General features: G+C 39.3%; 1 long non-coding RNA gene and 1 pseudogene across 1 annotated transcript; both read right to left on the bottom strand.

Moving 5' to 3' along the window:
- Nucleotides 1-33,673: 33,673 nt before the first annotated feature.
- Nucleotides 33,674-39,037, bottom strand: LOC137234654 (uncharacterized). Its single transcript, XR_010947855.1, has 3 exons — nt 39,003-39,037; nt 34,710-35,098; nt 33,674-34,650 (listed from the first exon to the last, which is right to left on the bottom strand). It is a non-coding gene; the product is annotated as an uncharacterized lncRNA (long non-coding RNA).
- Nucleotides 39,038-46,708: 7,671 nt separating this feature from the next.
- LOC137235065 (helicase ARIP4-like) lies at nt 46,709-49,728 on the bottom strand (annotated as a pseudogene).
- Nucleotides 49,729-72,089: the final 22,361 nt, after the last annotated feature.

The raw sequence follows: 72,089 nt of genomic DNA, 5'->3' as shown, positions 1-72,089 counted from the left end.
GGCTTTGTGGGTTCTTTTGTGAAAATTTCGTACCAGTTTATTTATCAGTTGGTCGGGAAATTCATTTTGTGCTAACGTTTTCTTAATAATAGATATGTTCTTCTTGTGAAACACTTTATCGCTTATCGTAAGAATCCTTCTAATGAAATTCTTCGCGGTATTCAAGATGGCTTTCGTTCATATTTTGAGTTGTAATTGATAAGCCTTCCGGATGCAGTTGGTTTCTTGTACCAGTCGATTAGTAACTTATTATTCTTCCGTATTATCAAAGTATCAAGATAGGGTAAATGACCATCTTTTTCTACCTCTATCGTGAACTGAATGGTCCGGTTGTACCCATTGAGCCTATTAATCATGTTGTCAATCTCGTCTGTTCTGACAACAGCAAATAAGTCGTCGACATATTTGGTCAAAAGATGTTACAACGTCAAAGATGCGACAGAGTTCAAAGAGAAGATAAAGGGTACATATATTTACGATGACGAAAGCTTAGTGTCTTTCGATGTAATATCTTTATTCCCCAGCATTCCGGTAGATGTTGCCATTGATATCATAGCTGCTAGGTGGAATGATACAAAAGAACACACATCGATACCCAAGGACTTGTTTTTGACAATGGTCAAATACTGCATCAAAGATAATAGTTACTTTAAATATAATGGAAAGGTCTATGAACAACGCACAGGAATGCCCATGGGATCACCAGCGTCCCCAGTCATAGCCGATATCATCATGGAGGAATTGTTGAGCAAATTTGAAAGAGACGCCACTATCAAACCACGCCTTTTGACCAAATATGTCGACGACTTATTTGCTGTTGTCAGAACAGACAATGTTGATTGACAACATGATTAATATCCTCAATGGGTACAACCGGACCATTCAGTTCACGATAGAGGTAGAAAAAGATGGTCATTTACCCTATCTTGATACTTTGATAATACGGAAGAATAATAAGTTACTAATCGACTGGTACAAGAAGCCAACTGCATCCGGAAGGCTTATCAATTACAACTCAAAACATGAACGAAAAACCATCTTGAATACCGCGAAGAATTTCATTAGAAGGATTCTTACGATAAGCGATAAAGTGTTTCACAAGAAGAACATATCTATTATTAAGAAAACGTTAGCACAAAATGAATTTCCCGACCAACTGATAAATAAACTGGTACGAAATTTTCACAAAAGAACCAACAACGCCAGTTCAAGTGACACAAATGCCAAAATATATAAATAAGTTACATATGTCCCTGGAATAGCAGAGAGAATCAAGAGCTCAAACTTGTATGATCAGGAAAAATACAGAATAGCGTTTTCATATAATAACACTCTCAGACAGGTATACAGCAACGTGAAAGACAGGATTCCTAAGATGGAGAAATCCGACTTAATTTATCAAATTCCATGCACTGGTGACGACGGGTCCAACATATGCAGCAAAGTATATGTAGGGACTACTAAGCAAAATCTGAAGGCGAGGATTTCCGGACACAACTCGAATATAAAGTTAAGGAACAATTCGTCGGAAAATAAGACAGCCTTGTCTGCCCATTGCAACAATACTGGGCATCACCCCGATTTTGAGAACGTTAGAATTTTCGATACCGAGAAACACTATAACAAAAGATATATGGAAATGCTTCATATTTTGAACACCCCTAATAGTAGGAGAATGAATTTTAAATCAGACACTGAGCAATGTGCAAGGGTTTACCGAAACTTAGTGCTGAAACAGCAAAAGCACACAATGCAGGCTGCGCATGGCTCATCGTAATATATACAGTCCAACAAACATCCCATTATCAATAATCTGGATTACAACAACAAGAATTAAGATGATACATATGCTTTTGTCTTATCATTCTATGCTCTTTCTATATAGGTATTATTGGTATTAAATTTTTGTTTACATATACGATACATTAAAATTGTTTTTACTTACGGTATTCAAGTTTGTTTATATTTTTTTATTTTTTTATTTTATTCCTTTTGAACAAACCTTTCAACCACCTGATCAGTCGATCAAGCACATCATTGCGTGTAAGTTCTATTTGTCCGCATATATATATATGTTTGTACATATTTTAAATTGTAAACATTCTTATATCTTTGGTTATTGGTTTTCTCGTTTATGTTAGTCCTGATGATGACTTCAGGTTGAAGTCGAAATATCGACCAATTAAATATTTTTGAAAAAGGAAAATAAATGTGTTTTATTTACTGTACGGCCTCAAGCTCATCAAACCAATATATTTAATCATATCAAATAAGGCCAACAAAATATAGAAATTTAACATAATTTAAATTGCGCGTACTCTATTTAGATATTATTAAAAAAAAATTATCCTTGAATTTGCGACGTAAAAATATTACGCTTTAGTAGAAAAGAAAACTATGAAAACCTAAGTGTTTAATGAAGCATAAAATGTGACGGGCTGAGAAACGCTCAGGTCCCACGGTAACCGATCTTACTTGCCAAGAACTAATTTCCACAGGTAGCAGCATCAGCAACGTTGGAAGGCCTTTCATCGCTGAAGTGCATCAGCAAACCTACATGCAATAATACAAACGAACATATGTAAGTAATATTGTTGTTGCTATAAATTCCTTTTCATAAATTCTTTTACACTTTGATTTTCGCAAAAGTCAAATTAGTATACATATGAAATGTACAAACGGTTGTAGATACCTATACATATATTTTCAGCATAAATATGTATGTATGGTTGTAACATTTAGGTGTAGATAAAAAGGTCTATATAACTATGTATGTAAGTCGGAGTTGGGTAGGTAAATGGATTTTTTGCTTTCTTTTAAATAAAAACCAACTAACTTTTCTTATAACCTAATAGCATTAAACATTTCGTTTATTCAAAGAAACCCTACTCAATGAAAGATAAAGTTCTTTGAATAATGAAAATTAGAAAAAAAGAAAAATAAAATAAAATAAACCAAACAAATAACCTAACTGAAAAGTTAACAATTTAAATTATATTTGTCATAAAATTATATTTAAATTATTTTATTGCCACTTGGTTCAATTGAAAAAGTTTTCAGACTAGTCATCATAATCATATTATTGTAAATAAATTATTCCTTTTTTTAACTATTTAAAGCTAAATATATTAAGAATGCCTCACTCTAGTACCAACTTACATACATACATACATAAGTACACATGCAGATCGGTTTGAGTCAGGGCCAAATAATCGAAAATAAATCGAAAAACAAAAACAACCCTATATTCTATAATTAGTAAAAGTTTAAGAGTAGGTTAGTTGTTACTGATTTATGATGCCCTGGCATTAACATTAAAACCTCTTATCTTCATATATCGTATCTATAGTTTATGGGGATAAGAAATTGAATTAAAGACTCATGGTAATCAGAGTTTATTGAATTGTATTTACATAATTCTCATGTAGTGCGTCATTATGTTTGATAAAATTTAGGGAAGCCATGAATTGTTTTGTTAATTTCTAAAAATTTTTGTTAGTAATCAAAATGTTTATAAATAAAAGTTGAACTTATATACATATATACCTAACAAGTAAGGAAGGCTAAGTTCGGGTGTATCCGAACATTACATACTCTCCTGAGTGCTTTGGAGACACAATTAGGGAAAATCACCATGTAGGAAAATGAACCTAGGATAACTCTGGAATGCGTTTGTATGAATTGGGTATCAAATGGAAGGTTTTAAAGAGTATTTTAAAAGGGAGTGGGCCATAGTTCTATAGGTGGACACCATTTCGGGATATCGCCATAAAGGTGGACCAGTGGTGACTCTAGAATGTACCTGTACGATATGGGAATCAAATGAAAGGCGTTAATGAGTATTTTAAAACTTAGTGGGCCTTAGTTCTATAGGTCGACGCCTTTTCGAGATATTGCCATAAAGGTAGACCAGGGGTGACTCTAGAATGTGTTTGTAGGGAGTGATCCTTAGTTCTATAGGTGGACGCCTGTTCGATATATCGCCATAAAAGTGGACCAGGGGTGACTCTAGAATTTGTTTTTACGATATGGGTATCAAATGAAAGGTATTAATGATTATTTTTAAAGGGAGTGGGCCTTGGTTCTATAGGTGGACGCCTTTTCGAGATATCGCAATAAAGGTGGACCAGGGGTGACTCTAGAATGTGTTTGTACGATATGGGTATCAAACGAAAGGTGTTAATGAGTATTTTAAATGGGAGTGGACCTTAGTTCTATAGGTGGACGCCTTTTCGAGGTATCGCCATAAAGGTAGCCCAGGGGTGACTCTAGAATGTGTTTGTACGATACGGGTATCAAATTAAAGGTATTAATGAGGGTTTTAAGAGGGAGTGGCCCTTAGTTGTATAAGTGAAGCCGTTTTCGAGATATCGACCAAAATGTGGACCAGGGTGACCCAGAACAGCATCTGTCGGGTACCGCTAATTTATTTATATATGTAACACAACGAACAATACAACTTGCGGTCGAAGCCCGTGTCGTTCCGAGAAGGTCAAGAAGTCTTCCGTCGAAACTTTGCCCTAAGTAAATTTACCCAAAATTTCAATGCCAAACTAGGCCCACAATTTGTGAAATGCCGCGTTCGGAAAAACATGGAAACTGCTACTACCAACTTGAAGATCTAAAAGGCAGGAAAATAAGCACTTATCATGCGAAGGCTGTTCGTAGTTAATTCCCCCTAATATTCCGTCTTACGGTGTCGTATTATGGGGTTTCGTAATGGTCACCTTAAAGCTAAATCGACGTCGGCATTTTATCGTATTCCCTTTGCAACAAAATTTGTCGCATATGATCAAATGGCCTTAAGACTTTTTCAGTACCAAAACCTCTTTGGTAACGATGTCCTTTATTCAATCAGTAGATTGAAGAATAAAAATTCGCACTTATTTAGCACTAAGAGACAGCCACTCTCAGTGGATACAAGTGTCAAAAAGTGAAGCGTAAATGTAGAAATTCGAGGGTATAAAAGAGCCTTCACGGCTACAGTTAGCCTCTTTGCGGCTATTTCAATCAAACCATTGGAGTGGACGGACAGTTCACAAATATAGTAAGCCAGCTTCCTTAAAAACTACAATTTCTCCTGCTTAAATAAGTAAATTAGTGAGTTTAAAGTATTTAATTTCAAGGTTCTAAAGGTAGGTTTTTTTATCCCATAGAATACAAGCATCCTCTTGGAGCATCCTCTAATAAATCAAAATCTTCAACCACACCCATCACCACAATACGTACTTTTACACCACTTGGCCAATTGACGCCCCTTTGGGCGTAAGGGTGGGTGTGGAATCCACTTCTTTTTGGAACATCAAAAGGGCCCATGCCTTCATTATAAAACTCCACTTTTTCCGGAGGCCTAACAGATATCGCCCTTCAAACAGTGAACATCGTCATATCACAGCATCAATCCGGGGTTATTTCTGGCAATATATACCGAGTCACCTCTTCCTTGCATACCAGGCGCACATACGAAAGAATATTCCTGCCACTCAACAAATAAAATAGTGTAGAGTGATTTGAAATAGTGAAAAAGCAGTGATAGAAATGTGCTAATAGTTAAAAAATTTACAGAATGAAAGTGTATGAAAAAAATTTAAAATTTTTTGTTAAACAAAGCATATATATAGTTAGAATAAATAGGAATTCTCCAACAAAATTCCTACTTAAAAATATGATGCGTAAGAAACGAAAATATTGTGAAGAAACCCTATAATATTATGGTTGAGAAAACAAAAAAAAAAAAAAAAAAGAGGGTTAGAAAAAAAATTTATACATAACGCCATATTTTGGGTAAGAAAAAATAAATTTTAAGGCAGGAAAATTAAGAAAGAAAAAAAGATTTAAATTTTGAATACTAAGGAAATATAAAGCAAACACTACTAAGCCAACGCTCGCGGTTAATAGTTATATGTATAAAAAAAAAAAATTATATATATGTATATATTTATTTATATTTATTCAATAATATCTATGAAAGAACATTGCTTACAGACTAATAACAATGGTGTAGGTTACAAAATGAAACATAACTACTTAAAATAAGAGAGTAAAATATTCTAAAAGCTTGTTTTCCCAAGGAAAAATCAAGGGAAATACTCTGAGATAGAATATTAAATTCGCGCATATATCTTGCAAGAGGAGCATTACTGGCAAAATTAGTTTTGACTTTTTTCCAGTAAAAAGCATAGGTGACGCGAAAATTTCGCCTTGGAATGTTAAAAGTAATCCTTTCCAGAAGATAAGGACAATCCATCGTACCATGAATAACATTAAATATGAAAGTCAAAGATAAGATTGACCTACGGGTTTCGAGAGATTGTAGGTCAAGTAGCATAATACGGGATGCATAGGGTGGAATGGGAGTATCAAATTTGAGGGACCGTAAAGCGAAATTAATGAACACCTTTTGAATACGTTCTATTCTTTTTATTGATATCTGGTTATACGGCCTCCAGACAAAAACTGCATATTCAAGGTTTGAGCGAACAAAAGTTATATACAACATTATAAGAGTATAAGGGTCTGAGAACTTGGTGCAGTTCCGACGAATAAAGCCTAGAACAGAGTAGGCCTTCGCAATGATGAAATCAACATGTTTGTTAAAAGACAGTTTCGGGTCAAAAAAAAACTCCTAAGTCCTTTACTTCGACAACATTCTGAAGGACAGTATTAGAAATGTGGTAGGACGTACTTCGAAAATGCAAAATTTTAGCAAATGTCATTTTAAAACATTTCTTTATGTTTAAAGGGAGACGAAAACGAAGACACCATGAATGAACAGCGTTGATATCGCATTGAAGCCTTGCTTCATCAGAGGCATCTTGGACTTTGGCGAATATTTTGAGGTCATGGGCATAAAGCAAAAAATTTGCGAACGAAAAGCAGCTACTAATGTCATTGATGAACAGAACAAATAGTAGAGGGCCTAAGACGCTCCCTTGCGGTACCCCATAAGAGGCAATGAAAGGTTGTGAGAACACACCATCAATGGTAACAACACAACGTCTAGCAGTGAGATACGATTTTATCCACTCCAAAAAGCTGGAATGGAAGCCCATTTTTTAAATAGTACTATATGAGAAACTTTATCAAAGGCTTTTGAAAAGTCTGTATATACACAGTCAACCTGGAATCCAGCCGAAAAGGCAGTATTGCAGTAGTTTGTGAACACAGCTAAGTTCGTGGATGTGGACCGCCCTGGTACAAAGCCATGCTGATTATGACAAATAAGCGACTTGGTTGCAAAGACTAATTTGTATTTTACGATGCACTCAAAAAGTCTTGAAACGGAAGAGAGCTTCAAGACGGGTCTATAGTTCCGAACATAATTCTTTTTACCAGATTTCAAAATCGGAGATAAATTAAACATTATTTTAAGAGGTTCGATGAGAGCTGGGCACTTCTTTAGCAAAATCGCCGATAGGCCATCAACGTCGGTCTCAGACGAAGGCTTCAGTTAAGTCAGACCCATCTCTATGCCCTCAACAGACAATACAAGAGAACCAAAATTTAGGTAAGAGCTAAAGTTCGAAGAAAAGTTTGCAGAAGAGGAATTCTCATCAGTAGAAAAGTTTGCCTTAAAAAAATCAGCAAACAGATTAGCTACCTCATTGGGCCCTTCAGCAGATTTATCGTCGAAAAAAACTGACGTGGGAATAAAAGAACGAGACCGCCTGGATTTGATAAAGGTCCAGAAATAGTTCGGATTACTTTAATGCTGCACTCAGAACAGTGAATGTAATTCTTGTATAGAAACTTATCTAACCGGTTAAATTTGCCAGCAAAGTACTTATATTTATTATAAAAATAAATATTCCTTGTTGTCTGAAATTTTTTGTGAAACTTATTTCTCAGATTTTTAAGCTTTTTTAAATCTTTAGTGTACCACGGAATTTTATGTGGCCGTTTCTTTTTAACTCCTCTATTTTCTAAACAAAAGTCATACAAAAAATTTTTAAAATTACAAAAGCAATTATTAACATTTGAATATGAAAAAAGAGCAGTCCAATTGACTTCTTGTAATAAATTATTTAAAACAGTAAAATCACAATTATTGTATTGGAAAGCGATCACATCACTAGTATTTTGACTAGTAGAAATGTATTTATAACGATCAATACTTATATTTAAAGGTACATGATGCTTGTCACATTGACTTATAGGCAGCAAGCATTCCGAAATATTGTAATTAATATTATCGCTGACAAAAATTAGATCTAAGATTTTGTTTAGTTTGTTAAAAAACTGATTGATTTGCTTAAGATTAAGACTTAGCATACAATCAATAAAGTATGTCTCGTGAGGGGCAGTTACATTGGATGGCGAAAGAAATGAAAGACAAGAACTTTCAGACCAGCCGACATTACTTAAATTGAAGTCTCCTAAAATGCACAAATTATCATCCATTACATTGTTTTCTGCCAGAGATATAAGGTTATCTGCATGCATTTTGTAAAGTTCATGATTACAATTCGGAGGGATGTAAGAGGCCACAATATAGAAGGATCTGGAAGAGTCTTTCAGACAGAAACATACCTGATCAAGTAGAGAGTCGTCGTTATTAAGCGTAATTAAATTACTGCGATACTTTCGTTGAACAGCGATAAGAATGCCTCCGCCCCTGCGAGAGCCAGTTTTAGAAGGATCTCTGTCCTTGCGAAAGACATCGTATATGTTGAGGTCGAAAAATTCGCCATCGAAAAAGTCTGAATTTAGCCAAGCTTCGACTATAACAAAAATATCAAAGTCCATTTGCGCACTAAACGAGTTAACAATATCCGCTTTCGTTCTCAAACAGGATGCGTTTTGAAAATAAATTTTAAGATTAGAAGTGATAGTGGATGACGTAGGCAATTTATTTCCGATTTAGGACTCCATTAGGTTTTTGGTGCTGTCACTCCACGTTTCTGGAAAAAAGGTTTGATTTTAACATTTTTAGGCCACGCTGATGCATTAAGGACCTTGTCACCAAGTTTAAAATTAAACCAATTTCGAGATGAGTTATCGCCAGTTTTCTTAACCAACTTGAAACACAGGAGTTCCCCAGCTGCGATGCCAGTATGTTGAGAGACGTACTTAATAATATCATCACTAGTAACAGACGAGGTGAATGACGATAAATGGAACCAAGAGTTACGAACTGCTACGTTGAGATCGGTGTTATTATTAGTGCCTAACACAACAGCTGACTTTTTGTGTTTGTTATTTTTCACTGTCCCTGTATTTGAGCTAATTGCTTTCTTGCTTGCATTTGCAGTATTACTCAAATCGGGAAAAGGCAATTAGTTTTTAACAGACCGCATATCAGCGAGCGCAGTGTCTGAATTTGTTCTAATTCGAATATTAGTGGTAGGCAAACTTGATGACAAATTGCCAGCAGCATCAGCAACAACAGTAGTACTCTTCTCACTGTCACTAACAACAAGTAATGAGTGCTTCGAGCTCCTTGCAGTTTCTTGTGCTTGCTGAGAGTGAGTGCGCTTAGGCTTATTAGAGTTGGGAGAAGGTTCATTACCCTTTGCTTTAGAGCGCGTAACTCTATCATTTGCACTTTTCACATCAGAATCAGGAGTAAGATTGGTGTTACAAACACTATTAACACCCACAAGAACGGACTTAATTTCACTCAAAGATGAGAATGCTTTTTCGAGAGTAGATATATATGTTGGAATGTTTGTATTTACACAAATATCACATCTGTATAATAGATTTAAATTCGATTTTAATAGTTTTGTGCAATGCGAGTTTAATTTCGAGCATTTTGAATGCACCTTTTGGCAACAAATATTACAAGAGATACTGTCAGAAATGATTGTCACAAATTATGCACTTAGACATTGCAGAAATATAAACATAAAAATAATAATATGCGAGCGAATAAAAAACACGTCTGCACGCACCGACAATGATATATATATTTAACATAATTTAAATTTCGCGTACTTTATTTAGTTATTATTAAAAAAATTATCCTGGAATTTGCGACATAAAAATATTACGTTTTAGTAGAAAATAAGACTATGAAAATCTAAGTGTTTAATGAAGCATAAAATTTGACGGGTTGAGAAACGCTCAGGTCTCACGGTAACCGATCTTACTTGCCAACAACTAATTTTCACAGCTAGCAGCATCAGCAACGTTGGAAGGCCTTTCATCGCTGGAGTGCATCAGCAAACCTACATGCAATAATACAAACGAACATATGTAAGTAATATTGTTGTTGCTATAAATTCCTTTTCATAAATTCGATTCCGCTTTGATTTTCGCAAAAGTCAAATTAGTATACATGTGAAATGTACAAACGGTTGTAGATACCTATACATATATTTTCAGCATAAATATGTATGTACGGTTGTAACATGTAGGTGTAGATAAAAAGGTCTATATAACTATGTATGTAAGTCGGAGTTGGGTAGGTAAATGGATTTTTTGCATTCTTTTAAATAAAAACCAACTAACTTTTCTTATAACCTAATAGCATTAAACATTTCGTTTATTCAAAGAAACCTTACTCAATAAAGGATAAAGTTCTTTGAATAATGAAAATTAGAAAAGAAGAAAAAAAAATAAACCAAACAAATAACCTAACTGAAAAGTTATCAATTTAAATTATATTTGTCATACAATTATATTTAAATTATTTTATTGCCACTTGGTTAAATTGAAATAGTTTTCAGACTAGTCATCATAATCGTATTATTGTAAATAAATTATTCCTTTTTATAACTATTTAAAGCTAATTATATTAAGAATGCCCTACTCTAGTACCAACTTACATACATACATACATAAGTACACATGCAGATCCGTTTTGAGTAAGGCCCAAATAATTGAAAATAAATCGAAAAACAAAAACAAACCTATATTCTATAATTAGTGAAAGTTTAAGAGTATGTTAGTTGTTACTGATTTATGATGCCCTGGCATTAACATTAAAACCTCGTATCTTCATATATCGTTAATCTATAGTTTATGGGGATAAGAAATTGAATTAAAGACTCATGGAATCAGAGTTTATTGAACTGTATTTAGTAGAACATAATTCTCATATAGTGCGTCATTATGTTTGATAAAATTTAGGGAACCCATGAATAGTTGTTAATTTCTAAAAAATGTTGTTAGTAACAAAAATGTTTATAAATAAAAGTTGAAGTTTATATACATATCTACCTAACAAGTAAGGAGGCTAAGTTCGGGTGTAACCGAACATTACATACTCAGCTGAGTGCTTTGGAGACACAATTAGATAAAATCACCATGTAGAAAAATGAACCTAGGGTAACCCTGGAACGTGTTTGTATGACATGGGTATCAAATGAAAGGTATTAAAGAGTATTTTAAAAGGGAGTGGGCCATAGTTCTATAGGTGGACACCATTTCGGGATATCGCCATAAAGGTGGACCAGGGGTGACTCTAGAATGTGCTTGTACGATATGTGAATCAAATGAAAGGCGTTAATGAGTGTTTTAAAAGTTAGTGGGCCTTAGTTCTATAGGTGGACGCCTTTTCGAGATATCGCCATAAAAGTGGACCAGGGGTGACTCTAGAATTTGTTTTTACGATATGGGTATCAAACGAAAGGTGTTGATGAGTATTTTAAATGGGAGTGGGCCTTAGTTCTATAGGTGGACGCCTTTTCGAGGTATCGCCATAAAGGTGGACTAGGGTGACTCTAGAATGTGTTTGTACGATATGGGTATCAAATTAAAGGTATTAATGAGGACTTTAAGAGGGAGTGGCCCTTAGTTGTATTAGTGAAGCCGTTTTCGAGATATCGACCAAAATGTGGACCAGGGTGACCCAGAACATCACCTGTCGGGTAACGCTAATTTATTTATATATGTTATACAACGAACAATACAACTTGTGGTCGAAGCCCGTGTCGTTCCGAGAAGGTCAAGAAGTCTTCCGTCGAAACTTTGCCATAAGTAAATTTACCTAAAATTTCAATGCCAAACTAGGCCGACAGTTTGTGAAATGCCGCGTTCGGAAAAAACATGGACACTGCTACTACCAACTTGAAGATCTACAAGGCAAGAAAATAAGCACTTCTCATGCGAAGGATATTCGTAGTAAATTCCTCCTAATACTCCGTCTTACGGTGTCGTATTATGGGGTTTCGCAATGGTAACCTTAAAGCTAAATCGACATCAGCATTGTATCGTATTCCATTTGCAACAAAATTTGTCGCATGTGATCAAATGGCCTTAAGACTTTTTCAGTACCAAAACCTCTTTGGTAACTCTGTCCTTTATTCAATCAGTAGATTGAAGAATAAAAATTCGCACTTATTTAACACTAAGAGACAGCCGTATCTCAGTGGATACAAGTGTAAAAAGTGAAGCGTAAATGTAGAAATTCGAGGGTATAAAAGAGCCTGCACGGCTACAGTTAGCCTCTTTGTGGCTATTTCTATCAATCCATTGGAGTGGACGGACAGTCCACAAGTATAGTTAGCCAGGTTCCTTAAAAACTACAATTTCTCCTGCTTAAATAGGGTAAGTTAGTGAATTTAAAGTATTTAATTTCAAGGTTCTAAAGGTAGGTTTTTCTATCCCGTAGAATACAAGCATCCTCTTAGAGCATCCTCTAATAAATCAAAATCTTCAACTACACCCATCACCACAATACGTACTTTTACACCACTTGGCCAATTGGCGCCCCTTTGGGCGTAAGGGTGGGTGTGGAATCAACTTATTTTTGGAACATCAAAAGGGCCCATGCCTTCATTATAAAACTCCACTTTTTCCGGAGGCCTAACAGATATCACCCTTCAAAGAGTGAACATCATCATATCACAGCATCAATCCGGGGTTATTTCTGGCAATATATACCGAGTCACCTCTTCCTTGTATACCAGGCGCACATACGAAAATATATTCCTGCCACTCAACAAATAAAATAGTGTAGAGTGATTTGAATTACTGAAAAAGCAGTGATAGAAATGTGCTAATAGTTAAAAAATTTACAGAAAGAAAGTGTATGAAAAAAATTAAAATTTTTTGTTAAACAAAGCATATATATAGTTAGAATAAATAGGAATTCTCCAAAAAAAATCCTACTTAAAAATATGATGCGTAAGGAAAGAAAATATTGTGAAGAAATCCTATAATATTATGGTTGAGAAACCAAAAAAAAGGGGGTTAGAAAAAATAAATTTTAAGGCAGGAAAATTAAGAAAGAAAGAAAAGAGATAAATTTTGATTACTAAGGAAATACAAAGCAAACACTACTAAGCCAACGCTCGCGGTTAATAGTTATATGTATAAAAAAAATTATATATATTTATATATATTTAACATAATTTAAATTTCGTGTACTTTATTTAGTTATTATTAAAAAAAATTATGCTTGAATTTGCGACATAAAAATATTACGTTATAGTAGAAAAGAAAACTATGAAAATCTAAGTGTTTAATGAAGCATAAAATTTGACGGGTTGAGAAACGCTCAGGTCCCACGGTAACCGATCTTACTTGCCAAGAACTAATTTTCACAGCTAGCAGCATCAGCAACGTTGGAAGGCCTTTCATCGCTGGAGTGCATCAGCACCTACATGCCTTCATTATAAAACTCCACTTTTTCCGGAGGCCTAACAGATATCACCCTTCAAAGAGTGAACATCATCATATCACAGCATCAATCCGGGGTTATTTCTGGCAATATATACCGAGTCACCTCTTCCTTGTATACCAGGCGCACATACGAAAATATATTCCTGCCACTCAACAAATAAAATAGTGTAGAGTGATTTGAATTACTGAAAAAGCAGTGATAGAAATGTGCTAATAGTTAAAAAATTTACAGAAAGAAAGTGTATGAAAAAAATTAAAATTTTTTGTTAAACAAAGCATATATATAGTTAGAATAAATAGGAATTCTCCAAAAAAAATCCTACTTAAAAATATGATGCGTAAGGAAAGAAAATATTGTGAAGAAATCCTATAATATTATGGTTGAGAAACCAAAAAAAAGGGGGTTAGAAAAAATAAATTTTAAGGCAGGAAAATTAAGAAAGAAAGAAAAGAGATAAATTTTGATTACTAAGGAAATACAAAGCAAACACTACTAAGCCAACGCTCGCGGTTAATAGTTATATGTATAAAAAAAATTATATATATTTATATATATTTAACATAATTTAAATTTCGTGTACTTTATTTAGTTATTATTAAAAAAAATTATGCTTGAATTTGCGACATAAAAATATTACGTTATAGTAGAAAAGAAAACTATGAAAATCTAAGTGTTTAATGAAGCATAAAATTTGACGGGTTGAGAAACGCTCAGGTCCCACGGTAACCGATCTTACTTGCCAAGAACTAATTTTCACAGCTAGCAGCATCAGCAACGTTGGAAGGCCTTTCATCGCTGGAGTGCATCAGCAAACTGCAATAATACAAACGAACATATGTAAGTAATATTGTTGTTTCTATAAATTCCTTTTACGCTTTGATTTTCGCAAAAGTCAAATTAGTATACATATGAAATGTACAAACGCTTGTAGATACCTATACATATATTTTCAGCATAAATATGTATGTACGGTGGTAACATGTAGGTGTAGATAAAAAGGTCTATATAACTATGTATGTAAGTCGGAGTTGGGTAGGTAAATGGATGTTTTGCTTTCTTTTAAATAAAAACCAACTAACTTTTCTTATAACCTAATAGCATTAAACATTTCGTTTATTCAAAGAACCCCTACTCAATGAAGTTCTTTGAATAATGAAAATTAGAAAAGAAGAAAAAAAAATAAACCAAACAAATAACCTAACTGAAAAGTTAATAATTTAAATTGTATTTGTCATAAAATTATATTTAAATTATTTTATTGCCACTTGGTTAAATTGAAATATTTTTCAGACTAGTCATCATAATCATATTAGTGTAAATGAAATAGTCCTTTTTTTAACTATTTAAAGCTAATTATATTAAGAATGCCGCACTCTAGTACCAACTTACATACATACATAAGTCCACATGCAGATCGGTTTGAGTAAGGCCCAAATAATCGAAAATAAATCGAAAAACAAGAACAACCCTATATTCTATAATTAGTAAAAGTTTAAGAGTAGGTTAGCTGTTACTGATTTATGATGCCCTGGCATTAACATTAATACCTCGTATCTTCATATATCGTTAATCTATAGTTTATGGGGATAAGAAATTGAATTAAAGACTCATGGTAATCAGACTTTATTGAATTGTATTTAGTAGAACATAATTCTCATATAGTGCGTCATTATGTTTGATAAAATTTAGGGAAACTGTTGTTATTTCTAAAAATTTTTGTTAGTAATAAAAATGTTTATAAATAAAAGTTGAACTTATATACATATATACCTAACAAGTAAGGAAGGCTAAGTTCGGGTGTAACCGAACATTACATACTCAGTTGAGAGCTATGGTGGCAACATAAGGAAAAATAACCATGTAGGAAAATGAACCGGGAGTAACCCTGGAATGTGTTTGTATGACATGTGTATCAAATGAAAGGTATTAAAGAGTATTTTAAGAGGGAGTGGGCCATAGTTCTATAGGTGGACGCCTTTTCGAGATATCGCCATAAAGGTGGACCAGGGGTGACTCTAGAATGTGTTTGTACGATATGGGTATCAAACGATAGGTGTTAATGAGTATTTTAAATGGGAGTGGGCCTTAGTTCTATAGGTGGACGCCTTTTCGAGGTATCGCCATAAAGGTAGACCAGGGGTGACTCTAGAATGTGTTTGTATGATATGGGTATCAAATTATATGTATTAATGAGGGTTTTAAGAGGGAGTGGCCTCTATAGTTTATGGGGATAAGAAATTGAGTTAAGGACACATGGTAATCAGAGTTTATTGAATTGTATTTAATAGAACATAATTCTCATATAGTGCGTCATTATGTTTGATAAAATTTTGGGAACCCATGAATTGTTGTTAATTTCTAAAAAAATTTTGTTAGTAACAAAAATGTTTATAAATAAAAGTTTAACTTATATACATATATTCCTAAGTAAGGAAGGCTAAGTTCGGGTGTAACCGAACATTACATACTCAGCTTAGTGCTTTGGAGACACAATTAGGGAAAATCACCATGTAGTAAAATGAACCTAGGGTAACCCTGGAATGTGTTTGTATGACATGGGTATCAAATGGACGGTATTAAAGAATAATTTATAAGGGAGTGGGCCATAGTTCTATAGGTGGACACCATTTCGGGATATCGCCATAAAGGTGGACCAGGGGTGACTCTAGAATGTGCTTGTACGATATGGGAATCAAATGAAAGGCGTTAATGAGTATTTTAAAAGTTAGTGGGCCTTAGTTCTATAGGTCGACGCCTTTTCGAGATATTGCCATAAAGGTGGACCAGGGGTGACTCTAGAATGTGTTTGCACGATATGGGAATCAAATGAAAGGTGTTAATGGCTATTTTAAAAGGGAGTGGTCCTTAGTTCTATAGGTGGACGCCTTTTCGAGATATCGCCATAAAAGTGGACCAGGAGTGACTCTAGAATTTGTTTTTACGATATGGGTATCAAATGAAAGGTGTTAATGAGTATTTTTAAAGGGAGTGGGCCATAGTTCTATAGGTGGACACCATTTCGGGATATCGCCATAAAGGTGGACCAGGTGTGGCTCTAGAATGTGCTTGTATGATATGGGAATCAAATGAAAGGCGTTAATGAGTATTTTAAAAGGTAGAGGGCCTTAGAACCTATAGAAGCCGACGCCTTTTCGAGATATCGCCATAAAGGTGGACCAGGGGTAACTCTAGAATGTGTTTGTACGATATGGGTATCAACTGAAAGGTGTTAATAAGTATTTTTAAAGGGAGTGGGCCTTAGTTCTATAGGTGGACGCATTTTCCAGATGTCGCCATAAAGGTGGACCAGGGGTGACTCTAGAATGTGTTTGTACGATATGGGTATCAAACGAAAGATGTTAATGAGTATTTTAAATGGGAGTGGGCAGTGGCGTAGCTAGGTCACCAAGGGCCCGTGTGGAAAAAACAAACTAGGCCCCAGTCTTTGAGTTGCGTCAATATATGCCAAAATATGTATGCTTGGTTAAATTAAATGTGATTTTGTATTAACGTTTTTCTTTATTGCATATAAAATGTGAAAAATAATTTATTTAGTATATTCTAAATTTATTAGTAGTATATTTATGATAGTTTCCGAGCTTTATTTTTTGCAAATGTGTCAATGACTTCGGTTAGATCCAAGTTTGGTGCGACTTGGTTTTCGATTGCTATTAGTGATAAATGCCGGAGTCGAGCTTGGCCCATGGTATTCCTTAAATAGTTTTTTATTATTTTTAATTTGCTAAACGATCTTTCAGCTTCCGCGGAAGTAACAGGAATTGTATGGAATAGCAACATTTCAGTAAATACTTCTGTTATGTCACATTCTAGTACTCCATATTTTCTCATTATTTCATTACAAAATTTGTGAACAGTCCATGTTTTTGCCTCAGTTAATCCAGGTAAAAGTAGGTGATAAATTTTAAGAAATTGAAGGGTAAAGTTAAGGCCTATCATATCAGAACATTTACTATTGAATTGGTTACACTTTTGTATTAAAGTTGTTTCATCAACATCGAGTTAAAATGTTGGTTTGAGAAAATCGAAAATTTGACTGACTGCACTCATACCAGCAAAACGTGCATTTAACTGACTTATTATTGTGTCCATTACATTATTGAAAACAGTAATTTTAAATATTTGTTCCCTGTTTTTAAATCGGTAATCAGAAGATAATTCGTCAAAATGTTTCTTAAATTTATTTTGCCTTTTTTCTTCTCTTTTGTTGCAGTTTCAATGGCTTTGCATTTGAATGATTCAAAGTCATTTCTATAAGGTTTCATCTTTAAATTTATTTCTGCTAAAGCTCTGCTTGCCATGTCCAAATCGATGTCGTATTTTTGTAAAATTTTAGATGTATAATTGATGTTATTTAAAATACAGTGCATGAATTCGCAAAGAAACACGAACTCAAAACTAAGCATTTTTGTTTTAATATTTTCTGCTTGATCACGCTCATCTTTTTTGCAACTTTTGAGAATTATTTCTGATAACGCTTTGAGTATATCGAAGAATCGAAGTTTTACTGCAGATACCGTATTTGCCCAACTGGACCATCTAGTCGAGTTTAGTTTTTTTAAAGTGGTGTCCGATTCGCCAGTAAATTTCGACAGCAGATCCCAGAGTTTGATGCTAAGTCCGAAACAATTTTACAACTCTTGCAATGTTGCGAAATAGTTTTTCAATTCCGGAAAATTACTAACGGCATCATTTACCACCAAATTTAAATTGTGAGTGGAGCAATGTATGTAGTCCGCGTTAGGCTGAATATCTCTAATCTGTTTTTGTACACCATTGTACACACCGCTCATGGCACTGGCTCCATCATAGCCTTGCCCCACACATTTTTTTAAATCTAATTATTTTTTCGGTAAAAAAATGTGGTCGCCTGTCTTACTAAATCTGCTACGCCATGTTCGCTGACTGCGTAAAATCCTAGAAATGTTTCTTTAACCTCTATTTCAACTAGTTCGCCATTCTCCGAACGGTTGATTAACGCATGTCTCACAACAATACTCAACTGATCTACCCTCGATATATCCTGAGTCGTATCTAATATAATGGCGAAAACGGGGACGCTCTGATCTGTTCTAGCAGATGATTTTCAAGTGTAGTGCCCAAGGACTCAATCATTTCATTTTGGATAGTTGGAGTTAAATATCTTGTAGATCCTAAAGTACAAACAAAAACATCATATATTATAATACAAATTAGAAAAGGAAAAAACTATACAACTTTATAAAAAAAAATATGGATGAATAAAGTATTTATTAAAAATTGACAGGCGGATAAGATCTAACCAACATAGGTGGAGAGCAATAACAGCCCACGGGCCTTATTTCTTTAGCGAAAAGGAAGTAAAGCCCACTTTCCTTTTTTTGTTGGGAAATAACGCCCGTGGGTTTATTGCACTGCACCACCAACATATAATACAAACAGTTAAAATTTAGATATCATCACTCCCTCGCCAGAAGCATTAATGTGCCATTTTTTCGATTTTGATTACATGAAAATCTCGAATAAAATGCATAACAGGAGCCATTCAAATGTGCAAACAAAAAACGATAATAACATTTTGATTTTGACACATTCATGATTCTGGCTTGCGGGCGACGATATAAGAAAGTACCTTTGGGCATATCCAAAACTTGACGCAATATGTGATCATATCGGGCGACGAGTTGTACGAAGGACAGAAAGTTTCCGTGGTACCCCTCCTCTCTTAAGTTTTCTCGATGTCCTCTTAAAGCCAAAGAACTCTGTGCCATTGAAAGTATGACGTCAAATAACCTTTTAAGAACCATTTTCCAAAATGACGATTCTTGACGAATTTCATTTTCAAGTTCTTTGTCGATAGTAGTATCACTTCTTTTCCAAATTTCATAAACAGCACATGCTTCTGTATGACCACTCGAGACACTGTGTTGTTTTATTCTCTCTGATAAATGCCCCCAGTCACGAAAGCCGTTACACAAAACATTATTCCTTTCAGCAGGGTTGGCAAAATAAAGAGTCCAGTATTTTAGAAAAACACAACCAGAATCGGTGAACTGGTCCATATTTAGAAGTTGAAAAAAAGTAGGATTTTGAAAAGCATCTGTTGTCCTGGTGGGCGTCTTTTGGAAAAGGTCCCGAAGGCTGTAAAAGCCCACGATCAAAAAGTTGACGTTTCTCCTTTTTGCTTAGCAATAAAATATTCGCAAAATTGCCTAAGTCGTATGGCGATTGATTGTCCAAATTTTGGAAAACTGATGATTTCGCTGGTTTTTCCGCTGTTAACTGTGCTAGAAAGGCATCATCGTTGATGTGCTCGGAGGCATCGTGTGTAATGGCGGTATTTTGAACTGCCAGATCTGTCTCAGTAGGATTCTCAGCCTGCACTACAGTAGACACATTCACTTCGTCGGAAATATTTGTGATAAAACTACAAGAAGGCGAACTAATAAATTTGTAAATTTTAGGTAGCTTTTGTTTAGCATTTTCTCTCTCTTGACGTTGTTTGCGCTTAAAAGCATGCCTAGTTTTCTTTTTATCCATAACTTTATTGATTTCTTTTTGCAAACTTATTATGTCACAGAGAACAAGAAACACAATTGATATAAAACTTCACGTAGTTGGGAAACCCCGGTAAATAATTTATTTCGATAATTTTATTTCGATAATTAGGGAAAAAGATTCACGACGGCAACGACGGGCGACCACCTGTCAAATTATTTTTTACACACGTTCTAATGGGGATGCATTTTTAGGGAACGACACGACAAAGCGGCAATCAATCATGAACGCCGCTGTCGCCAGATTAGATCTATTTCTATTTTTTTATAATTATTGATGTTTATTTTGCATGTCACTGTAATACACTCGAATGTCCATATGCACTATAAAAATATGGCAAAATGTTGATGTTTTCGTTAAACAATTTCACATCGACAAAGCATCTGCTGAAATTTGTACTGAGTGATTTTTCAGTAGCTAAATTAGTATAGTTTATTGATGAGGGGCGAGGGCCCTCTGACCTCCAGGGCTCCTGTGCACTGCACCGGTTAGCACTAAGGTAGCTACGCCACCGGGAGTGGGCCTTAGTTCTATAGGTGGACGCCTTTTCGAGATATCGCCATAAAGGTGGACCAGGGGTGACTCTAGAATATGTTTGTACGATATGGGCATCAAATGAAAGGGATTAATGAGGGTTTTAAAATGGAGTGGCCTTTAGTTGTATATGTGAAGGCGGTTTCGAGATATCGACCAATATGTGGACCATACTGACCCAGAACATCATCTGTCGGTTACCGCTAATTTATTTATATATGTAATACAACGAACAGTATTCCTGCCAAAATTCCAGGCCTTTTGATTTCGCCCTGCAGAACTTTTTCATTTTATTCTACTTAATATTGAAGGTGTCACACCAATTTTACAAAGTTTTTTCTAAAGTTATATTTTGCGTCAATAAACCAATCCAATTACAATGTTTCATCCCATTTTTCATATTTGTTATAGAATTATGGCATTTTTTTCATTTTTCGTAATATTCGACATCGAAAATGTGGGCGTGATCATAGTCGTATTTCGGCCATTTTTTATACCAAGATAAAGTGAGTTCAGATAAGTAAGTGAAATAAGTTTAGTAAAGTTATTCCATTTTTGCTCAAGTTATCGTGTTAAGGGCCGAGCGGAAGGACAGACGGTCGACCGCGTATAAAAACTGGGCCCAATTTAACAAGTATTGGTTAATTTTTATTCGACTTATGGCATTAAAAGGAAAAGCAAAACCGCCATGGTGGAGCAATGCGCTGAGTCTTCTAAGAAGACAGGTAAAAGAAATGTTTAAGCTCGCAAAGATCGCGGAGAGCGAAGCGTGTCGGGACGAGTACAGGGATCTGCTGAGGATCTACAAGCGTGAAATTACCAGGGCGAAGATAAACTCATGGAAAAGCTTCTGTACGGACATAGAGAGCTCCAGCGAAACAGCATGGTTGAAAAAAGTCCTAGCAAAGGAAAACATAGTTCAGGGACTAATAAAGAAAAAGAACGGGGAATGGTCACGTAATAGTGAGGAATCCCTTGAGGTGCTTCTCGATACACATTTCCCACCGGGGGACGGTTTAGAAGAGCCAGCAGACATCACTCACACTTCGATCACGGAGCTAGTAGTGTCGGGCTTGGTGACCGATGCCAAGGTCGAGTGGGCAGTGAAGACGTTTTCTAAGTTTAAATCGCCGGGCCCAGATGGTATATTCCCGGCCATGCTACAAGTCTCAAGTAGGGCGGTCGTGGAATGGCTTAAAATAATATTCGATGGGTGCATAAGACTGAATCATGTACCGCACTCTTGGAGAACTGCTCGTGTAGCTTTTCTACCAAAGGCGGGGAAGATCGGTCACGTGTATCCCAAAGACTATAGACCCATAAGCTTAACATCATTTCTGCTCAAAACCTTTGAGAGCCTAATATATGTGTACATAAAGTCCAACGTGGATGAAAAGCTGCTCTCCACAACACAGCATGCGTACGCCAAAGGCAAGTCGGTAGACACCGCGTTGCATTAGGTGGTAATAAGCATAGAGAAATCCCTGGAATATAAGGAGTATGCTCTAGGAGTCTTTTTGGACATTACCGGGGCTTTCAATAATGTTGCAAAATGGGCGATTATGGATGGTCTTAATTACATTAAAGTACATCCTGCCTTAATCAGATGGATCGGCTGCATGTTAAATTGCAGAAAGATTACATCACAATGGGGATTGTACGAGGCCACGAAATCAGTGGACAGGGGCACGCCGCAGGGAGGGGTGCTATCACCTCTGCTGTGGACACTGGTCATCAACCAACTGCTCAGGCATTCGATGAGGGACCCGTAAAACTTACGGCTTACGCAGATGACGTTCCAATTGTCATAAGTGGAAAGTGCCTTCCAACGATTAGTCCCTTGATGGATCGGGCGCTTCGGGATATCATACCTGGGCATCTAATGTCGGGTTGAAAGTCAATGCTGAGAAGACGGATATGGTCTTGTTTACAAAGAGGTACAAGGTCCCAAATTGGACCAGGCCTAAGTTAGGAGGGGTGACCTTACAGGAGAAACCTTGCACAAAATATCTAGGAATCATCCTAGACAACTCGAAACTATTTGCGGTGTTTAAATCTACAAAGTCAAGACGGGACTTCGTTGAGGCTATTATGAGAGAATTAGCGAGTGAAACAAGCATTAAAGTTTGCTTTAAGTCCTGGAAGAAAAAATGTGTTTACAATACATTATGATAGAAAGAAAATGGAAGGATGTCTATCGTAACAATTCAAAATTTCTAAGTAAGCATGAAAAGTGGCTAGCTGACAAAACTTTTTTGGACGAAGAAACGCCTAGCACGTCAACCAATCCAATTAGAGGGAGACCAACAAAACCCATAGAAGAGTGTTCTACCTGCACAAGGAAAAGGAAGCTGTCTGATACCACAAAAGCTATGGCCACGACTCATCTTTCAGAAGTACTGGCTATTAAATATAAAAAAGACGAAGAAAACGTGAAGTCTCATATAACAAAAGCAGTTGCGGTAGCAAGTCCAGTGCGACTGATGAGGATCAAAAACAGCATTCCCACACCACCAAATGCGCTACCTAGGAAATACACTCCCGAAGAAGCTTTGGTGGTGTTTACAGATCTCGGTTTAACGAAGAAAAAATATATTATATTGCGTAAGTCATTATTGCAACGTAATGCCGATATTTTACCTGGATACAAAAAAATTACTCAAGCCAAGAAAGAAGCAGTTCCTCTAAGTCCCAAAATGACGGAAGTATCAGCTGAATTTGAGCTACAAAACTTAATGGATCATACGTCTACGCGACTCCTTCAAAGTTTTACTGAAGGAAAGTTGAAATCACTGCCAAAGGAGCTAGCATTGATAACTAAGTGGGGCTGTGATGGATCATCAGGACAAAGCGCATATAAACAAAGAATAAATGTAGACGATGAAACAATTACATATAGTAATATGTTTATGGCTTCTATTGTTCCATTACGACTAAAAGATGAAGCTTCAGAATATTGGAAAAATCCACGTCCGTCATCAACTATATTGTGCAGCCCGATATTATTTAAATACGAGAACGAGTCTTCGGAACTCATAAAAGCTACAGTGAGTGATATAAAAAATCAAATTGTCAAATTAGAACCAACAATAATTGAAATTGAAGAGGGAAATGTCATTACAATAAAGCATGATTTTCTTCTAATAATGGTCGATGGAAAAGTTTTGAACTTAATAACAAATACGACATCTACAATGAAATATCCAATTTGTAAGAAGAGCCAAAAGGACTTTGAAAATCTTGATGATTCAATAACTGACGAACTAAATTATGAGTATGGAATATCTCCTTTACATGCTAGGATAAGATGTATGGAATTTGTTTTGAAGCTGGCTTATACACTACCACAACAAGGAGAAGTTTTCGACGACAATACAACATGTAAGGAGAAACAAAACAGGAGAAAAAAAATAATTCAGGATGCATTCTATAAAGAGATTGGCCTTAGAGTTGACTGTCCAAAGTATGGATACGGAAATACATATGATGGTAACTCCTCAAGAAGATTTTTTGAAAACGATGAAGTGACTGCTTACATAACAGGAGTTGATAGAGATATTGTGGAAAGATTGGGAGTAATTTTAAATATTTTAAACTGCCATGAACAAGTTAGTGGACCCAAATTTGGAGAATATGCATCTAAATCTACAGAGTTGCTGCATCAAAAGTATCCTGAGAAGAAACTTACACCAACGGTACATAAAATTTTAGCACATGGAAAAATTTAATAGAGTACCAGTGCTTAGAGAATTTTCTGAGAAGCTCAAGAATCTAAGAACAAGGACTACCAAAGATATAAAGATATATGAGCACCTGCAAAGTACCACGAGTAGACAAAACGAAGACCTTTTCAACATGTTAGCTATCTCTTCTGATCCACTCATATCATCTATGAGGTATGTAAGAACATAAAAAGATCTTACAGATGCGTATAGCTCAGATATGGTTGCTTTGTTAGATATATGTTCCAGAGACGATGACTATGTTGAGATAGAATAAGTTTCTCACTTCTTATCACAACAATGAAAAAGAGATTTTCTAATCAATTTCGTTACTTTATTGAAAAATAAAATATCTATGTGTAACTTTTTATTTCAAATAAAAGAATTAATTAATTTAGTAATTTATAAATATATACTTTTAGTTATTGCATTTCCCTGAAGTTTATCAAATTTATTTTAAAGCTTAGGCATTTCGCCTTCAAACGAGTATTAATTTTTTATAGAAATCAATACGTCTATCGAGTTTGATACAAATTGGAAAAGCGGTTACTAAGATCAAACTTTTTAGCATATATGTATGCCACTCCCCTTTTCCAAAATTCGTTGGCTGTTTAATCTTTAGCTCAAATAATATTTAATTGAACCACTTTCAATAACTTTTAGTTATTAATAAAATTCATATTTGGTTGTAAATTAGAAAAAAAAAAACATGTAAAATTTTACGATGAGTTTTGAAGCACCTTGTTATTGTGGCACCAAAAACGAACATTTAAGTTTTATAAGAGTATTGCCATTTAAAAGAAACAATACGTCTATCGATTTTGGTAGTTATTGATTACGTGACTACTTAGATAAAACTTTTTATCATAAGTGGGCAGTGCCACGCTATCTTATCAAAATAATTAGTTTATCTTATTTAATGCTTAAATACGTCATTATAAGACAAATCTCATTTTTTTTATTTTTTACTAAAAACATTTTGTTTTTGCATTTTTCAAAAAATTTTCAAATTTGACGAATTTTTTTGAAGCACCCTGTATCTGTGATATTCTGAGCTTTCACACAACACTACTTCAAGTAAGCATTTTAAGTTTTTGAAATATCTTAAAAATGGTTCAAAAGTTATGATTTTTGCAAAGAAAAAACTCAAAAGCGCCACTGTGCGTCATCATAACTCAAAAAACATGACTTCAATTAATAACACATAAGCGTACCCAATATCATGATCTATGTTGTATAAAAAAATCTTCGTGATCAGTTAAAAATTTAGCACGTGGTATAAAAATGAATATATGCCTTTATATGCGCAACATATGGCAGTTAAAATCTTTGAATGGCTCTCCTGGAAAATTGTGTTATGAGTTATGACGACGTTGCAGCAAATGAGCGATATGTAGGAAGTGTGGGTTGGAAGAGAAAACGATCTCCACGTTTTGTGCTCATGCCCTGCGCTTGCCAGGCTAAGGCTCCAGCTATTAAGATTGATACATCTGTCAGATCTAGAAGCAGCAAGTGGCTTAAGTCTTAGAAAGCTTCTATTATTTTCCAAGAGGACGGAGTTATTTTATAAAATAGGTTCTGGTTTTTGATAGGGGTTTTCAGTTTGGTCGTTAAAACAAACTTCTGGTAACACTACGGGCTCATTCACTCTGTTCGGCCTGGGTGCGTCTGAAACCGGCAGTGGGTAGGCGCACACGGGTCGATCTTGGAGTGGATGGTTCGCTCAAAAGAAATAAATAAGAACACAAAGAGGAATTTCCTCGTTATAATATAATATTTAATTTAGAGTGAAGGAAAATATACAATGTGGTTACAATATTACCTTGGTGTTTTAAGTGACGATGGTGAACCTTGCGATGTGTGCTGGTTGGCGGTCAATCGAGAAAGAGGCCGGTTGTCCCGTTGATGACACCCGCTAAGCCGCGAAAAGGTCCTCTGGTATTAAGGAGGGGAAAAAAGCCACACACACAACAACCCCCACATATACGTGCATGGGTGCTGACAACCTGCATACACACGTGCATGTGTATGAAACGCATGCATGTGCATGCATGCACACAAATGTGGCGTGAGTGTGGGTGGCTGGAAATATTATTAAAACGTTAGGGTGGGGCGCCGTCAATCAGGTAAAAGTTAGGAATTGGCCCTAAACATGCCGCCCCCCTTGCGGTACGCAACATCACAGTCCGCCAAGGATCACCGACCGTGAAGAAGAAAGGAAAAAAAAAATAAAAAACTTATAACTAATTATATCTAACTTAACATAACGCCGGCCAGTCCGCCGGCTTGGCGGCACGCAAAATGGTTTGCGCAGTGTGCGAGCTTGGTCGCTGCTGCCCCGGTCATTCGCCAATTTTCCCGTTATGGTTTAAGGCCTGAGCCAGGTTTGCCTAGAGCTAGGGATTGCGAAAAGAAGTAAGAAGATACACGTGTTCATATTTCTTGCCGTTTATTACAAATTCATTGAAAATGAACAAGCATAGAATTTTGTATGAAGAAAATTCAATAAAAAATAACTTATTGTGATGATACAAGCTTTTAAACGCACACCTCCATTGTGAATTCATACAAGTGGCTAAGGTTTGATAGAAATGTTCACAATAGTAAACAGCTTCGATCACCTGTTCAATCGTTGTTCGATTACCTAAATCATTAGCTCACCAGTGGTTTTCAAACATTTTTGTAGACGACGGGTATATTGCTTTATTTATATATTTTAAAATGCCTGCATAGCTGGTGGCTTGAATTTAATCTATAAACTTCATTTTAGAAATGAATATTAATATGTAGTCTGATTTTCGGTATACAAATTTAAAAGAAAGCTGATTTGAAACAAATGTACAATTCATTGCACTTCAATTTAATAACGGCGAGCAAAAGAAAAACAAACCTTTATTCCCTTATCTGGCCATTCGCGACTGCCGTTCTCCCTGTCAGCTATTATTTGACACGTAGGTATGGCAATGGAGGAATCGAACGATTTTTCGCTGGTACAAATTCACAATGCAAGTCTTTTGCAACTGTGTACACCAAAAATTCAATAAAAATAACAAAGTATAAAAAAAATGCATTTGTTTCGGTCGTTACCGAACATTTTGATGTTGGGCCTTGGTTGTGCCCGAGAGTACCCAACCGAAGATGGTACTCTGAGCCAGCAAAGGGCCAAACGTGGTGGGCAGAATCCCTGGTAATATTATCTCCGCATATTCATCTGTTCCTAGGATGAGGCGGATCGGCGCGGAGCATGGAACTGCGGATCCGCCAGACGGAGATGTGCGTACGGGGCTGCGATAGCGCTGTCGATGCTGGTCGTGGGTGTCATGCGCCGAAAATTGGATAAGACCGCAGCATGGATCGCAATCCTTTTGTTCTGTCCGTGTCTTCCTCGGATACGCAGCAGACATCCTGCTTGCCCGCCAATGTTGCTGGTAGGAAGTTGGAGCTCCTGGGCGAGCTCATCCGCAATCACTGTGGTGGGGGAGCATCCATCGATTAAGGCGCGAACGAGGTGTAGCCGCCCCCCTGCTTCTATTTTCACGACCGCGGTGGGGGTGATCGCTACCGTCGGTATTATGGTGGCGGTGGCAGCTGAATGCGGGGCTAGGAGCCCTGCCCGGAAGGCGGACACTGTGGTGAGTTGTAACGATCCGGATTCGTTGCGGCGGTCCTGCGGCTGATGATGGGTGTGATGCCGTTGTTGCAGGCGAAGAGGCCTTGTCTCCGCTCTGCGGTCGCGCGAATATCGTCTCCGTTGGGGGTTCCTGGTTTGCCGGCGAAGAGACCGGGTCTCCGCTCGGCCGTTATATGTATGGCGGTATGCTGCCGCTGTCCCTTGTTGGAGCCGCTTCATCTCATGCTGCAATCGAGGTCGAAATGACTTGGCTGTTGGTGGTGTGGTCGGGCGAAGAGACCGCGTCTCCGCTCCGGTCCGGCTGGCATCGTGGTTTCGGGGTGGACGAAGAGGTCCAGTCTCCGTTCCAGCGTCCGACGCATATAAAGAAATCGAGTCGTCTATCCGCTCTCGGGGTGAGTCTAGCTCCTCTTCCACTTGGACGCTCCATGGCTTGGAGCGGGCTTCTCGGAGTAGCTGCTCCTCCTCGTCGATCGAGGCGATGTGTAGCATCATGTGGTGCTTCTCGCCGCACCGTTTACATCGCCCTTGGCTTGGGCACGCGTTCGAGCGGTGATCAGGGGCCAGACAATTTCCGCAGTAGCTTCCGCGTATCGCGACGTAGAGGCGCTCTTCTGGCTTTTTTGCCAGAAAGATTGGGCACAAGCGGATAGGGTGTCTCCCAAGACACACTCGGCATTCAGATGAATAACGCACTGCGTGCGCGGCGGCATTCCGTTTCAAAGCGGCAAAACGACCCATTTTTCTTAAAGGAATGCAATGGGTTTGAGTAGGTCGGGTCCTTGTCGAAGTGCAGGGGCGAATGGTCCCTAATTGTATTGTTGAGATTTGGGAAATTTTAGTAGCGCAAACATCTCTAGCAGTATAAATATTCATATTTGGCGCACATCATGTGCATGGCCTCTTTCCACGCACGTTATATGCCTGGGTCTTTAGTGCCCTATTCTGTTTATTTCGTGTCACCCGGTAGCGTTTTAGTTAGCCACGGGCACACTTGTGCTGCAGAAGAATGAGCATTTACGATTTTCGGTTCGCACATTCTGGTACCGAACCGGGTAGAAAGTGTATAGCGTGGGTTCTTTTGAGTCGCTGTTATTTGTGTTGTTGGTGCTAAAAACCAGCAACTTTCCTGCCCGCCGCAAAAAAAATGTCTGGACTGCAAAATTGTATGCCAATAAAGAAAAATATGTTCGTTTTGGAAGAGGGGAGAGATTTATAAAATGTATAATTTTTTATTTGTCGGTATTTCCCTCCGCTTATTTGTTCAACTTTTCCCAAGTACTCTTGTAGTCCTGTTTTATTGATGGCCTTTATCAAAAGGCACGGTTCCCGAAGGGTATTTGGCTCCGATACCGATTCCTCAGACTCGGGTTTTTGGGTACCCGTTTGCATCTTTTTATGCATCCCTAATATAATGTACATTTAAACTCGGCATATATATGTACATACGTTGGCATAAGTATATGGACAGTCAGTGCACGGACTTTACCGCATTGGTAGGTTTACTAACATTTCTGGCCCATTTTCATTTTCTACTACTACTACCACCGAGGCCCAAAATCTACCAATATTTCAGTATTTTCGCAACGTAACGTATACTGCGATAATTTTAAAGTATTGCATTGCCGAGCCCACCCAACTAACATTAGGAGGCGATACTGACCAAATCAGTCAATTTTGAAAATTTTCTGAAGAACTTAAACAGGAAATAAATTTTTGAGTAGAGAAATATAGTAACTGAGTACGCGAATATTTTCTGCGCTATTTTTTCAGTTTGTTGTTGTTTTTTTTTTTAATAGTTTGAACGAAAATAAAAGGTTCTACGTAAACGATTACCTGCCGAGATCGGTTATTTTGTGGCAGTACTTTTGGTACTTTGGAATATTGTTGTTGTGATTAGACGTTTTGGTGCATGTTTGTCAGTATTTCACACTCACGATACAGGAAAAAAGGTGAGTATCGTATAGGCATAAGCTCCCTGCAAAACCGCTCCACGTCATTTGACTAGTCATTTGACCGTCATTGTGCGGTCACGCCCCTTATTAAATTTTGGTCACGTTTGTTCAGGCGTCGGTAACTTTTTACACATTTTTCCCATTTCGTACCTATTTATGTGATTCCGCTCCCACTTATAGGATGTGGGCATAGTACTGTGCTGCTCACACACGTCACAATGCTCGTCAAATTTTCGGTTTTTTCCTCTACATTTTCGAGTCATTTGACAATCAATTTTACTGCGGTTTTACCGTTTATATAACCGCCATATAACTTGAATTTTACCTGCCGATTTACTTTACCTGTAGCAGCCACGAGAATAAAATATGAACCAAAAAAAAACTTTGTTTGAAACTATGTAATTTAGATCTTGTAATTTTATTTCTAATGTCGTTTTTGTCTTTTGTATTTTGTTATAAACAAATATAGACCGCCCCTGAAGAAGATAAGGATAATTATCGAAACGTTGGGCTAAATGGTGGAATATATCACATTTTATTTGCACTTGACCCTAATAGATCAGTAAAGCTGAAAAACTACATATAAATTAATAAAACTGATCGGAAATTACCATTAAATAGTTACTCCCGGAAAGCCTACCGGTAAAAACAAAGTTTATAGCAACCAACAACAAAAGCAACAAAGAAAGGGGAAAAATGAAACACTTCTACAAACACATGAAATTCAAATACGGTGATCATATCTGTATGACACTCAAACACTATAGTAAACAAAAAATCAAATATGCGAAGCTAACTGAGCAGCTAAAATTCTTATTAGAATGCAAGAGATACGAACTAACACCAAACCACTTGACGAATACTGTAAAATACATAAAAATACAAACAACGTCCGAAAGAGTAAAAACAAAAATTGAAAAGACCAAACAGAAATTTCTCTCGAAAATATTAAACATAGAACTTACACAAACCAACATCAACATCAAAACAACAAAAGATCTAATTTTTCACGCACAACAACAATTAAAATATGCATTAGGCGACCAGGAATTTGACCAGTTCATCACCAAACAAAAAATTCTGAGTACGAAGATAACAAAAGAGAAAGAAGCAACACTAGAAGCGAAAATGAAAAAACTTAAATACGAAAAAATAAGAAAACTAGGAATCAACATAAACAGCAATTGGTTTGTGAACAAAACCAACATCGAATTTCCCGAAGATGTGATGTGGCTACTATCCCTGGGACGAAAATTCACACTACCTACAACAAATACTAATTTTTCACCCATACATACAATTGCAGAAATAGAACAAGTAATTCAAACTATAGATAACGAAAAAGATAAAGAAGTCGCGAGAAGCCAAGTTAGCCACAGAATCTTACAGTTCAAAAGTAATATAAAACAAAACTCAGCCGAAAAATTTATCATAGAGACATACAACAAAACTAGAACATTTTTACATTTACACAGAGACAACATAGTTATTACGGATGCGGATAAAGGAAATAGAACTGTTGCGCTATACAAGACAGACTATATGGAGAAAATGAACCAACTGCTAGGCGACAAGAACACATACAAAGTCGTCAGAGTCGATCCCACAACAAAACTGCAAAAGAAAAACAATAGCATTGTAAACGAATTATACAAAGGAAAGTACATAAACTACAGAGAAAAACAACAGCTCGCAAGCTCGGCAGCAACCGCACCGAGATTTTATGGTTTACCCAAAATCCACAAACCCGAATGCCCCTTACGTCCAATTTCGTCTTCTATAAATGTTCCATGTTATGAATTGTCCATATATTTAGGAAAAATCTTGACGCCACTAATATCAGAAGACTACAACATTAAAAATTCATTTGACTTGAAAATAGATTAGCTGATGTAAATGTATGCAATGATGATGTGTTAGTATCGTTCGATGTCGTCTCGCTCTTCACCAACATACCGACGGCTTTAGCAATAAAGATAGTCATAAAAAAATGGGAAAAAGTCCAACAACACACAAACATACCGAAAAACAAATTTTTAACCATATTAGAGTTCTGCTTAAAAGAAAATAACTATTTCATGTACAATAACAATATTTACCAACAAACATTTGGAATGCCGATGGGTAACCCACTTTCCCCCACCATAGCGGACATTGTGATGGACGACCTTATACACAATATGTACTCTGAGCTGAACCAACAACAAAACACTGGTATCAAATTTCTTGTCAAATACGTAGACGACGTATTTGCAATAATAAAACGAAGCGACACGGAAATTATCTTAAGTACACTGAACAAATACCACAATAGACTGCAATTTACCAATGAAATGGAAAAAAACAACAACATCCCCTTCTTAGACTCCCGCATATATAGAGCTAACAATAAAATTATACTTGACTGGTACACAAAACCTACATCGCCTGGTCGCCTAATAAATTTCTTTTCATCACAACCCTTTAAGTATAAATTAAATACCGCCAAAAATTTCATACATAAAGTACTGACCATCAGCAATCAATGTTTTCATAACGCTAATATAGAAAAAATCAAAATGACGCTAAGAAGTAACAATTATCCCAATAAATTAATATGTAATCTAATTGACCGTAAACAACAAGAATTAATAAATATTCCCACACAAACCACAACGAAAGAGTCGCCGAATGAGCCAAAACAATATTTTAGTACGAGCTATATTCCCAGGCTCTCAGAAAATCTAGCACAACACATAACAAAAAACCCAAAAGTAACACTGGCTTACAAATCTAACCACACTCTATCAACATTCTTTACAAAAACAAAAAGCCCGATCGACATACAACAACAAAGTAACGTGGTATACCAAATAGAGTGCAAAGGAAATGAAACTGAACATTGCAACAAAATATATATTGGCACTACGAAGAGGGCGCTAAACACACGACTTGCAGAGCATCAAGCCGATATCAACAAAGAAAAATACAGCACGGCGTTATCACAACACGCGGTAAACAACAAACATACAGTAGATTTCACAACAACAAAAATAATAGACAAAGAGACGAGAGAAAGAACAAGGTACACACTCGAGAGCCTAAGAATAATGCAAAACAGAGAAAAGGCAATGAACAAGAAAGAAGATACACAAGACATAGCCGCGACTTACTTATTATGCCTATGACACAGATAATTAGTTTTAGTTTGACAAGTTTACCATATAGTGATGGTAGCATTTAATTTTTTTGTAAAGTAATAATAAAATCGTTTTTTAAATACCAATGTGAGTGAATATAAATAATTGTTTGTGAAGTAATATTTCATGTAAAATTCAAATTTATAATTGTGCAAAACTTTGTTTGAAACTATGTAATTTAGATCTTGTAATTTTATTTCTAATGTTGTTTTTGTCTTTTGTATTTTGTTATAAACAAATATAGACCGCCCCTGAAGAAGATAAGGATAATTATCGAAACGTTGGGCTAAATGGTGGAATAAATCACATTTTATTTGCACTTGACCCTAATAGGTCAGTAAAGCTGAAAAACTACATATAAATTAATAAAACTGATCGGAAATTACCATTAAAAAAATTTAATTTTCAATATTTATTATTTTCATTATTATTATATATGTACATGAAATTGGAACTTATATTAATACAGTTTATATAAAAAAGAAGTAAATACTTTAATAATAAATAAACTCGCTTAATTGGTTTCTGTTTTCCAATTGAAATCTTTTCTAAGAGAGCAGAAAATAATTTTAAGCTTTAGAAAAAACTCCAATTATTTGAATCAATTTACTCAACAACAGATTCGATTTACTCTTTTTTTCAGATCAAGAATATTCAAAGGTGTCGTGGAATCCGATTGCTGTCGTAATTGAATTTTAAAGTAATAAAGTAAAATATGAATTTAAAAATGTAGGACTAGTAATTGAGTCAGAATTATTATTGTTCTAAATCTAATCATTCAAGCAATAATTCCGCAACCCTTAGCAGGAGTATTGATTGCAATCGTATCACGGCATACCTTATTATATATGTATATGAAATTGTAACTTAAATTAATACAGTTGATAAAAAAGAAAAGTAAGAATTTTAATAATAAATAAACTCGCCTTATTGGTTTTTATTTTCCAATTGAAATCTTTTCCAAGCGAACAGAAAATAATTTTAAGCTTCAGAAAAAACTCCAATTATTTAAATAATCTACAACTTAAAGCTTAGTAGAAATTCAGATTAGGTTTACTCTTTTTTCAGATCAAGAATATTCAAAGGTGTCGTGGAATCCGATTGCTGTCGTAATTGATGAACTTAAAAATGTACGAATTGTAATTGAGTCAGACTTATTATTGTTCTAAATCTAATCATTCAAGCAATAATTCTTCAACCCTTAGCAGGAGTATTGATTGGTTTCAAAACTAATTCCGATAGCAATCGTATCACGTCCCTTATTATATATGTACATGATATTGCAACTTAAATTAATACTGTTGATATAAAGAAAAGTAAATACTCTAATAATAAATAAATTCTCTTAATTGGTTTTTATTTTCCAATTGAAATCTTTTCCTGTCGGTGGCAGCTGTTACAATAGCAGTTTCTAACTTTACACCATCCGCACAGTGTGATGAATAATTCACTGCCTTTTCCAATTGCTTGGCGACAGAAATTTTTGCTGTTTGTAAAGCTTTGGCTGTAATGCAAATATATAGATGGGTTAAAGTGGTTTTCGTATGTTATTCAACAACTCACCCTATACCACCATCACTGCCTCCTCATCGATTTTGAATATGTGTACTGTTTCAGTATTCAGACCCAGTTCGTTTGGTGCAATATTTTTGATTTGATGAATATGTATTCTATCCGCTAGGCAGACAATTAGGTGCAATCGATTCATTCATATACTGTGGGTATTTGAGCCGTAGACGCAATGGCAGATGTTTTGATTCTTTTTGAAGTGTAACATTTATATATAAACAGTTGGGTTTCTCTGCCGTCACCATCACCACTAGAGAGCTATTGAAGAAACGCTCGACCAAGATAATATGTGAGATTTACACTCATAGATTTCTTCCACCTTTTCATAGTTATTGATGGAGAAAATGCGAAAGCCATATTTACCATCCAATACCGAAATAGAACTGTAGAGGAAGAAACATTTTATAAAATTTAATAAAATAAAAAAAAACGCTTTTTTTGCTATAACTTAAAAAAATCATACTCAAACTTCTGCTTAACTTCTACATATCAATAGCTACCTTTACTACCAGGAGTCACTATTGCTTCTACGCCTATGCTATTGTTTCCTACATCGATGAGCTTTGTAATAAAATAAACAGCTATCTCCCCAATCTCTCCAGTTTTGTCGCCTCGCGAAACCTGATATTGTCACCAAATCATCGGTGACCTTATTTAAAACATGACCGCGCCAAACGTCGACCATATGGCATTACCCTACCGACTGTCTTACACCCTAAAATTTTGGGTGTGACTTTCGATCAGGATCTACATCTTGGAGAGCATGCACTAGCAATTGTAACGAAAATCGTCGTTGGTGTGAGGGCTTAGCCGATCTCCATAGCGCCCGACTATGAGGAGGAGCTGTTTAGGACTGGCATCTACGCCGTTTCGCCTCATAGGAGGGCGGCGGGATGTCGGTGACCAAGAACTGCCAACCCCCTAATCCAGGGTGTTATGCGGACCGTGCCTATTGGACGATTTGTAGCCAGGGGATAAATTCGGCTGTATTCGAACGGAGCCTTCCCGATACCGGACCACCTCGGGAAGAATTGATGGCCTTACCACAGTAAGGGGCGCTGCTGTGGCTGACGGTTCTTTCCCCGTATATAATACAGGACCGCTGAGCCCGCCTTGTCGGGCTGGTGGTCGTACGACAAAGATGAACGACTCATTACCTAATTTTCATAAGGACGATGATAAGAAGAGGACTGAGCCGCAAGCCAAGGACGACAAATACGTATTAAGCGATGCGTCGGACTCGGGGAGCGAGAGTAGTGCTGATTCAATGAACTCCGTGTTGGAGTAGCACACAAATGAAAAAGGAGTAGAAGAGTGGAGAAGGGTACGGAGTAAAGAGCACTCTCGAAGTACCGTGCAGTACTAAGAATTGTACAACCCTTGGGAGCAGTGGTGGACCCAACAGAAGAGGAGATCGAGCGCTTGGCATGGGCTCATTAGGCGGTAGAAGTAGGTCGAAGGCAGTTCAAAAGGTTTGCTGCGAGAAACCCTCGGTTCTGCAACCGGTATGAGGAGGAAGAAGCGTCGAATGGCAGAATGAAAAGGCAACGTTCGGCGAAAGGCGACAAGCCTGCTTTCAAGAGGCAGAAAGGGCCCAGTCCCAGAGCCGCGACGCAGGGCAGTCCCATAGACAAGACAAGTATGCCCAAAGCTGTATGACAGATGGGCCCCAAAAGCGAGGTAGCAACTACCTCGAAGGCTGCGAGTCAGAGGGAAGTTCCAACTATGGAAGTAGGAGGTAAGCCAAAGGGAGATAACGCTAAGACTCCGACTTTCTCGGAGGTGCTAAAGGGAGCTAAGACTCCGGCTTTCTCGGAGGTGCCAAAGGGAAATAACACTAAGACGCCGGCTTTTCCCGAGAAGATGAGTGATGTGGCAAAGCAGTCACTGACTGTGGCGCTGGTTGATCGTAGCAGTCCTTTCGAACAGATGACTAGTGAAAGGTGGAGATCTGTAGAAAAGGAGCTTATTAGCTTAATGCTTAAGATGATTCGGGAATAACCAACTAAGCTCCTTCCAACCTCTGGTTGGGGGGATGGTATAATGGTATGAAGATGATAGCGTGCGACAACATCGCGAGCTTGCGGTGGCTGGAGGAAGTGGTTCCAAACCACCAAAGGCATGCACGAACGCGTGTTTTGAGATGGTGGATAAAGCGCAAATCCCCAAGGTACCAAAAGTTAAGGTATGGATACCATGCGTGATGAAGTCGGAGGATACACTGCGACTTTTGCAGAATCAGAATCCGAACATACCGACACAGGATTGGAAGGTACTTACTGTATCTCGGCCTACGGAGGAAGGTCAATTATACATCTTCCAAATAAACAACCAGGCGGGGGATATATTGTACGCGCAGCTTGGAAAAATGTCCTTAGGTACAGGCAAAATTTATATGCGACTCAGGAAAAGAAGGTATTAAAGTCCTAACACGCTGGACGTTGGCGAAGTCGAAAAGGACCTCAAAAGCCTCAGGGAAAAAAGACAGGTGGAGGTAGCCCACGTCACTCCGAATGTGTTAGAAGGGGACCAACAGCCAGATGGTGCTGTGAGTCGCACAGAGGAACACCCGGCACAACAGGTACAAGAGGTTGAAGGGAGTTTCGAACACTATAAACCAAAAGGGCTAGGGGAGGACGACGACGTCACGATGAAGGTGCTGGAGGGGGACAAGCAGCCCATTGGTGCTGCGAGTCCTACAGATAAACCTCCAACACAGTAAAGTGGCGTCGAGCGAACTCCTCCTCCTAACGCGCTGATCCAGGAGCCGTGGCTTCCATCGGGAGGAAAAGCTTCTGGGCTTAGCGGGCGCGGATTTGGCGTTTACTATGCGCAAACGGAAGGACGGGTGCGAGCTGTAGTAATGGTAAGGAAACAGCTGCATTCATATATGCTGCCTAATTACACTACTGAGGACCTCGTAGTGGTGGTGAAATCGCCGGGCTCGGATGGTACATGTCCGGCCATGCTACAAATTTCAAGTAGGGCGGTCGTGGGATGGCTTAAAATAATATTCGATGGGTGCATAAACTGAATCATGTACCGCACTCTTGTAGAACTGCTCGTGTACCTTTCCTACCAAAGGCGGGGAAGATCGGTCACGTGTATCCCAAAGATTATAGACCCAATAGCTTACCATCATTTCTGCTCAAAACCTTTGAGAGGCTGATAGATGTGTACATAAAGTCCAACGTGGATGAAAAGCTGCTCTCCACAATACAACAGGCGTACACCGAAGGCAAGTCAGTAGACACCGCATTGCATAGGGTGGCAATAAGCATAGAAAAAGCCCTGGAATATAAGGAATATGCTCTAGAAGTCTTCTAAGCATTGCCGGGGCTTTCTAAATGGGCCATTATTGATGGTCTTAATTACGTTAAAGTACATCCAGCCTTACCCAGATGGATTGACTGCATGTTAAACTGCAGTAAGATTACATCGCAATGGGGATTGTACGCGGCCACGAAATTAGTGGACAGGGGCACTCCGCAGGGAGGGGTGCTATCACCTCTGCTGTGGACGCTAGTCGTTAACCAACTGCTTAAGGGATTCTACGAGGGACCAGAAAAACTTACGGTTTACGCAGATGACGTTGCATATCTTCTTGTTTACAAAGAGGTACAAGGTCCCTAATTGGACCAGGCCTAAGTTAGGAGGGGCGACCTTACGGGAGAAACCTTGCACAAAATATCTAGGAATGATCTTAGACAGTAAGCTGTCATGGAAGCTCAATGTGGAGGAGAGGGTGAGGAAGGTTTCTACGGCACTTTATGCATGTAAAAGATTGCAAAAGAACCGGCATATACGTTCAGAAGGAACTCGATGACGATGCCTCAAAACTGACAACCAAAAGCAATAATTATCATTTCACTGACACAAATTTTATAGTTTTTTTTCGGGATTTGGACACAATGTTGTTATTGTTTTTGTAGCGATAAGGTTGCTCCCCGAAGGCTTTGGGGAGTGTTATCGATGTGATGGTCCTTTAGCCGGATACAGATCCGGTACGCTCCGGTAACACAGCACCACTAAAGTGCTAGCCCGACCATCTCGGGAACGGTTTATGTGGCCACATTAAACCTTCAGGCCATCCCCCCTACCCTCGTTCGGCCTTTACCTTTCTAACTAACAGGAAGGCAAAAGTAATTGTCAAGTGATAAGTTGCCATTGTTTAACATAGTGCAAATACACTAGCGATTCGTCTCTGATCCGCATCGAAAGTTCGTTTCGTAATAGAGAATGAGGCCCTAAGATTAGACATTTTTTTCAATTTGTATTTTGACTTACCAGCAACAACATAATCATGTTTAATTGTACGCCGCACAAGCATTATAGCATCATGTAACGAAGTTCAGTTTCTTCCAAAAATTGTTCAACACTGCCACGTAAAATCAACGTACTTGTTCTAGCATTAACGCAGCCTTTAAATAATTATAAGCTATAAAACTAAACTATAAAACTAAAACTATAAATAAACTATTAATGTCAAACCTTGGAAAATGTTGAAACGTTCACCACCAACCTGACGTTCTTCAAAGTAATCACATTGACCCAAAACACTTGAATTAATATCGGTAGTAGTGCAGTTTACGGTACCCACCTAAAGTTGGGCTAAGATTTTCGAGTGAGGTATCAAAAGACGCGTATTAATCGCGAGAACAATAATCCGAAGGCGGAAAAGAAAAATGTTATCACTGTCCGGAGATATTTGCAGTTGAAGCTGGCGATTTTCATGTGGTTGTTGTTGTTGTACCCACAAAAAAAATTGGCACCTTACTTATCTAGTTTATTCTACAGAATACGCCATTCAGCATCAACAATTTTCTGATACTCTTGGACATAGGAGGACATTGCTGTGGCAGATCATTTTTCCAATAAAGCCCTTTGTTGCTCCTTTGATTGGCGCTTCGACATGTACAGCCATGTCATATTTTAGCATGCATAATTGTAATGCTTTACGTATAGCTTTAATGATGATATGTGCATGCACGCCTTCCTCAACATCTGGCTTAACTTGTTTTAAGATTTCACATGCTTAAAATACTACTGAAGTGGTGCCATCGCCGACCTGATAAGAGAAACATTTTTATTCTACACATTCTAATATAACAAAAAACTTACCTCAGCATTTTGAAATTTGGCGATGTGTACTAGAGTTTTACGGCTGGATTCACAATATCCAATAGTTTCATAATGGTTGCCCCATCATTTGAAATTGTGGCCTTACCACTGGAACCAACAATATGCTTGTCCATACTACGTGAACCCAATGTAGTGCGTACAGTGCCACAATTGAATGCGAGGCATTGATGTTGGATATGAGTTGAGGTTTACCATGAGAGCTATCGGTACCCAAGCATTTTTTACACAATTACTCATGTACCCAATACAAGTTCAGGACGTTCATATTTATCGACACGCTGTCCGGTATGGCCCAAATGTTGGTAATATGCAGTTGGCACTGTTGAGAAAAAATATGGATCAATGAACACAAGTAAAAGTGAAAGATTTTTTTTACCATCTCTTGTTACTTTACACATTAGACATTGGAAACGACGACAGCAAGTTGCTATTGAGCCTTGCAACGATTACATCTAATTGCACCCAATTCAACAAATTTATAATGGGTGGCTCATATTCACCCTCAACCGTGCGTGCCATTGGTGAGACGGTAAGTGTAATGGACAAAGCTGTTGTTTTTAATAAATCAGCTGTTGCAGGTATGTAATACAAAGACGACCTGCAAAGAAGAAAGATCAATGTAATTGCCAAACAAAACATTAATTTCGATTATCGATACCTAACGTAACGTGGCGAGGAGTTACCTGATCTTCTACTACATATTTTGTGGTCACCAATGGTCGTAATAAACCCTGTTCATTAGTAATAAAAGCACCACCAGCGCTATTTTGATTTTCAATGATAACGCTTATCGGATTTGGCATCTGATCGGGATCTAAACGGCGTTGGGCTTGATCATAGTGTTTCGGCTGTTGTTGTTGTTGTTGTAGCAATGCTCGCCCCACCTAATAGCCGCGACCGATCACAAATTGTCATCAATATCCTCTAACGGGAGTCCAAGGAAACTTGCCGTTTCAACAGGGGTGGACCATAAGGAAAGGGGTGTTAGAGGCGTTGGTTCCACATTACAATTGAAGAGATGGTTGGTGTCATGTGGGAACACATTGCAAGCGGGGCATACATTTTGTATGTCGGGGTTGATTATGGATAGGTAAGAGTTTAACCTGTTACAGTATCCAGAACGAAGTTGAGCAAGAGTGACACTCGTTTCCCTGGGGAGTATGCGTTCCTCTTCCGCAAGTTTTGGATAATTTTCGTTAAGTACTGGATTCACCGGGCAATTCCCGGCATAAAGGTCCGACGCCTGTTTATGGAGTTCACCAAGGACCTGCTTGTGTTTTTTCACTTCATACGGCTGGGTTCTCAGGTGCCGTATTTTCTCAAAATGCTTACGGAGATGACTCCTTAAGTCCCTAGGCGGTGCTGGTTCATCAATCAGATGTCTGTTGGGATGCCCAGGTTTCTGGGTATTCAACAGGAACTGTTTGGTCAGCATCTCATTTCTCTCCCTGATGGGGAGTATTCTCGCCTCATTATACAGATGGTGTTCTGGAGACATAAGAAGATAGCCCGTGGCGATTCTGAGAGCAGTATTTTGGCAGGCCTGTAGTTTCTTCCAGTGGGTGATTTTTAGGCTTGGCGACCATATGGGTGACGCGTAGCACGTAATCGGCTGATTAATTGCTTTGTATGTAGTCATGAGCGTTTATTTATCTTTTCCCCAAGTACTGCCAGCGAGGGATGTGAGGATTTTGTTACGGCTCTGAATTCCCGGAGCAATTGCGGCTGCGTGCTCACCAAAATGTAGATCCTGATCAAACGTCAAACCCAAGATTTTGGGGTGTAGGACAGTCGGTAGCGTAGTGCCATCGACGTGGATGTTCAAAATGGTCGACATTTGGGGCGTCCATGTTGTAAATAAGGTCGCGGAAGATTTAGTCGGTGATAATGCCAGGTTTCGCGAGGCGAAAAAACTGGAGAGATCAGGGAGGTAGCCGTTTATTTTATTGCATAGCGCATCGATCTTTGGGCCTGGGCCTGTGGCCATTATTGTGCAGTCATCGGCGTAGGAAACGATTGTGACTCCTTCGGGTGGTGAAGGTAGCTTAGATATGTAGAAATTAAACAAAAGTGGGGATAGGACACCACCCTGTGGCACCCCTTGTTTAATTCTCCTTGGGTTTGATGTTTCGTTTCTAAATAGCACCGATGCCTGCCGACCACCCAGATAATTTCCGGTCCACCTCTTAAGACATGGGGGAAGTGTAGACCCTTCCAGGTCCTGCAGTAACGAGCCATGGTTGACCGTATCAAAAGCTTTTGATAGGTCTAGCGCTACGAGTACTGTTCTATGGTGGGGGTATTGATTTAAACTGCAATTTATCTGGGTGCTAATGGCATTTAGCGCGGTGGTAGTGCTATGCAGTTTTCTGAAGCCATGCTGATGAGGGGCCAGCTGCAAATTTGCTTGGAAATAAGGGAGCAAAATGGCTTCAAGTGTCTTTGCCACTGGCGATAGGAGAGATATCGGACGATACGACTCACCTATGTTAGCTGGTTTCCCAGGCTTTAGTAGCGGGACCACCTTGGCCATTTTCCATTTCTCAGGTATGACAAAGGTGGAAAGAGACAGATTGAAGACATGCGGTAAATATTTGAAACCCTCTTTCCCTAGGTTTTTAAGCATCGGCATGGCTATGCCGTCTGGGCCCACTGCTTTGGATGGTTTAGCACGACCAATGGCGTCCTCAACTTCTTTAGCGGTGATGGTGATTGGTGACGCGCTGAACTTGTGTTTATGTGCGCGTTTATTGGCTCTCCGTCTATCTTTGTCGCCCGTAGGATGCATTATATATTGTCGGCAGAAAGCGCTCGCGCATTTTTTCGCGTCCGACAGCACTTTGTCGCCAAAGGCGATGGAAACTTTGTCTTTGTGCTTAGTCGGATTCGATAGGGACTTTACTGTGGACCAAAGTTTACCCACACCGGTAGAGAGGTTACAACCTCTTAGGTGCTCCTCCCATTTTAGCCGCTTGTGTTCATCCACAAGCAATGTGATGCGCTGGTTTATATCCCTTATTTGGGGGTCGCCTGGATCAAGCTGTCTTATAAGGTCACGTTCTCTCGCTAAGTTTGCGGCCTCCGCCGGGAAGTGGGGCCGGATTTCGGGAATTCTCCCGGCGGGAATGAAATGTGCCGAGGCGGATTTAATGACCTTGCGGAAGGCACGCTCCCCTTGGCGGGCATCAGTCGGGATAGGGAGGGCAGCTAGGCGGCTTTCTGTAAAGGATTTATATTCTTCCTACTTTCCTTATTTGAAGTTTATGAAAGTGCGTTTTTCAGTGAGGATGAAGTCGGCGGTATGCTCAAGCGAAATAAGTATGGGCAGGTGGTCGGATGCCAATGTTACCATCGGCTGCCAGTTGACGCAGTTTACGAGTTCTGCGCTCACGATTGAGATATCTGGCGAGTTGTGACAGCTTCCTACCATACGTGTGGGGGCGTCTCCGTTTATTGTGCAGAACGTCGTTTCTTCTATTTGATCCGCCAACATCTCACCCCTACTGTCCGCCCGCAAGTTTGAATGCCATAGATCATGATGGGCATTGAAATCGCCTAAGATAATGCGATTGTTGCCAGTGAGTAAGGCCCTGATATTAGGTCGGTATCCACTGGGGCAACAGGTGGCAGGAGGGATGTAGATGTTTATGATTTCTAGGTTTTCATCGCCTGACCGGACAGATAGGCCTTGACGTTCTAAGACATTGTCCCTGCGGTCGATGCCAGGATCAAATATATAATATTGCACAGAGTGGTGTATGATAAACGTGAGACCGCCTCCATTTCCGCTCTCGGGGTCTTTCCTGTGGACGTTATACCCAGAGCGGGTCTGCAATGCAGATCTTGCTGTGAGTTTAGTCTCTTGAATCGCAGCAATGCGGATGATGTCGACTATCTCCGCAATCTTCCCAGTTAGTCCATTACAGTTTAACTGCAGAATTCTGAAGTGCATAAGGGGAGACGTCGCCACTCTGGGGGTAAGTGACTACGCCTGGGTTGTGGAAGGCCAGGACGCAATTGCTGTTGTGGCCCTAGGACTGGGTGTCCTTGGGCAAGCATTGGGGTACCCGGATGATTTGGATTTGCGACCTGGCAACATGGCGCGATGAAACCCGTCGGGGGGTTGCCGTAGCGGAGACCAGAACATCTAGGAAAGTGGCACCACCCAAAGCAGGAGCTGCATTGGGCGGATGTCGCAAACATATATATTCTGTGCTGGCAAACGGTGCAAACGGAGGTAGGGACTAAGATTCTGTTTCCCTGACCTACACGATCGCTGCCGGAAAAGAGGGTGGGAGGGAGAAGACGGGGGCAGGGGCTGTTGCTCGGCATTGCTTCCGACTCTACTACGAAGATTGTAGTTATGAGGGGTAGCAGCTGTTTGATTTGTTGGCGCCGTGGGTTGCGAGCAGCAGCGGGTACTTGTTGTGGCTTGCTGAGCAGCGGGGCTGCTGGAAGGTAGTGGGGGGCGCTTAGACGTAGACTACGGGACGCCCTTGGGCGTGAACAGCAAGGAGCCACAAAAGATTTATAAAAGTTACGTGGATGCCGGGTTTTGGGATCAAGTCCAGAACCTGTCCGATGCAACCATCCCTTACACGAGACATACTGAACAGAGTAAAAAGATTCTTTTCCGGCAGATGCAGCAAAACCATTTCTCAGGACCGGGGTCAGGAGACGGACCCGGATTGGATTCGATGCCTTCCCGGAGTAAGAGAATATGGAGCAGTCCTGCTGCAAGGAGCTGCTGGGAGGATGACAATTTGTGGGAGGGACGAAACAAATTAGATGGGGTCACACTGAAATGACAGTCCTTGGTCGGGAAAAATCCCGAGTCGCTCCGGTACATAGAACCGACTGCCTTGGGAAGCGTTGCGGCTGTTGATATTTACCAGTAACAGGTGCAGGTGGTTGCTAAAGAAAATAACACAAAAATAATCAGCAAATTTGTAAATTATTAGTTGTATTAGCATACATTATAACCAGGACGTCCGGACGTGTCCGGGTATTGGGGGTTGACCCGGCTTGGGTGGTTGACTGAGCATTGGGGTCTGTCCAGGTTGTGTTGGTGGCATCATAAAAGCCATCAATAACAAGTGCCAAGAATATATCCGCGGCATACCTGCCGACCAAAATGATTCAAGGGGTTGTGATTGCCAACCTCACCTACCCGTGGCGAATCCTGTACCTAACAATTTGGTGTGAACTATTGGTGCCAGTTAACCCTCTGAAATAATAGGCGCAATTGTACGCCATTGTGTTGGCATTAATTTGGCAAAATGCAAAAACTTTTCATCCTCCTCCCGTGACCATTCTGTCTTCTTTATGCTAGGATCAAGCCATTCGTACCAGCATGCCTTACATTGCTTGGCAGAGTTGCGGTGCAGCAGTGATGCAATACGTGACCACTGGTTTTTGCCATATTTCATTATAGCTGCTTTGAGGATTTCATCCTGAAAGTTATCAATTTAGTTAATAAACGGCCAAGAGTAACCAGTCGCGTCAAATGCTTACCTCAGTGTTTCTCCACACACCACCTTTTATCATAATTCGCGGCATGGTGCTATATAATTGTGAATTCTTTCGATGAGCACAAAAATCAAATCAAAAATGTTTGTCGAAATAAACAGCAAAAATCATTGTATATTGAAGACTGGGAAAATTTTAGAATAGCACCCCCCGAGTTCGGGGTAAAACTTGGTATCAAATGAAAGAGGGAGTTCTCCCGATCACAAATATATATATTTTAAAGTGCGAAAACTTATAATTTAAAAGTTATTTGTTGTTAAAGTTTGCAAATTTAGCAAATTTCTATAGCACTTTAAATTACAATTTACACATCTTTCAAAACCTTAATCCACATACATTTCTATATTAATTGGCAACGATAAACTTAAATTGCATTTTTGTATATTTCACTTTTCATTTTTGCATTGTTTTTACTTATTATAAATGTTTTTATTAAATCAATCGCGCTTTTGTAGCAACATGCACATATATATATATATTTTATTGATGACATTACAAAGCTGTGCTGCCACATATATATACGTATACACATATAAAATTTGTATAGAAATTTACAAACTTTAACACCAAATAACTTTTAAATTATAAGTTTGCGCACTTTAAAATATATATATTTGTGATCTGGAGAACTCCCTCTTAATTTTAAATCTTTCCGGAGATATTCCACTTAAAACTCTCAAAATTGAAAAAATTTTCCACCACCAAATGTTTTGCTGTCTCTGCTGAATAAGAAATGGCGGATTTTTTTGCACGCAAAAATGACGTGTTTTGCTATCCCTATAAAAATAACAGGTGAGAGAGAGCATGATACATTGTGGGAAAGCAAAATTTGTCAGCATGCTATTTCATTTGCACAATTTTTCATTCCAAATCGTCACCGCTGTCAAAAATTCGTGTGGCTGTGGGCGTTTTTGGTCACACGATTTTTGCAGGGCTATGTAGGTATATACAAATGTACATGTAATTTTGTCTTGTTTACGTGTTTTAAAGGTGTCATTTCCTTGAAATGGGCGTTATTTGTTTTACAATACATTGTTAATTGTTTGGTACAAATATGAACTGTAGCTGTTGTTTTCTTGGTAAAAACTACCAACTACTACTATTTTCCTTTTTTCGTCTACTACCATTCCCTTTTTAGAATTCCGCTCACTGGTACCAGCATACCAACGGCAAAGACAAAAAAACGCACATTCATACATACCCGTGTATAGAATGTAAAATTCCTATGAATTGAAACAACGGGAAATGTATCAAGTGATTTTCCGTTCTTTCATTTCATTTTTTACTACGGCGTGGCCTGACGTGCAGCCTACATATTTTTCTCAATTAATTATTCTATACACGAAACAGGACTTTCTTTGGTCATAACGATATATTCTATAAACTGCTTGTGTATCGTGACAAGGATTCCAGTTAGCCTCAAAAACTATAACACGATTAGCGCCAACAAGATTAATACCCAGTAACCCCGCACGGGTTGAAATCAAAAACAACTTTACGCCATGATATGAATTGAATTAATTTACAAAATGTTCGCGCTCTTGAGGAGTTGGTGAACCGTCCAAGCAGAAATAAGATACTCCTCATGCCCAATGTATATTCGTACCGGGTATGTATGCCATTTGAAAAAATGTTTCTGTTAAATTTAATGTTAATAGACTTTGACCGAAAAGCAGCACGCGTACGCCAAGTTTGACACTTTCATTTAGTATACAAAACAGAATTTCCATTTTTGGTGAATTCTCTACAATGCCATCTCGATGTTTTTTCATTAAATCAATAGCCCATTCATGGAGTGTGTTTGACCTTGGCAACATCCTCTTCAGTGTTCACCGCATTTTCGGGCGTTACAATTTTACAATCTTCTATAAAAGCCCCAGCCGTGGCAGTACCACTTGTATTTGATAACATAGAATGTGTAGTTCTATCGGGTTGTAGTGATTCATTCTTAATTATGGGACATAGGGTCATATCAATACCAGTTTCAACTGTTTTAATTTCCTTTGTATCCAAATCGACAATTTGCGAAAAACCAGCGGTTCCATTAGTTTCCGTTTTCAGTCTCGTCGGCACGTTGCGGCACCCTACGAACATAGTTCGGTTTCGATATGCATTCCATATTCTCCGCTGATGCAGAAGAGTTTACCTCAGGGAGACTAAACTCTTCTCTTGGTTTACTTGTTTGCACCCTTCGTTCGGTATTAGCTGCTATAGATTTATCCTCATAAGGATTTGGATTTTTCGATTCCGGCATGATAGCAGTAGCAGCAGAAGCAACAGGAGGCACAACAGCTGATACACCAATCACTTCAGATTCTTCCATTTCTAATTCCCAACCAATTTCTTTCCTTTTCGAGACAGTGTACAGCAAATCCGGATGATTCCATATTTTCCGACCAACCGCAAATGCTTTTAATGAATTAGGAACAGATTTAGTACGCACAATCTCATTCACAAATGTATCATATGGTTGGCGTTGAAATTGTGTCATTCGTGTTAGTATAACATATTTTAATTTTTTATGTAATGTTTGTTGTAGTACAACATGTGAACGACGTTGCACAAACCCAAGTACGAGCGAATGTAATGCGTGTTGAATCAATACATTGTCCATTTAGTATGGGACGTTCGAACATATTGCAAAATTCATTACGCGTAGCAAAATAATTGGGACGTACAAAATCCACCATACGCCAATATTCCAATAGATTATTTTGTAATGGATAATCAGTTAAAACAATTCTACGTCTTGTGCGTATATGTTTGAGAGCAAGTGATATGCCAACATGAGCATTTGTAATACGGTGACCCTCATCGCATATATCCACATCTGGACCAAGTTTAACTAACGCTTGATGTACACTTTCCATTAGACGTGAATTCACTTCGGAACCATTTCGTTCACAATTAACCGCTTTAGCACTCCGCCTCTTACGTGTAGTCATCAATTTTAAGGCCAACAAACGAAATAATTCATAGCCACCTTCCTCAGCCCATTTCAGTATAACTTTAGCACGTGCATTCAATGTTTCATGCTCATCGTTAAGTATGAAAACATCAAATTGCCCCGGGTGTATGTGATCGGGATTATCAGAGTATTTCGGTAGCCACATATTGAAATCTGATACCCAATTTTGCAACGTATTTATAGGCATTACACAAAGTACCGTCCTGGATGGTGTATGCCGTAGGAAGATATCCCAGAAACGAAACGCTTGTAGCGTCCAATCCCATTGAGTGGGATAGTATACAACCAAACCCACTAGAACTTTTAAAACGTTTCGTTGATGCAATAATACAATAATATTGTCGAACAAAAATTATACGCCACCAATTTGATGTGGTTTTAGAGTGCGCTCTATTTGTGGTGCTACAAAAATAACATCTTCACCCTCTGGATGTCCGATGTTGACCAATACACGCCAATGTTCATCGGGTACATTATATGCACCTTTCACATGTGAGCCACTATTATTCGGATCGTCCTCCACTTCTTCTTCATCTTCCGAAAACATAATGCAATCATCCTCAGAGGAGCTACCTTCAATTATAATTACATCGCAAATAACCTGATCTTCTGCTGGCTTGGCACTATCATCATCATCATCACCACCAACTTGGGCTGCAGCGATTGGAACCGTAACATCTTTCTTTATAACAACTTCAGTTTCAATTTTATTTTCCAATCTTTTCTAACCAACAATACTTGCAACAAATGGTACTGCTTGTGTAGTAGCAATTTTTTGTAGTGGAAGCGGAGGTGGCGAATGCCTCGATATCCTCAGATGGTGTTTCATTGGTAACCTTTGCAAATGTTGTCCCACTTTGTAACAATGAGAGTACTTTCTTTTGCCGCTGTGTTTCACGTATGATTTTCTGTTGTTTGGCAACACGTGCCAAGCGTTCAGATTCCTCACGTTGTGTTGCGAATGGATTTGTATCTAATTGATTCTCATCATAAACATTGCGTATATTTTGCGCATATTTACAGTCTTCCTCTCCTTCGCAGACATTGTATTACTTAGTTTCTTCGCCTCAACAATTGCGGCATCATAATCAATCTCTTTCTTTCTCTTCTGCTCAAATTGATCATTATTGGCATAGCTGCTACCAGTAGCAGAGGGATAGCCACCGACACTAGTAACTGTTTCAATAGCGCTAGTTTGTTTCGTTCGGAAATCTAATGATTGTTTGGCATTCATATCATTTATGTCAAGTGGATCGGGGTTTCTTAGATATTGTTGGCCTTAGGGAACTTCTGGAGCGGATTTCCGGTAGGGACATCCGGCCGTAAAAAAGGTTGGAATGGATCGGTGGTAGGCAGGTTTGTTGGAGGATTATAAGATCATGAAGAATTTCCACATATTTAATATACGAAAAACACGGAAACTTAATTAGTGCAACACTGTATAGCTTAATAGAGATCATAATTAAGTTATTGTAGTTCATTTTCTAATTTAAATTTATTACAAGATGAAAAAATTTTATATCTGCAAACAGTGCAATCTTTTCTTCACAAAAACCTAATCAAGTGTTTTGTGGCAGATGTGATCTGCATTAGGGTGGTTGATTGGCCTCGTTTCGGTGAACGAGCGCTGGGTTTTGAAATTTTGAAAATTTAAAAAAGATTATGGGCCAAGTGCCTTTGTTTTCTGTGGTAGACCGAGGGTCTGCGTAAAGGCTTTTCTGGTATACTCGTTATGGAATAATGCCAAGTTAATGCTTGATGGCTATACCTGGAGACTGTTTTGACTCGGCTTTCTGCCAGGAAGGCTTTGAATTCCGATCGTAGAGATCTGGAATCTCCGACAAAGTTCGTACCATTGTCGGAGTAGATGTTTTTCGGACATCCTCTTCTAGCGATAAAACGCGAAAAGGCTGCGAGGAAGCATGGGGTGCTCAGGTCACTAGTGGCTTCTAGGTGGATGGCCTTAGTGGAGAAACAGACAAAGAGGCATACTTAGCCTTTGGACAGTCGACATCCCCTACCGCTGTGGCTTTTGATGTCGAAAGGCCCCGCGAAATCCACACCGGTATTGGTGAACGCGCGGGTAAAAGTAGTTCGTTCGCAGGGAAGGGTACCCATAAGTTGGGACTGCGCCTGCTTCCTGTGAATAATGCAGATTTTGCAATTGTGGATGATGGCTCTGATCATTGTCTTGACATTCGGAATCCAATACTGGGTTCGAATAAGGCGGAGCATGAGCTGGTTCTCGCCATGAAGGGAATAATGATGAATCATCATGACTGCAAGGCGAGACAGCCTGCAATTGTAAGGCAAGATGACCGGATGCCGCTCGTTGTATGACATGTCTTTTTAAGCCCCTAGACGCCCTCCTGTTCTGAAAATATCATCTTTGTTGATGTACTCTTTACTCTTCCGATCAATAGGTTCCCTATTTTTCAATTTTAAATATTCTGTACCGTAATTTTGTTTCTGGCAGACTCGTATTAATGCTTGAGTCGTAGCCTTAATCTCATCGGCTGAGATTATACGCAACCTTTCGTGGAACGTGGCTTTAGTTTTAGGATGCGTTCTTTTATAGAATCTCCTAACATATGATAGAACCTTCAAAGCCCTGGGTAAGTATGAAAAACGGTCGAGAATATCTACATGATCTACACTTGTCGTGGCATATGTTTGTGCCCTCTTCTCTTCAACGGACGTTTTGTATTCGGTCTCTTGTGCTGGCCAGTGGGAATTGTCTTCTTGCAGCCAAGAAGGTCCCTGCCACCACAACGAATTGTTGACCAACTCTGATGCAAGTAGTCCTCTGCTTCCTAGATCCGCTGGATTGGATTCCGAGTCCACGTGAAGCCAGCCCTTGCTACCGACCGTATCGATGATCTTAGTGATTCGGTGTGCGACTAAGGTTGACCAGGAACAGGGCGGCTTTCTTATCCATGCGAGTACGATGGTTAAATCTGTCCAGAGGTGAACTTTTGCTGGTCCCAAATGAATGTTTCGGAATATTGATTCCATGATTTCTGCAAGGAGCACGGTGCCGCAGAGTTCTAAACGTGGTAGCGAGATGGTTTTCACTGGCGCTACTCTGGCTTTTGCTAAAAGTAAGTGTATGAAAACTTGATCGTCTCTTTTCACGCGCATGTATATCGCTGCCGCATATGCTTTCTCGGAGGCGTCACAGAAGCCGTGGGTTTCTATGTCGTCTTCCGGTGAATAATTTACCCACCGCGGTATCCTAATGTTATCTATTTCGCTATAGTGTTGGATGAAATTTTCCCACCGTTCTAAGGTAGTTGGGGAGACAGGCTCGTCCCACCCGGTGCCCTGTAACCAGATATTCTGCATTAGTATTTTTGCCACTATGACCATTGGTGCAAGCCAGCCTAAAGGGTCGAAAAGTTTTGCTATAGCGGATAGGATTGCGCGTTTGGTGATGTTCTCGCCATTCTCTAAAACTTCTTCGGTGAAGTAAAACATGTCTGAATGCGCGTTTCATCGTATTCCGAGTGCCTTTACCGAGCTAGTCTCTTCAAACGCTAGGAAGTCCTCGCTGAGCAGATCCGTTTTGGGGATGTCCTGAAGGATTTCCTCACAATTTGATGTCCACTTGCGCAATGGAAAGCCAGCTGAGTGTAATGCTTCGCGAATCTCGTTTCTTGCTTTGATAGTTGACGCTATTGTATGCCCTCCAGATAAAACGTCGTCGACATACATACTTTCGCGTAATATACCCGATGCTATTGGGTGGGTATTTTCTACATCATCAGCCAATTGTAGAAGTGACCGTATCGCGAGGTAGGGCGCGCAGTTTACACCAAATGTGACAGTGCTTAGTTCGTAAAGACTGATGGGTTCGTTGGGGGATGTTCGGTGGACAATTCTTTGAAATTTGGCGTGATTATCGGTCACCCAAATCTGCCTATACATCTTTTCTATGTCGCTATTAAAGACAAAGCGGTACAGTCTCCAACGTAGAATTAAAATGGGCAAGTCTGCTAGGAGTACTGGACCTGGGTGGAGTATGTCGTTTAGACTAATGCCATTTGCCGTCGGACTTGACGCGTTGAAGACGACGCGCACTTTGGTAGTGGTGCTTTCCGCCTTTACAACGGCGTGGTGGGTCAGGAAATAATTATCCGATTCGTCGGATGGTATATTATTTTTGATTTTTCGCATATGTCCAAGTGTTTCGTATTCTGACAACACCCGAACATACTCTTTCCCTAACTCTTGGTTTTTCAGTAATCGCCCCTCATTTCTGAAGAATTGTGAACATGCGCGCTTTAGGGACGGTCCCTAATTTAATTATTTCAGGGTAGTCCTGACTGAATGGTAGCGAAACTGTATACCTCCCATTTTCATCACGTTTTGTCGTTTCCTTAAATAACTGTTCACAATACCTTTCTTCTTCATTAAGCATTTTATTTTTGGGAACATTTTCTATTTCCCAGAATGCTTTTAATTGGTTGTCCAATGCAACCTCGTTGTAAAATGACACGATGCTCTTCGTTGGACTCGCTGCTTCAACTCGACCGGTTAGTATCCAACCGAACACTGTCTGTTGGGCCAGAAGTGTATTAAGTACATTCTTTTTCAGACCGCTCATTATAATTTGGGGATATATGTCTCCACCAAGTATGAGGTCTACATCTTCGTTGACGTAGAACCTCTTGTCTGCCAGAACCAAGTCTGGGAATGCCTGCATAGTCATTGCGTTGATATGGCAGGATGGCAGATTCCCAGTAAGTTTGGCTAGAATCAGAACTGGAGTAGTCAAGCTGAAGCATGAATCCACTGATGAACGTAATTCGATGGTGGATGCCTCTCTAACTTGAGCAGATACTGCGTTGGTGATGCCCGACACTTGGGCATGCATTTTCCTCGCCGGCAAATTGATTCTGCGTTTCAGTCTTTCTGTCATGAAAGAACATTCAGACCCTGAATCAATTAATGCCCGCGCGGAGAAGTCGGTACCATTATGGTGAATGTGTACGCGAGCAGTTCCTAATAGTACGCCTGTGCTGGAATTGGCATGACAGGATTTTACATTCTGGTTTGCAGATTGTCGCGCCTGTGCTGATGTTGTTGGGATATTATCCGCATCTTTGAAAGGATTGCGTACAGCCGTGTGCTGAGATGTATCCGCATGCAGGAGCGTGTGGTGACGAGAGTGGCATTTGGAACAGTTGTAGGAACTGGTGCACTTCGTCACGGTGTGTCCTGGGGATAAGCAATTCAGGCAGCCACTTGTGGATTTTATAAATTTAATCCTTTCTTCTGGGGTTAACTCGCAGAAGCGTGAACAGTTGCGTAATCTGTGTTCAGGGGATTTACACATTTTACAATTTGATTTTATTGTTTGCTTGGGTTCTTTTGTTTGAAAAGCACCAATTCTTTTCGTGGGGGTTTCTGACGATTGTCGCAACACGTTTGGTTTTTGCACTTTCGAAGTGGCATGCCCTGTAAAACCAGACACTGTTTCAAGTGTCTGAAACCGATTAGACAGGAATTTATCCATATCCTCCCACTTGGATATGTCCATTCTATGGTCTATACTTTGCTCCCAAAGAGCCAGCGTGCTCTCTGGTAACTTGGTTGAGCATAGATAGGTCAGGATTGCATCCCAATTGGAAGTGTCAATTTTGTGGCATTTGAGGGACGAAATACAATTATTTATATAATTTACAGCTTTTTTATTGAACTGCCACACTCACTTTCTACTTTTTTAAGTTGAATAAAATTTGTAGTTGTGTTTTAACTAAGATACGTTTGTTCTCGTATCTTTCACACAAGTTTTTCCAGGCCATCTCGAAACCTTCATTTGTGAGAGGGCATTTTTTAACGATATCTTTTGCTTCGCCCTGTGTTTTGTTGTTGAGATGGAATAACTTTTCCACCCCTTTCAAGCTGGAATTTTTTATATAAATTGCCGTGAAAAGGTCGCGAAAAATTGGCCAAGACAGATAATCCCCTTTAAAAACTTCCGTGTCGCAAGCAGGGAGGCGAATTTTGTGCCCATGAGGTTCTTGCTCAGGGTTGACGTTCTTTTCATCCTTCTTGTATTTTCTGCCTCAGCAGATTTACCTTCTTCCACAAGAGCCGCAACTCTTCCTGCTGTATTGCAAGGGTGTGTTTGCTATGGTCGCTCTCCGGAATAAGGCTGTAATCTTTATCAAACTCTGCGATTGATTCTGCTAAACGGATGTAGGTTTCCATTGTTTTATTTACGTTTATTAACGAGAAAATTGCCGATTATAGAAATGGAACCCTTTAGAGTAAAAATACCTGCCCAGCCGTAAATAAACACTATTGAAATTCGAAGTTTATTATTTATTTTGTTTATTGCAGACTTTGTCAGAGTAGCGAAAACGAAAAAAGGGTTTGTTTTAAGGACCTTTTGTCACAGTAGCGACAATAGCAAAAGATTTAATGTACAAACTTTTTGTCTCAGCGGCAACAACAAAAAAGGGGAGCACTCGCCACCTCCACAAATAATGGGTGTATTTTTGGAAAAGTGAAAAAGTGCGTGCGATATTCGAAATCAAGCGCAAAAAAAGTGTAAAAAGTGTTTAAAAAGTGAAGTGAGCACCGGATTAATTAATTAAATTGAACTTAATTTCGTGTTTGTGGTGTGCAAAAAAAAAACAACAACACAAAACTATTTAGTATGGTGCGGAAAATGAAGTTAGGTTACCCTCTTCCTTGTGTTGTGTCTGGAAAACCTTACCACTGGTGGGGGGATAGACCAGATAATCACAAAGATCGAAATAAAATTAATAAACCAAGTGATTTAATTTTTGAAATTGGAAAGAAAAACTGGTGCTCACTAAATAATTTCACTTTTTCACTTCTTTTTTTTTGATTTTAATTTTTCGCGCAGTACACGGTTTTTTTTTCCTTTATTTTGCAAAAAAACAACACTCAAAAAAAAGTGGAAAGAAATATAACACTTACTTCTTATTGGTTTTTGTGCTGGAAAAGTTGATTGTGCTATGCTTTGGTTGGCGAATATGCTGTGGCTCTGGTCACCTATGTACAATATAAAAACTCCAAATTTCTCCTTGTCAATTTTTGGCTGCTGTGATCTGCTGTGGCAAATAAAATTTCTTTGTGGCAATCCTCTAGCAAATTGTGTAGTATGGAAATGTGCTGTGCAGGTTGATATGTGGACTGTAATTTGTAGGTGCTTTTAGTTCCTTTTTCGGGGAGTAAGGACCAATGTTCGGACTTGGTGCGTCTGAAACCGGCAGTGGGTAGGCGCACACGGGTCGATCTTGGAGTGGATGGTTCGCTCAAAAGAAATATATAAGAACACAAAGAGGAATTTCCTCGTTATAATATAATAATTAATTTAGAGTGAAGGAAAATATACAATGTGGTTACAATATTACCTTGGTGTTTTAAATGACGATGGTGATCCTTGCGATGTGTGCTGGTTGGCGGTCAATCGAGAAAGAGGCCGGTTGTCCCGTTGATGACAACCGCTAAGCCGCGAAAAGGTCCTCTTGTATTAAGGAGGGGAAAAAAGCCACACACACAACAACCCCACATATACGTGTATGGGTGCTGACAACCTGCACACACACGTGCATGTGTATGAAACGCATGCATGTGCATGCATGCACACAAATGAGGCTGGAAATATTATTAAAACGTTAGGGAGGGGCGCCGTCAATCAGGTAAAAGTTAGGCATTGGGCCTAAACACAGTCTATGTAAGGTCCTGATAGACCCGCCAGTTCAATCTAACCTAACCTCTCAGTAGTCCTATTCGACGAACCGTTATTAAGCATTTAACTGCATGAAGATTATTCGGATTAATAATGGTTATTGAGTTTAATTGTCATTTTGATCTCTTTCGATACTTTAAGCGAATTCATACTCTTCATAGTCAGCTTCAACAGTCATGTCTTCTTCGATTTCTTCCACTTTCTCCTCTTGCTGGGTTTTCGCAAAGTGTGCAAAAGCAAAAAACAGTGTTAAGAAATTCTTCCGGAGCCGTGGGAGTAAAGTTTTAATATGTTCCAAAGTATTAATTACTAGCAAGTACCCGGCTTACTTCGTTACGCCGCAAAAAGTAAATCTATTGAGTTTTTGCTATTTGGGTATAGTTTAAAAGAAGAGATACACATACATATGTCATGTAGTTTATCTGCTACGAAGGTAATAGTGTAATACCCTCTATTGCATGAAAAGGAAACACTTTTAAATTCGTTAGGGTTGTAAACGATTTATTAATGAACAACATTGAAAGAAAACAAAACGCAAAAAGATAACAATTCAAATAACAATAGGTACTTAAATAAAACGACTGCTGAGACTTATATCACACTATTTCAAAACGCCTTTCAAAAAGTCCCGCCTCAAAACTCTTTTTAAAAACACCCTACATCAGAATTTTTTTCGAAAATGCCCTATCTCAAAATTTGATTGAAGAACGCCTCATCTCAGAATTTATATCAGCTCGAAATGTATTGAATTTATACCGAGATTATAAAAATTTTGAAATAGGGCGTTCTTCAATCAAATTTTGCGGTACGGCATTTTTGAGTCAAATTCTCAGGTAGGACGTTTTTGAAAAGAATTTTGAATAAGGTGCTGTTCCACTCAGCAGTCGAAATTGGGTTGTAGAACGTAAAAAATTAATACATAAAATAAGGTAAATTTTTTTCATTAATTAAAAACTTCCGGGAATATAACATTCTTTGTTTTATTACCATTTCCAGGAATTAGGGGAACCAGTTGTCCGTGAGAAAACACTTGACTACGAAGGTCTACGCCAACATAACTAAATGTTTGTCCTTGCGACTTATTAATTGTAATTTTATTAGTCCAAGTGTAATAGGGGGGTACTTCGAAGTAAAGCAAAGTCTTTGCAAAATCGTCAACTGAAAAAAGAAGAAAAGAAATGCTGTCAAAGTGGTTTATAGTGGTTCCTGCAGTACCAAAAGCCCTTTGTCAATTTTCTAAGTGAACAGATAGATGTACAACCGTTGGAAATTGCTCATGAATCGAAAATCCCAGTAATCTCAAAATACCTTCTGATGTGCTTAAATATCTTCCATTCAAAAAATTTTGCACTTCGTCCTTATTATCTTGAACGGAAAATCTTGCTACCTTTGTTGACATACTTACAAATATATTTTATTGCTTACACTGAATGACAGTACTCTACATTTACGTGAGCGGAGAAGACCTTCGTCTATATTTTGGATATCCATCTTCCCTGGTCGGCGTATGCTGTTGGAGCTCACGTGGGTATCGTTTTGAGCATCGTCCATTCAACATGCAGGGCGATAATAAATTATCAACCCCACATGGGCCGTGGATCATATTTTTAGTAATTATATCATACAACATCGGATCTTCGTCTTTATTTGGAATTTCCGTTGATATAATGCGATCCATGTCATCGGTAAAAATCTTATCTATTAGCCAAATTAAAACACATATGCGCGTGAGGTAAACCTCACTTTTGCTATTCAACAGTAAACATATGGCACCTAACCTTTCCAAAAATATCTTGTTTTGTAATTAAACTTATGAGTTGGTGTAGTTTAATATGGAATACTCTTGGCGCTCACTTGGTCGTTGATTAGAAAACAATTCGTTTTTGATTTCACTCCACTCTGGATAGCATGTGAATGTTATAAATAAGTCAAGCCTTCCATAATGATGGGCATATAAGAGGGCGTCTTGTGTACGTTCATGCAAATATCGAGGAGATCCAGTAAATGAAGACGGCAAATTTACTAACTGACCAATATTTTCAGGATTGCAATTTTCGTTAACAGCCTTGGTTGTATATAACTATTTTCACGCAACGTCTTTTGCTCTTATAAAATTCAACCTTTTGGTCATCAGATTAGCAGCCATGTCCACACAGTATCGGTTAAAGAAGCGCATTAAATTTATTTTCTCTAATCATAATTTTATATGCATAAAATTGCGTACATGAAACTGTTTTTTGTGGGTTAGGTGCCTCATTGCTTGGAGAAGTTTGCGGTATATTTATGCTGTAACCGTCCTCACCATTTAAAAATATGATAGGGTATTGCAAGGGGTCAAGTGAAGGATGATTTTCTGACACACGATTGAGAGTGTTATCGTGTTATCGACCAGCATTTTCGTTAACTATCAATACTGCGACCTCGCCTGTAGTCGGGGCATTATATCGTCCACGGGCTTTTGTCGGCATGGATTACATCCCCATAGTTATTCGAATGGCATACGCTCCATAGAAGTCATACAACTTCGAACATACACATTATTTTCAAGCAGGATTTCATGAATTAATTTTAGAATATCGCTTTGAAAAGTTGGTGCAGCATTTTGGCGCAACGAAAGCTGCTGCTCTTGGGAAGAAAAATATATTTGTAAAAATTTTGCAACCATGTTGGGCGGTGGTAATAAACGCCCACGGTAGGTATACCGGTCGTAAAAGGCGACCATAATACCATGGGTACCCAATCCATGAGTAAGGTGTTTTACTCGAAAGGTAGCAGGGTGGACGCAGTGTATCACCCTGTGGGACCCTAGGCAAGGTCTTTATAAAAAGTGCTACCGCGGGAGCAGGAGAAGCCAGTGTGATCTGGTGCACTGCATCGAACGATGCTTTGTACTCAGGTCTCACCTCCTGTCCTGGGATGGCCCCCTTGTGGGAGCATCGCGGTGGCTGTGGTTTCAAACAGAGTTCACTTATGACACACGCTCTGAGTAGACTTGTTTTCCCTTGGGAACCCAAGACCCAAGGGAATTCGGTCTCATGCTTGCCACGGCAGTCCCAATTTCATTGAGAAGCTGACCCTGAGGGGCAGATGATAGGTTGGTCACATCCCTTAAATTGTGACAAATGCTGAAAAATAGTTGACGAAAGATGGTGTAAGAGCGCATGTCTATCGTGAGCCAAAAAGCAATCGATAATTGTACGAGTGGGCCGGTGCTCATCTCGTCTTTTGAGATGTTTTGAGGCTGCTTTAGACTGCGCAAGCGAATAGAAGGCGTTCGCTGTGTGGATGGCCACACCCTATATGTGGCAAGATTTGACGATGTCAAATCACTGTAGTGTGGCGGACTGCAGTGCAAAGATGTTGCTGGGGCAGGTACTCGGTACTTACAGGTCTGTGAGCGGAAAAGGTTGGCCACATCCCTTAATTGTGGTAGGAGTGTATTTGGAGGCAAATTGGTGCATAATTGTTGTGTAATTGAGTGGAAATTGGAGCGAAATTAGTAGCGAAAATGGAAGCCAATAGAAGACGATATGGCACACAATGTTTGTCAACGTAGTGTGGCCTCAAGCGATGTCGAGGGGCGTTGTTGAGGCGGGCACTCGGCACTCACAGGTCTGTGTGCGGAAAAGGTTTTTCACATCCCTTGATTTAAATTGTGATGGTGTTTGGTGTTGAGGACGGCGCATAATTGGATGCCAAAGCTCACTTCGTTTGTCAACGTAGTGCGGCCCTTTAAGCAACATCTAAGCAAAACCAAGCGCCGCTAAATATCTCAATCTGGTTAACTTGTTAACCAGATACTGAGATATCAAAATCAATGAAAGAGGGATCTTGAGGCAAGCACGGAACTCGCGGTGGAGTTGCCGTGCAACCGGGTGCCATTACCCGAAAATGGAAGAGGAGGATGGATAGTCCTCCTCGGCCAAACCAAGGCTGGTTGACTTGAACACCCCAGCTCACCGCATTGGTACCAACTTGTTGGGCTGAAGATCAACGGACATTGATCTGTGTTTTACACCGGAGGTAAGTCTTCACGACAGGGACTCCCGTAATTCACGTTCTTTCGTCTGTCCATGTATTTTGAAAGTTGGCATGAAATTACCTTCTCTAATTTCATTACCGCCAAACGAAGTCATAGCGAAACAACCATTGTATTTTCTTATATTTTGTTTTAAATGACTGGACGACGTATGCTCTCCTGTAAGCAGTGTTTTGATTTCTGGCGGAGGCTCACCGATATCACTTAAATTGACATGACCCTTACTACAGCATATACCTGGTGTTTCATTTGGCCGCTTCCTATCCTTACAAAAAACGCAAATTTTACTTATGCGGCCAATGAAAAGTGGAGAATTTTCAATATAATTCAGATGTGGTCTGTCGTTAAATGCTGGCCAATCGCCCTTTGCCTGTTGTTCAATGCACGCAACCTTTCATTTTAACTCTCCTCTTTGTTCCAAAAAGCATCATACATCGCTAATAAATATAAGATTTGAAAATATGGTAAAGGGAGGAAGAGACAGAAAGAGCGCGTTTATTATTTATTTTCTTAAGCTACATATATATGTGTTGCTTTGTTTGTAGCAAATCAATATCAAAGCAAATCACATTTTGGATTTGCATATAAGGTGTGTTTCTAATCAACTTTACTACATACATAAGTAAATACATATGTGTTGCTTTGTACGGAATTGATTGTTTGGATTTTCAGTGGTTGTCGCAAAACAATAAAAAAAAACAAAAAAAATCGTGCATTTGCCAAGAGTGAAATGACGCACTCTCTTTGGCTGTGAGTATATGTATCTCTTCACAAACACAAAGTTGGTTTTGTTGGTCAGCTGTAGCTTGGGTTTGGCAATCGAAAAGTCTTATGCTTGCAATATTTGGGGGTTTTCATCAACTTTATCCTAAAACAAGTAAGGAAGGCTAAGTTCGGGTGTAACCGAACATAACATAATCAGTTGAGAGCTATGGAGACAAAATAAGGAAAATCAATCTGGGGTAACCCTGGAATGTGGTTGTATAACATGTGTATCAAATGAAAGGTATTAAAGAGTATTTTAAGAGAGAGTAGGCCATAGTTCTATGGATGAACGCCATTTAGGGATATCGCCATAAAGGTAGACCAGGGCTGACTCTAGAATTTGTTTGTACGATATGTGTATCAAATGAAAGGTGTTACTGAGCATTTTAAGAGGGAGTGGGCCTTAGGTCTATCGGTGGACGCCTTTTCGAGATGACCCCATTAAGGTGGACCAGGGGTGATTCTATAATGTGTTTGTACGATATGGGTATCAAATGAAACCTGTTAATGAGTATTTTGAAAAGGAGTGATCCTTAGTTCCATAGGTGGACGCTGTTTCGAGATATCGCCATAAAGGTGGACCAGGGGTGTCTCTAGAATGTGTTTGTATGATATGGGAATCAAATGAAAGGTGTTACTGAGCATTTTAAGAGGGAGTGGGCATTAGGTCTATAGGTGGACGCCTTTTCGAGATATCGCCATTAGGGTGGGCCAGGGGTGACTCTAGAATGTTTGTACGGTATGGGTATCAAACGAAAGGTGTTACTGAGCATTTTAAGAGGGAGTGGGCATGAGGTCTATAGGTGGACGCCTTTTCGAGATATCGTCATTAGGGTGGGCCAGGGGTGACTCTAGAATGTGTTTGTACGATATGTGCATCAAACGAAAGGTGTTACTGAGCATTTTAAGAGGGAGTGGGCATTAGGTCTATAGGTGGGCGCCCTTTCGAGATATCGCCATTAGGGTGGGCCAGGGGTGACTCTAGAATGTTTGTACCATATGGGTATCAAACGAAAGGTGTTACTGAGCATTTTAAGAGGGAGTGGGCATTAGGTCTATAGGTGGACGCCTTTTCGAGATATCGCCATTAGGGTGGGCCAGGGGTGACTCTAGAATGTGTTTGTACGATATGGGTATCAAATGAAAGGTGGTAAGGAGTATTTTAAAAGGGAGTAATCCTTAGTTCTATAGGTGGACGCCTTTTCGAGATATCGCCATAAAGGTGGACCAAGGGTGACTCTAGAATGTTTGTACGATATGGGTATCAAACGAAAGGTGTTACTGAGCATTTTAAGAGGGAGTGGGCATTAGGTCTATAGGTGGACGCCTTTTCGAGATATCGCCATTAGAGTGGGCCAGGGTGACTCTAGAATGTGTTTGTACGATATGGGTATCAAATGAAAGGTGGTAATGAGTATTTTAAAAGGGAGTAATCCTTAGTTCTATAGGTGGACGCCTTTTCGAGATATCGCCATAAAGCTGGACCAAGGGTGACTCTAGAATGTTTGTACGGTATGGGTATCAAACGAAAGGTGTTACTGAGCATTTTAAGAGGAAGTGGGCATTAGGTCTATAGGTGGACGCCTTTTCGAGATATCGCCATTAGGGTGGGCCAGGGTGACTCTAGAATGTGTTTGTACGATATGGGTATCAAATGAAAGGTGGTAATGAGTATTTTAAAAGGGAGCAATCCTTAGTTCTATAGGTGGACGCCTTTTCGAGATATCGCCATTAGGGTGGGCCAGGTGTGACTCTAGAATGTTTGTACGATATGGGCATCAAACGAAAGGTGTTACTGAGCATTTTAAGAGGGAGTGGGCATTAGGTCTATAGGTGGACGCCTTTTCGAGATATCGCCATTAGGGTGGGACAGGGGTGACTCTAGAATGTTTGTACGATATAGGTATCAAACGAAAGGTGTTACTGAGCATTTTAAGAGGGAGTGGACATTAGGTCTATAGGTGGACGCCTTTTCGAGATATCGCCATTAGGGTGGGCCAGGGGTGACTCTAGAATGTTTGTACGATATGGGTATCAAACGAAAGGTGTTACTGAGCATTTTAAGAGGGAGTGGACATTAGGTCTATAGGTGGACGCCTTTTCGAGATATCGCCATTAGGGTGGGCCAGGGTGACTCTAGAATGTGTTTGTACGATATGGGTATCAAATGAAAGGTGGTAATGAGTATTTTAAAAGGGAGTAATCCTTAGTTCTATAGGTGGACGCCTTTTCGAAATATCGCCATTAGGGTGGGCCAGGTGTGACTCTAGAATGTTTGTACGATATGGGTATCAAACGAAAGCTGTTACTGAGCATTTTAAGAGGGAGTGGGCATTAGGTCTATAGGTGGACGCCTTTTCGAGATATCGCCATTAGGGTGGGCCAGGGGTTACTCTAGAATGTTTGTACGATATGGGTATCAAACGAAAGGTGTTACTGAGCATTTTAAGAGGGAGTGGACACTAGGTCTATAGGTGGACGCCTTTTCGAGATATCGCCATTAGGGTGGGCCAGGGGTGACTCTAGAATGTTTGTACGATATGGGTATCAAACGAAAGGTGTTACTGAGCATTTTAAGAGGGAGGAGGCATTAGGTCTATAGGTGGACGCCTTTTCGAGATATCGCCATTAGGGTAGGACAGGGGTGACTCTGGTATGTTTTTGTACGATATGGATATCAAATTAAAGGTATTAATGAGGGTTTTAAAAGCGAGTGGCCCTTAGATGTATATGTGAAGGCGTTCTCGCGATATCGACCAAAATGTGGACCAGGTGATCCAGAAAATCATCTGTCGGGTACTGCTAATTTATTTATATATGCAATACCACTAACAGTATTCCTGCCAAGATTCCAAGGGCTGTTGATTTCGCCTTGTAGAACTTTTTCATTTTCTTCTACTTAATATGGTAGGTGTCACACCCATTTTACAAAGTTTTTTCCAAAGTTATATTTTGCGTCAATAAAGCAATCCAGTTACCATGTTTCATCCCTTTTTTCGTATTTGGTATAGAATTATGGCATTTTTTTCATTTTTCGTAATTTTCGATATCGATAAAGTGGGCGTGGTTATGGTCAGATTTCGCCCATTTTTTATACCAAGAAAAAGTGAGCTCAGGTAAGTACGTGGGCTAAGTTTAGTAAAGATATATCGGATTTTGCTCAAGTTATTGTGTTAATGGCCGAGCGGAAGGACAGACGGTGGACTGTGTATAAAAACTGGGCTTGGCTTCCACCGATTTTACTGAGGTGTTACTGAGCATTTTAAGAGGGAGTGGACACTAGGTCTATAGGTGGACGCCTTTTCGAGATATCGCCATTAGGGTGGGCCAGGGGTGACTCTAGAATGTTTGTACGATATGGGTATCAAACGAAAGGTGTTACTGAGCATTTTAAGAGGGAGGAGGCATTAGGTCTATAGGTGGACGCCTTTTCGAGATATCGCCATTAGGGTAGGACAGGGGTGACTCTGGTATGTTTTTGTACGATATGGATATCAAATTAAAGGTATTAATGAGGGTTTTAAAAGCGAGTGGCCCTTAGATGTATATGTGAAGGCGTTCTCGCGATATCGACCAAAATGTGGACCAGGTGATCCAGAAAATCATCTGTCGGGTACTGCTAATTTATTTATATATGCAATACCACTAACAGTATTCCTGCCAAGATTCCAAGGGCTGTTGATTTCGCCTTGTAGAACTTTTTCATTTTCTTCTACTTAATATGGTAGGTGTCACACCCATTTTACAAAGTTTTTTCCAAAGTTATATTTTGCGTCAATAAAGCAATCCAGTTACCATGTTTCATCCCTTTTTTCGTATTTGGTATAGAATTATGGCATTTTTTTCATTTTTCGTAATTTTCGATATCGATAAAGTGGGCGTGGTTATGGTCAGATTTCGCCCATTTTTTATACCAAGAAAAAGTGAGCTCAGGTAAGTACGTGGGCTAAGTTTAGTAAAGATATATCGGATTTTGCTCAAGTTATTGTGTTAATGGCCGAGCGGAAGGACAGACGGTGGACTGTGTATAAAAACTGGGCTTGGCTTCCACCGATTTCGCCCATTTTCACAGAGAACAGTTACCGTCATAGAATCTATGCTCCTACCAAATTTGAGAAGGATTGGTAAATTTTTGTTCGACTTATGGCAATAAAAGTATTCTAGACAAACTAAATGAAAATGGGCGGAGCCACGACCATTTTGAAATTTTCTTTTATTTTTGTATTTTGTTGCATCATATAATTACTGGAGTTGAATATTGACTTAATTTACTTATATACAGTAAAGATATTAAATTTTTTGTTAAAATTTGAATTTTAAAAAATCTTTTTTTAAAAAGTGGGCGTGTTCTTCATCCAATTTTGCTAATTTTTATTTAGCACATATAGAGTAATAGTAGTAACGTTCCTGCCAAATTTCATCATGATATCTTCAACGACTGCCAAATTACAGCTTGCAAAACTTTTAAATTACCTTCTTGTAAAAGTGGGCGGTGCCACGCCCATTGTCCAAAATCTTACTAATTTTCTATTCTGCGTCATAACGTCAACCCATCTACCAAGTTTCGTCGCTTTATCTGTCTTTTGTAATGAGTTATCGCACTTTTTCGGTTTTTCGAAATTTTCGATATCGAAAAAGTGGGCGTGGTTATAGTCCGATATCGTTCATTTTAAATAGCGATCTGAGATGAGTGCTCAGGAACCTACATACCAAATTTCATCAAGATACCTCAAAATTTACTCAAGTTATCGTGTTAACGGACGGACGGACGGACGGACGGACGGACGGACGGACGGACGGACGGACGGACGGACGGACGGACGGACATGGCTCAATCAAATTTTTTTTCGATCCTGATTATTTTGATATATGGAAGTCTATATCTATCTCGATTCCTTTATATATGTACAACCAACCGTTATCCAATCAAACTTAATATACTCTGTGAGCTCTGCTCAACTGAGTATAAATAAAAGGCTTTAGTTTGTGAAAATGGAAAAAATTTATTGGCGCCAATACTCTCTTTAAAAAAAAAAATCATAAAAATCGGTTTGGTACTTCTTGATATTAGCCGTTCCAAACATCTCCCATATAAGCATTTTTATAGAATTAGTATAGAGTACTTTCCAACCGTAGTCCTGAGGGTTCCGTTGATTCCTTTACCATGTCTGAATTTGATAATGTACTCGATAAAAGGGTTGAATAGCAGATGCCAATTTTAGAGGCAGACAAGTTAGTTGCACTTGCTTCTCGTTTCGTGTATTCTTGAGAAGGTAAAATATCGGACTTATCAATGCAATCTAATTTTTTGGAGCTCCATTAAAAGCAAGAAGAAGCCGAATTCCTATCCTAATTATAGTCTGAGGTAACGAAACAATTTCGGTAAAGTCTTTCGCAAAGTCAATCTATGCTTCAGAAATGAGATAGTTTTATCAATTGTAGTCCTTGCGGTAAGAAAAACCAACAAATCAATATCTTCATCCACTACAATTGTTGTGTTTATTGCATTCAAAATTTCTATTGTTTTTACAATTATGAGAATATCTGCGTATTCTGAACAAATAAAGGAATAAAAGGTAGTTTTCCAGGCTTTTTTGTAATAATAATTCTACTACCATACTTTAACTTCAATCATACTTATATAATTCCGTTCTCTAATGCTTGATTTTGACAATCATCTAACGTAAACTGGCAGTTCTATATATTTAAAAAAGTCCTACTTCGCAGAGTTCACAGCCTCACTTTGAAGACTCCTAATTTTACCGGCAGTATTAAGTTTTAAGCAAGACTTGTAACAACTGCCATTGTATTTAGCATTAGCAGCTAATAAATCATACTCAAAATTATTACGTCCAATAACAGCTTTTGATAACTCATCAGAACGACCTTTATTTTTTTTTTTGAAGATCCTACGGTTTCTTTTTCTTAGCCTGTTTATCTGCTTCATCGCCACAAAATAGGCATTTTTGAACGGCTTTATTTAGCTTGGCACTGTGTAGCGTTGTATACGAATTTTGTAACTGAAATTTAAGTAACTTCCCGACCCTTCCAGAGATACACACATGGGCTGACTTCCGCTCCGAAGCCGGAAAATTCTTTTTGCCGAAGCGACACATTAGCCAGCTAGAGGACGCTATCCGCCAACGAAAACAGACGAGCAGAGAAAAGGGCAATGACTATATCCTCGTCCTCCAGACGATGATCCGCCAACACCTGACCCTGTGCAAGGAAGACCATCTCGAACGCATATACGACGGTCTAAGGGTGGAATATCGATTCTTTGTGAAGCGGGGCGAGTTCCAAACGATAGATAAGCTTATGGAGCTCACCGCCGAGTACGAACTACTGCGAAGCGAAGAAGCCAAACAGAGCCGACTCTTAGCACATAGCTTAAGCACAGTAGTAATCGAGGAGCTGGAGGATCAGAATGATAAATTACGCACTCCCTGTCCACACTCACTAACCGTTACGATGAAAGAAACACCTGCTGGCGATGCAAGAAACGCGACCACCGCCGCTTCAAATGCACCGACAAAAGACGTTTTTTTTGTTCTAGATGCGGCCGAGATGGAACGCTGTCCACGGATTTTTCGTGCTACGGAATGAACCGAAATAATCCGATAACTCTCGCACTATCATCATCCGCGGCAAAAGGGAAGGGAAACGACGGACGTTTTTACATACAGGTGTCCATCGAAGGATTGATGTGCTGTGCCCTGATCGACACTGGGGCCACCGTGACATACATCAATGAAGCCGTAAGAAGGCATCTGGAACGACGAAAGATTCCACCGTTATCCAATCGTCGCAACGTGCAACTCGCCGACCAATCATGCATTGAAAGCACCCACTCCTACCCGGTCAAGGTCAAATACAATGGCCAAACCACCAGTATGTCGGTGTCTGTTATCCCTAATTTGGCCGAGAGTGTTATCGTGGGTATTGAAATTTTTGGCAAAGCGCAACGTTACCGTCTCACTGGATGGAAAGCCCCTTACCCCAGTCGGCCCAACGAAGGCAGACGCACCCGCAACCCTGCATTACATAAGGGAAGCGCAACACCTCAACGAAGAGCAAAAGAAAGAATACCTAGAGCTCATAGAAACACATCAAAAAGCATACACACACCCAAAGGGGCCAAACACCGCCGCAGAACACTTCATCACTCCCAAACATAACACACCACTAAAAAAACATCATTACCCACGCAACCCGGCCATCTTCCTTAGCGATATTGATGAGCAGCCCGTCACAAACGCTTTGGCAACGAAGGATCATAACATCACCCACCGATTTACCGCAGCGTATGCTCCCCACAAACATCCTACCGAAAGCGTTAATCGCGTTTTCAAAACAAGGGTGGCACAACGTACGAAACAAGACCGTCGGAACTGGCACCAGGAACAACCAGAAATATCGTTCGCCATAAATACGGCCCAAAACCAATCAACGCACACATCAGCCGCCGAAATAAATTTTAACCGCAACGTCGTCGGGCCGAGAGAAGCGCGAACAAAATATGCCATACCCGAAAACCGCCTCCATTCGACGCAGTATCGTGGCCGCCAAATAAGCCACGAATACTGGACACTAAGACATTCTGGGGCCCACCATTAATAGCCGGTCATCTAAGCGCCAGCGTATGCGACAAACCAACCACTGGTGACACTATACCGTATGCACCAACCCGAGAGCCACACGATACTATTAATGAAAACCACGCCCCAGACTTCTTTGCCGGACTGCGGATAAAACCCAAATGGTGGATCACGGCGCGTAGGGTGCACGAAGATCACGCCATAATCAAGCTGGAAGGACACTCCAAGATGGTACGATTCGCTGGCCGAAGAGAAACAAGATTCTACATAGATTGATAAGTTTTTTTTCTATTCATTAAATGTAAAACTTTGAATTTTGAAATGTAAATTTAAAATGTAATTGTGCTTTTAATGTAAATTTAAACACAAATGAAACGTACACATTATTGTTGTAATAAAAAAATAATAATAAAAACATCAAAGAACACATATACACATATGTCGGCCGAGTCATCGGTTCAACCAATGGTTAAATACACCTGGGTTCTGCCCATGGTAGTGCAGGCCTCCGGGCAAAAACCCTAGAATACCACAACTTTCCGTCCGCCGAAGTAGGAGGGGACTGTAACGTATCAAACACCCGTCCCACAATATCTATTCCCCATTTAACGCCCACCCTAACATTATATGTACCCACTGCATATTACTTGCCTACCGCGCAAACACAAAGCATGCTGATAACCATGTACACATACCGACATACATATAAATACATATCGGCCCAACAAACATCGCGCAAGCACAAGGTAAGCCAGCGATTGTGAACGTACAATGCTTGAGAATTTTCATTCGTGTCGCACTGTGCGCGGCTATGCGAGTATAATTTCCAATGTGTTCATAGACACATATGAATAAGATGATTTTTCAAATAACACCAGGCACACTTCGCTTTAGGTGAGTAGAGTGCGAGCCGGATGCCATTGGTAGTCGACAAGGGCTACCCTTTGGGTCAGGGGGGAGCGTTACAAGGTCGGTTCCACCGATGCGTACGTCCCCTGCCTATCGGACGCCCTACCAGTTTACCTCCATTTCCTGTGAGTAAGACGGGACTTATACCCCTTATTACTCACAGGAAAGTTAATGCACGAGCAGTCTTCTCGGATAGGAAGGAAACCCGTCCCAACGCTTTTGGCGGGGCGGATGCCCCCACTACCCTGGCAGACTGCCCGAGCCAATATAAATACATACATTTTAGGCACTCCCTTTGGATCGACGGGGGCTAAAGTTATAAGGTCGGTTCTGCCGTTGGTACTTCCAATTAATGACATTTGAAAGAGTATTTTTAAAAATTAGTTGTTGCGTTCTACAGCAGAGATATGAAGGGATCCACTGGGTGAGACCAGGTTGGAAGCCATGTCGATCCAGCTTGCTTATCCACAAGCTGGGAAACTTTATCAAATGCTTTACGGAAATCAGTGTAAATAACATCGGTGTGAAGATTTCCTCCAAATCCATTAGAAACATGACTTGTGAATTCATGTAAGTTGATAATGGTAGATTTTTCTTTACAGGATTCGTGTTGGGAATCTGCAATCAACGTAGAAATGGAAAATGTTAGCTGATTGGTAACAATGGCTCCAAATACTTTTGGGATGACAGACAATTTTACAATTCCTCCAAGATTCCTTCCAAACAGCAGGAAAAAACACCATGTTTTAGGGACATTTTGAATAAATCAGTTAGGGGCTGATAAATGTGTTCAGCGCATTTTTTAATAAAACATGTGGGAATTAGGTCAGGACCGTATTTGTAAGATTCCTTCAAAGACGTGAAATATAAAAAACCTCCTGTGGAGATATTGCTGAAATATTAATTGGGTTAAGTGAGTTAAGTTGAAACGGGTATTCATTAGACAAAGAAATTAATACAGCGTAATAGTTAGATTTGAAAAATTGTGCAAAGAAGTTAGCAGCATCTTGCTCGTCGCTAGAGAAATCATTACGGTATTTCATACCAGAAAGAAACCCTTTAACCCTACGTTTAGAGTTTACGAAATCATAGAAAGCTTTCGGATTGCAAGTCATTTTCTTTTTCATCGTACAGATATAGGTATTGTAATGCTTCTTACTTAATTCAAAATATAAAATACTTCAAGTAGTCGGAGTATGAACCCGTAGAACGCGTTTATAAAGATTTCAGTTTTTTGGTGAACCATATTTGGACTAGTTCAGTGGAAACACGTTTACGCTTAGGTATGTGTCTTTCCAGAATAGCGTGAATGAAGATATTATTACATAATAACCGTATTTGGGCCAAACTACTGTAGATAAAATTTGGTTATTTATATGAGTTAACCGGGGATTGCCCGTATCGCTTTAAATGTATGAAAACATTTATTTCAAGCTATTTTTAATTTTATAATTTATTTAATAATTTGGGAAAAATTTAAACAATGTGACATCAGGACGGACAAGGCGACAGCTGTTTCGATTATACCTTGTAAATCTCTTCAAAGCCTTTTCTCTCGGGCGTGGGAGTCGAACCCGCACTCTTACGATTGTTGAAATGGTTATAGACGCATTCACCTACGTCATGCCTTAGTTGTTGTAAAGTTTTTCCCAATTGCCTTCTTCGCATATATTATCTTCCACACATCACATAATTTGTATGTAGTTATGTGTTGAAGTTATGCCTGTTTGTAAGGCGGTTTTCAGCGAAACTTGGTATTTGTTGTAGTTTTTGTTCTATATATAGAACTACAACGAATTAACCAAATGTTGTATACTTATATGAGGAAACCGGGGATTGCCCGTATCGCTTTAAATGTATGAAAACATTTATTTCAAGCAATTTTTAATTTTATAATTTATTTAATAATTTGGGAAAAATTTAAACACCGTGACATCAGGACGGACAAGGCGACAGCTGTTTCCATTATACCTTGTAAATCTCTTCAAAGCCCTTTCTCCCGCGAGTGGTAGTCGAACCCGCACTCCTACGATAGTTGAAATGGTTATAAACGCATTCAGCTACGTCATGCCTTAGTTGTTGTAAAGTTTTTCCCAATTGCCTTCTTCGCAAATATTATCTTCCACATATTACATAATTCGACGGGTGGCAATAGCACAAAGGCATCCGCCCCGCTCGTCCTTACTGCGTGAAGGGTGACCCGTACCATGACGGCGCTCCTTCCACTCAACTAGCCGAGGCCAGAGCTGAGGGGGAGGGGGTTATATAGTCGGGTCGCTCAACACCCAGGGGGCGACGGGTGGCAATAGCACAAAGGCATCCGCCCCGCTCGTCCTTACCTGGGTGAAGGGTGACCCGCGCCATGACAGCGCCCCTCCCACTCAGCTGGCCGAAGCCGGAGCTGAGGGGGAGGGGCGACATAGTCATCAAGGCGTCGGGCCGCTCATCACCCAGGGGGCGAAGGGTGGCAATAGCACAAAGGCATCCGCCCCGCTCGTCCTTACCTGGGTGTAGGGTTACCGGCGCCATGACAGCGCCCTTTCCACTCAGCTGGCTAGCCGGAGTGGCAATTTTGTCTTTAAAAAGACAACCACTCCCGCTGACTCACCTGCGAGGACTGAATTGCAAAAATGCAAATCGCTGTTTATATGGGTGGCGCCGCAAACTGGTTGAGAAATCAACACACCATTATTGT

Source organism: Eurosta solidaginis, chromosome X (assembly GCF_040869045.1).
Source record: "Eurosta solidaginis isolate ZX-2024a chromosome X, ASM4086904v1, whole genome shotgun sequence".
Taxonomy (NCBI): Eukaryota; Metazoa; Arthropoda; class Insecta; order Diptera; family Tephritidae; genus Eurosta; species Eurosta solidaginis.
This window is presented reverse-complemented; position numbering and strand designations above follow the sequence as displayed.